Source organism: Pangasianodon hypophthalmus, chromosome 2, assembly GCF_027358585.1.
Source record: "Pangasianodon hypophthalmus isolate fPanHyp1 chromosome 2, fPanHyp1.pri, whole genome shotgun sequence".
NCBI lineage: Eukaryota > Metazoa > Chordata > Actinopteri > Siluriformes > Pangasiidae > Pangasianodon > Pangasianodon hypophthalmus.
Window position 1 is genome coordinate 29382452 of NC_069711.1, and position 66621 is coordinate 29449072.

Here is a 66621-nt window from a genome sequence, read left to right on the forward strand (position 1 = left end):
GCTCATCACTCTGGTTGTCTAGCGCTTGCCTGCTTTGCTCATCTACATCTTTCTCATGTACCCCTTGTCCTCCTGTTAATGCTAATCCCAGATATTCTGTACTGAACACAAAAAGCAGCAGAAACACAGACTTGAAGCTGCTTACTCCATTGTTTAGTCAGTCTTCTTTCTTTTTTTGCCCTTCTTGCTGTCTCACTCTGACTTTTATCTCCTTTCATCTCTCTCTGTCTGACTTCTCACTCCGTCACATCTACTTTGACGTGTGTTTGACTACGCAAAGACGCCTTCGAGTTCAAGTGAAAACCAACAGCAAAAATCTGATGGAAGGAAGACCACCCTCCCTTTCCCCCCAGTGTAGACGGCAGTAAAACCTCAGTCAAAACACACACAAAACAGTTGGCTAGGCAGTTCAGATTTCATTCTGCTGGTAGTGAAACATATCTATTTATTTTTAAAATTGAGAAAGATTGTAGAATCTGTGATCCTGAGGTTTTACTCATTGCCCATTTCTTTTATCCAAGCCTTATGATAGTTGAAAGTAAACCAGAGAGTAATCTAAATAACCAAATACCACACATAATGATCTAAAAGATTGTTAAGAAAAGCATCCACTTAAAAAGGACTACAAGGGAACTTGGAAAAAAAAAAATTCAGTTCTTGTAAGTGGCCATACAAGTGTATGTGTGTTCTGAGATGATGCATGTATTTGGCCAGTGACTTTGTCTTTCCTAATGGTGGATATGTTTCTGAGAACTGGCCTCACATCACTGCCTGGATCAACCGAAACGAGGCTCTAGTGGCTTAACCATACTGAAACATGTTGACTTAATCACCCTCCATGATTTTAGTCCAACACTTCTGTCTTTAAGACTGACATCCACTTGTTACTACGGTACTGGTCTGTCAGACTTACTGTTTTCTCTCTGAAATCACTGCCAGGCTAAAAGCTCAGAGTGGACTATAGTGAAAAAATGTCAGGTAGTACAATGCTGCCTGTGTACAGAGTATAATATGAATCTGAGCTTGAGGTCTGACTGGTCTAAAGCATTGCAAAGATGCTTTAGTTTTATAATCCTAATAAAGATTATCCCATGTATGTCTTAATCATCTTCATTGTTATGTCAACCAATCTGCTCACCAGCAAGGCATGTAGCATACTGATCCATTCATCCAACTCATACTGATATTTTTTGTACCTAGTATTCCATTCCTCAAACTATTATGGATCCGTTCCGCACACTTAAACGGATCTGTTCTTCCATTTCATACCCTAAAAAAAAGGACGTTACGAGACCTAAATAGTTCATTGAGTTGTCTCTCTGGAGATCCCTTAAAGATTTTATGTAACACACTAAAACAGAGGGATTTCCTCTGAGAAATTATTCCAAATAAAGCCCCTTTAGAAAGCAGAACTATTAACCCTTGAGAAGCTATTTTTTCCAAGAGTGTGCCAATACATTCATCAAAATCTAAATGATCCATTTGTTGCACTGATCTCTTACTTAAATCCATACTAATCTCTTCTTCATACTCATACTAATACATTTCTCAAAAACATACTGATCCATTTTTAGGGAGTTTTCACACCACACCAGAGGCCATTGGAATCAAGAATCCCAGGTGTTTGATCAATTGATGAAGCTATTTTCAAACCCAGATCTCTGAAATGACCTCTCAATATATGGAAAGAAGAAGACATTTAAATGCAGTTGACAAAGAATTCACCCAAACTGTTTATCGGTGTTGAGAAAAAATCAAGAAATATCAGTCCATTAAGAGCAGTCAATCCACAGTTTGGGATATATTCATCTTTGTTGAAACAGGCCCTGAAACGATGACACCCTCCACTAATGAGGCAGAAACTGATTGATATGGAACTGAGTAATCAGACTAGGCGTGAAAATGGCCTCCATCCACCAACATATGAATGCTGATTCATCTCTCCTTCCCACAAATAATTTCTGCAATGTCAAACACCAAATTCACTGAAATGGCCTACAGGAACACCTACATGAATGACTTGCATGAATCCAGGCTCTTCTAATTTAAAGCTCATGGAAAAGGAACTGTTATGATTTTGCTTGGGCTTGGTGATGCTTTGGCATTTTTATACCTCCAACAAAACAGACCTCACTTGAGCTTTGGTTTTGAACGTTGTTTGCGCTTGTCATGTGTCAAGTTTTTTTTTTCCCCATTTGCATTATAGAAACAGGCCTGTATGAGCTAGAAATGATTTAGAGATTGCTTTAGAAGGGTGGATATAAACCTCAAGATGACTGAATCAGTGATACTGCCAGCATTCTGTGGTCATCAGTTAATATCTCTCCTGCTTTAATAAACCAACGTCTTTGTTGGATTTTAAATGGCACTGGAGCCACTAGCACCGACCACAGAAACTGAAGCCCCGCCTCTATTAAAAAACAACTCCTTTTAACCAAGAATTCCCAACTCCGCCCCCAACCCCACCTCCTGTCCCTCATCCCTACTTCATTCTGCTTTTTATCCATTCCAATTCTTTGTGGGTTTTGAGTTTTGGAAAGAAGACCATCATTAGTACTAATTGTTCTGTTGCACACACACTTTTACTCATTCAAACACACACACACACACAATGCCAGCCGTTAAGTTTAGGGCAGTCGTGCAGGAGCCTGGAGTTAAGCCCATACCAAAGCAAGTATTGCCCACTTTGTTGTCAAGAAACAATGAGGAAAATATCCTTTCATTTTCTTGCAGCAAGGGCTTTGTATTTCAGCACAGGAAGCCAGGGTGGATTGTGTGCGAGTGGTGCTGTGCCAAACCAATGTGGAGGGATTAAGTGGGGTGCGGTCCACATGAATTCTCGCCGAAGCACAGGAGAAGTTGTTTTCTCTGCCTCAGGCTCTTATTTCATCCCAGTTTTTCACTTTACATTTTACAAGTGTGACTGCACAATAAAATAAGCCTTGTTGAATGAGCAACTGCAGTGTTGAATCCTCACTTTTCCCAATTATGCTATCACAGACAAAAATCGCACATCATAAAAGAATTTTTTTTCTGGTCATGATTGAGATCAGCAGCCTTAGAACCTGTGGCAGCTTGTCCATAGGGGCAGGTGGGGCAGATGGGGCAGATATGTTAATAAAGTTCTCATTCACAACCTCATACATTTTAAATTCATTTGAAATACTAATTACCTCTTTTGAGTGACCAACAATTAAATAAGATTCTATTTGACAGATATAAGACAATGTTTCCTTGATTTGCTCACCTTTATAGATGTTGCACAATCATGGGGCAGCATGCTCATTGCCCCATTTAGTGAGTTATTGTTGCACCTAGTGATCAGAAAATAGGAACTGCGACAAGAGCTAATAGATGCCCATCAGGGATGGAATCACACTGCCCCATGCCCATAGTGCTAATTCAACTCTTATAGGGTTAAATACAAAAGTGAAAATACAAAAAAAACCCTTCTCAGAGGTAAAACTGGGATAGGCTCCAGATCCATCATAGCCATGACCAGGATAAAGTAAATGTTCAAGACTAGCTATTAATTCAGCACTGAGTTACCCAAACCTCTGAAAACTCAATTCAAGCACATAATCAACACTAGGAATTTTTACGTGCAAATTGTGTAATATCATATTGTATAATAAGTGTCAAATTGTAAAAACATTTCAAGGCTATGAACTCATTCCTGTAATCCTGCAATACAAACATAGTTCGTCCAGATTAAACCAAGGGTGGTGCTTGGGATGCATCCTGGGATTTCCATGTGATATAACTAAGACCTCAGGTATGTGCCCTCATGATTGAGATAATGATGTCTGAAATGTCCTATTCAGGGTATCACAAAAAAGTGAGATGGAACCTGTGTTGGTGTCTGTGGAAATGTCTAAGTGAATGTCTGTTTGTTGTTTGTTTGAGTGATGAAAGTGCTGCTGAATTCGCAGTAACCCTGCACAGGAAGGAGAATGAACTGAATGCCTTTTATAGGTGTTTTAATGCTATGTGTTTTCTTTATGTCATATTGTTTTCCATAGAAGAAAAGGAAAGATGACTGTATGGCAACAGTATTTACTGCCAATTTTATGGTACGTATGCTCACTTCGTGACTTTGTTTGAAGGTCTTGTCGTGTATGTTCACATGCACACAAGATGCTAAATGCTACATTTCTGAACCAGTTTGCTGTTTACAGTCATTTCTGATGTGTTCTTGCAGTGCATTATGGGAATGCCTTAGCCACTGAGAATACACTTTATGACTCTCTTTAAGACTTGAACATAACCAGGACTAAAGTCTAGTTAGAATGCATTGTATGTGTTTCCGCATTCTTCAAAAGGTTCATTAGAAAGAACACTAACTAGACCTGAGTTCTAGTACTGCTGTTATCCCTTTGAGCATTATGGCAGCTCTGAAACCCCTTACAGCTTAATAAACCCTCATTCTTCCAGAAAAAGAAGTCAAACTTTGCTTATGCAATGACTTCCACACTGTGAAGTTTATATTCAAGGATCTCAAGCGGTAAGTGACATTCTGTTGTTTATTGTTCTATCTGAACTGCTTGTTTAAAAAAAAAAAAAATCCAGTGATGTAAGGTGAAACTGTCATGTTTGCTCATACTCACTCCTCTGTTTTGCCCCTTATCAAGTCTTTCCATCAAATTTGACATCCACATATTGTGCGTAGACAAAAACGGCTTGTGCTGTGCTTGTGAAATAAAAAGGACCTTTTGAAAATGTCCCCCCTGCCTTCCTTCTTAAACTGTTCCTCACTTTTTTTGCAAGCTGAAGCTTAATGGAGCAAGCTTAATGTGCTTTTTTTTCCTTTCAGTTTGGTTTTGTGTCATTTAGCAGCCACGTTTAAATCAAACTGGCATTTGTTGGTGATTGGGCAATTGAAAAAGCTCATGGGAATGACAGAGATATTTTAGCCGGCATTGTGCCAGTATTCAAAACATCACACACACTCAAAAAAAAAACCTGTAGTTTCTCTTCCATTCCTATGTACTCGGGTTTGTAGGTATTTCCGGCATTGAAAGGTTACAGTTACAGTTTATTGAGTTGCATAAATCAATCTTTCAGGGTAGGCTTTCCTGTCTATTCATCATAGTTTATATAGGTATTATCATGGTCTTATTAACTTCCATAACACACACCCTCACCCCCCCCACCCCAAAACACACACACACACACACACACACACACACATACTTATCAACTCCTCTCACAGGAACATGTGGGTGGAAAAAAATGTAGTGAGGTAATTATTTAAGCTAAACTATATCATTGTGTTCGCTATGGGGGTTTTCCTAATGTCTTGTCTTTGCATGTGTATGTGCGTGTGTGAACAGTAGGCTGATCATTTAATTGCAAGTTTTATATCTCAATGGAATGTTGAACTTTCCCGTTTTATACTTTACCAGTGCAGCTTCAGTGCCCAATATGTTGGAGCATGTTGATCTGATATCTGATATGCATTTTTTTGTTTAAAAAAAAAAAAAAATAGGAACAATTAATTAATGCATTAATTAAGAAATTTGGCTAATGCAAAGAAAAAAAATGTAATTTACAACCGGCGACAGGCAAGACATTTATAAAAAAGCTGTAACATTATAAGGACAGCCATCTTGGGCAAATGGAGTCCCTTTTTTTCTTTTAGCATTACTGGTATCTAAATCATTTACAAACAAGTGGCATGGTAGTGCAGTGGGTAGTGTTACTGGATGTGTCGAGTTTTGCACTTTCTACCCGTGTCTGTGTGGGTTTGCTCACACTGGATTCTCCGGTTTCCTCCCACCTTCTAAAAAACATGCTGGTAGATGGATGGGATACACTAAATTGGTCCTAGGTGTGAAACGTGTATATGTTTTACCCTGAAATGGACTGGTGTCACATCCAGGGTGTATTTTCACCTCGCACCCGGTGTTCCTGGGATAGGCTCTGGATCCCCTGAAAACCTCACCATGCAGTTACTAAAGATGAATGAGTGAATAAACAAGACGTGTGGTGTTCTCTTTTAAACTAGGAACAATTTACATCACATCTCCTCATTAAAGCTGGACGTTATAAGAACTTAAATTTGTAAATATGGACTATCTCTACTATTTTGCCCTACCTATTATATTGCATAGTAATGTCATTCGAAGGAAGTTTCTGAAGTTTTGGACAGGTATTTATGGAAAAAACTTTTGGGAGAGATATGCCTTCTTTTCTTAGCTACATTAGTATTGTATATTGTAAATCTGATTTTTCGCCTATCTCAGGGGTGTCCAATCTTATCTGCAAAGGACCGGTGTGGGTGCAGGTTTTCATTGCAATCAGACAGGAGTCACACATGATTCCACCTGTTTAATCCGTTGATCTTGGCTTTCAGAAGACTCAGGTGTGGCTTCTGCTTAGTTGGAATGAAAACTTGCACACACCAGCCCTTTCCTTGTAAGATTGGACAGCCCCTGATCTATCTTTAATTTAAGACCTGGTCCTTAGTGAAAATCTTAAGCGACCACTTTTGTGTATTATTATTATTATTATTATTATTATTATTATTATTATTATTATTATTGGTAGTAGTATTAGTATTTAAATACATAAAAAATAATCAACAGTTTGTGTGTATATGTGTTTATGTATGTGTGTGTATATGTGTGTGTGTGTCTGAGCTGTTCATTATGTCATTTGTCCTCTAGGAGTTTTGAACTACAGACAGAAGAGCCAATTAGATGAAGTCACCAATTTACCGTCATGTGTGTCTGTCTTGGAATGCGACTGACACACCTGGGACACCTGAGACACAGAGCATTATATAAATATATGTGTGTGGTGTCCTGGGAAATCCCTTCCCGCGTTAAAAATAAGACATTTTCTACTATATACAGTATAGTTCTGAGAGCTTCAGGCTTTCCAGGACTGAACTGTTGTTCTCTTTTGCATGTATCTCAATCAGAAGCAAAGTACTGGCAATATTGATTATCTAAAGGCAACTGTTATATACTCATTTTATATGTGTTTTATTTAATATGTAATAAATAAGATATACATATTAGAATAATGACCTTGAAAACTATGTCTATCTTTATACCACCCTTAATTCATAGCCTACAGACTATTCAGACATACAGCCCATTCCATGTTTAATAACAATATAATTGTTAATAAAAAAAATGGCAAGCAACATTTATAGATTATTAAGTATAGATTATACTTGTTTTTTTTTTTTTAACTATGCAAGATGTCTGCCGCACATATCCTGTGGTCTTATGGAGAGTCGCTTGTCCACGCCTTCAGAAATTAATGCTACATGTCCGTGTAGTGCAATACCGATGCAAATAATGGGGGCAGCATTACACTATGGCACATTGTGTCTGCAACTGAATAAACAATCTAGCGCTGTGTCTCAAATAACAACAACCATGATAACAGCGGAAGCTTTAAAAGAGAAACAGAGCTCGTCAATGTGTTTAACTTCGCTGTGTATGAAATTGCTAAACATTTTATAGTTTGACTTGGAAATCTGATGGACAAGGATGTTTTGGCTCTGATGTTCCATCTAGTGGATGTCACTTTAATCCACCAGATTTGCGTAAGATACGCAGGAGAGTACGTGAACAATGCTGCTCATGTTGTGACTGCTTCTGCGTGCACAAGTGAAGTCATGTGTCAAGTATAAACCACGTCAACTCTACTGTATTATATCTTAAACATGTTTTAATATTTTCCTTAGCTAACAGGCTGACATTAGTGACATTTTGTGATGTCAATTTAAAAAAAAAAAAATTTTGTTTAAAACCTGTCATTTTTGATACTTCTCCAGAATTCAGCCACAGAGATATCTGATAGTCTTTTCCAAGCCGCCACATAAATAAGAAAATGTTTCAGTGCCTAAGGCTTAATTTGGCTGACCTGAGTCATACACACAGACTGAGACACCTGTACTGTGACAACTCATACAGCTCTTTATGGGCTAAGTTAGTCACTGAGTGCACCTGTGTTTGCATCTGTTTCTCTCTCACAGGCAATCATTATAATAAAAGTGGTTTATATCCGTGTCGAGCATGTCACATCACTGCTGCCTTGGTAACATTGCTTTATGCTGGAAAACTAAACACAAGATTAACTTAAAGACTAGCATTGACTTGAGTGTGTACTTTTACATAGCCATGGTTATATATCTGTGTGTGGCAGGAAAATGCAATTTCAGCCATTATAGCCATGTTGGTTTTAACAGGAAACTCTGAACGTACAGTGACAGAAAGAGATAACAGCAAAGATATCATAAAGCTTTCTTAGAACCCTGGGTTGAGGGAAACACACTTTGCCTGAAACACACACTGTTTAACGGCTGCTGCTTATCTGTATCCCCTGTCTCTCTGCGCTTTTTGCAGAGTCTGATAATGCTGTGGTTTCTGCTTTCGTATGCGTCAATCACCTAATCTAATAGCAAGATGATGACACATTACAATTGCAATGCATTATCACTGAATCAAGGATGTTGCACTGTATAATCTTGATAAGGACAATAATATAGTGTTCAAGTGTTTGAGATGCTTCATAAATTGGCTGATCTTATAGTAAAAAATATCAACTCTAACCAAATCATTTGGGTGGCGTTCAGTTATTCAGTAACACCAAGAAAAGACTCACCAAGAAAACACTTCCCACACCATTATATGACCACCACCAGCCTAGCACGACACAAAACAGGTTGGATCCATGGATTCTTCCATGTATATTACTGGTATACATAAATAGTTGTGGAGTCTGTTTTCACTGACACCTCCCACCAACCATTAATATTCACAAAGCGGACCCCAAATGGCCATTAATGTTTATTAGCTTGCTAATTATTGCCTTGTCAATGGAGGAAGAATCGTTTTTTGCCTTTTTTGCCAACCCCTGACCATGTTGCTGGTTGAGTGGTTTTCTCTTGCCATACTGGTTTTGCCATGATGTTCTTGCTGAGCCTGCTAAGATTGCTGGATTTCCGTTAACTTGCACCACTGGACCTGTATTCAGGTTTCCCCTCACTTCATACTACACTCTCCCCACCAGTTCACATTCTCCCTCTGCATTATCTGCTCAGAGTATTCTACCTCACCTGCTGTCCAGCTGACTAGCATGCCTGAGGTTATGCACCACAAGTGTGGTTGGCAGCCACTCCAATTGCATAGGAATTCACTGTGCCACAGTGCATGGATTTAATTGAAAGCTTTGATGGAGAACAGACAGCTTAAATGTGCCTGAGCTTTGTGGTTTGCTAATAGCTGATATACTGGGCCACATACTTGCTGTTGATCCTGACAGAACACTACATCCAGATACGCAATGCCCAAACATTTAAAGCAGATGCTGTGATGACATTCTTGTGAGAACTTATGATATTGCATTCTGTCACACAGACTGTAAATATGTTAGCGGTTTTACTTCTGGCATTAGAACAATCAGTCCAGTATAAAAAACTTGATCCCTCTATGGGGGACCTAGTCAACATCTCACTCCTAGCAGTGAGACACATAGGCCAGGACAAAGGTCCATTCTCTGACAACCTGGGTTAAACACAGTTATTCTCTAGTACAGTGGTTAGCACGATCTGCTGTAACAGACATTTGCAGATGCAAAATCCACCCTGTGGGGCAGGTTTGCTATTTGGATCTGATACTAAAAAATCCTGGATAGGAGAGTGCAGGTTTCAGAGTCACAAAACCAGCATGGCCACAAGCACGAGATTGCACAAGATTCCCAAAACCAGCATGGTCACTAATTCACAATAGCAGCACACTGTTCATATGGCACGTTAAGGACATCACAATTCAGTTCTGTGTTCCAATGCCCACAAAGGTTAGCTTGCTTCACATAAGCCTTGAGCAGGGAGAGTTACACCCTCAGGCCCATAGCAGGAGCCTAAGCGCATCCATCTCATGCCATAAACATAGTCCACTCTATCACCCGCCCACCAATAAAGAGTCCCACTGGGCAGTAAATTCAAGGACTTGTCAATATCAGGCTTCAAGAAATTTGTTCCTCTGACTAAAGATGCCTGTTCTGTCTTGGAGAGAGACACAATCAAGAAGGTAGACCTGACAGTTCTACTCAATGTTAGAAGAAAGATTGTGATTTTCCATCCAATTCTAGATTTTAGAGATCTGATTCCTTTTACAACTGGTTCATTAAGACTGTCCCTTTCCAGGTTCATGGTGGTGGACCTGTGCTACTTCTATTCTCATGTCTCCATCACACTAGAACACAAATCCTTTTTTAAGGTTTTCCTTCCAGGGAAGGCATTCCAGTCTAGCTTGTTGGATACATTAGGCATTTCTAACAAAAGGGGTGCACTTGGAGCGGTGCACCACAGACTCTTCCAATACAAAATTTCAATGGAACTGTGTTATTATCAGAGTCACTCCTAAAGCGCAAGTGATTCCAGTTTCAATATGGCTGTGACTATTGTTTTACATGTGGTATACTATTCTATAATCTATTTAAGGTTTCTGAACATAGCAAAACAATTTGACACAAATGTGTAATGATACAGGCATGATGTCTGTTATTTAGTGGATATAAGCTTTCCTTACTTGTTATCAATTCTATCCTGATAGTTTGAGTACAAAGCTAAAGAGGTTGAGGTAGTAGGAGGAAGATTCTCTCAGTTTTATTTACATACTACTATTTTAATGTGAAGATCTAAGTAGTTGTACTGAAAACAGTTGTTGTTCAATACTGATCCACACCTAACTATGTGACCTACACTGGTCCCTGTTTTGGTTTATTTCTATTTCTCTCATATGTGAAAAATGAATGTGCGTGAGTGTGAGAGTGTGGGTCATTCCCCATCAGTAAAAAGGAAAGCAGTTGTTGGTGCTGCTTGTTGGGGGTCAGTAACTGGCTGACCTCTGGGACCAGCACAGGTCTCACATCCTCCTCAGTTTAATGTTTCTAAGAAGTTTGAAGGTCCCTAGTCGTCTCACCCCTGCCCTCAACGTCCCAACATTCTGTGGGCTTTGGAGCCTTTGATCGATGGGTGCATGTTTCTGTTGACTCTGTGTCACACTGCAGGAGATCCAGGAAAGACAGCACTCTCAAGCAACATCCCTGATCTTCTCTCTACATTTCCAGAGCTGCTCACATTTATTAATTTGGCAGATGCTTTCCAAAGTGACTTACAATCTACAGGTCCAATAGTGGCTTTCAGGCAGGCTTCAGATTTGAAATCATGCCCTACCAGTTATTAGGCACGGGATCTTACATTTTAAGCTATGGTACAGATCTTTCAGGTTACAGGTTTCAGATCTATCAGCTCTTTACAGGTTTAACCTTTAAGTGTGTTACAACAAATGTAGCCAAGTCACGTTTTAGATTTGAACTAGAGCTATGAAGCTAATGTGACTAACAAGTAATGGAAGTCTGTCTCACTCCAATCCTTTCTGTAAATACATTTATATACTTGTTTCAAAGAACATCAATGAGCTACTTATTCTACAAGTAAAAGCTATAAATTTAGGACAAATGAACAATTTGGTAAAGGGCTATTGGTAAATTAGTAGGGAGTGTTTGTATCTAACAAGGAAAAAGCATCTTGTTGATCAATTGGGTATGTCCAAGGAAATATCAAAAACTACAGAAAATAAAACCATCACAAAACGTTGTCGTTTTTGGATCTTTTTTTTTTTGTAAACGCTTTTTTCAGTGTTCAGCTATTCTGTATTTTATTCGGTTTTGAAGTGCGAGAGTCTGTATTTACTTTAGGTTCAAAGTGGAATGTGAGTATTATCCACATAACTACCAGGTTTTTTTGGTAACAATTCCACCTAAACCACATCAGCCAATCTGTATGACATTACTGAAGAATATAATTTTCTTCACGCAGATATTTATAGAACAGATAGATTATAGTTCATTACTTGTTAGCTACATTACACATGACACCAGTGCAAAATTAAAGAAGTGAACTAAAACATGTTTTCACTACATGACTACATTTGTTGTAGGTGGAAAAATAATATATGTATATATGTGTGTATATAGGTAGATAGATAGATAGATAGATACCTAACTATTCCCTTATAGGGTAAATATATGCAAAATTAAAAAAGAGAGATGTAAACATATTCATATATTATGTTGGTGTGTTCTCTTAGTGTTATGCTCAGTTTAAATTGTATCTGTAGCCTGCAGGTGTGCTAATATAAGTGCCAACTATGCATCTTATTTTGTCATTTGTATATATTTTTACTGAAGTTGAAGTAGTTGCAGTCTTCACATACTGATAATTTGTGCTTGATTTTTCACATGATGACTAAAATTCCTCCAGTCACCCACATTTTTAAGCTCAAAATACACTTCCTGCCTCTGCACAAAGACACACTTCTGATCCACCCACTCAAGTGCATTTTTTTAAATCGTCAGAAAAGGTCAAGGTGGATTTACTCTTTAATGTGTTATTTTAAATATGACCTTTGTAAAAGTGTACACGTCGCAGTCTGTATTTATTTGTTTGGAATACAAGGGTAAAGTAAAATAAGTTCTGATGTAAAGTTAAAAATTAGTCACATAATATTGTGTAGATAAAATCATAATTGAATTAAATCTAAAATGTAATGCCTTACTATTTACAGCAACAGTCCATTTGTAAATATACATAATCATATTGGCCTAGCATTCAATTACTGTTCATATCATTAGGCATTATTTGAATTTATGGTAGATTACAATAAACATTTTTAATCATTCAAATCCCACAAAAATATGTAACACAGCATGTCACGACATGTTCACAGTTCACAGTTTGTTCTTTTACACCAACACACTCTTCTCCCTGGAGGTCCAGAATTCCTCACCATAAATCTGACCAGGCTTAAGTTTTATTTCAGGCCATTCCAGACCCGCTGAGAGGAAAAATATCTGAGAAAGGTGGGAAATAAATCTGTACAAAGCTGAAGAATTAAGTCTTTGTTTAAAGCTGGAGAAAAAAAATGCTGACGCTTGCTGGCTGGGTTTCTCCTGAAAGCTGGAGGGTAACTTTAGGGAGATTGGTTTAGGATATTGGTTGTGGGTAACACCACAATCAAGCTTTTTATGTGTGTTCTTGCAGGTGGGTGGATGAGCGTTATGAAAAGCACAATAGATGAGATCAGTTGATGGTAAAAATACACTATCAGCCAGAGGCTGTTCTGAGGCAACCTGATCTTCCAAAAAAAAAAAAAAATCTAATCTAAAAAGTTAAAAAAGTCTATTCCTGTACCTCAGTGAAGCCTTATAAAATAAAATTTACACAATATGCCTAGTCAACCAGTCAAAATATGTAGAGTCTGAAGTTTGCTTGCTTAGTTTTGGCCTGAAGCTACAAGACTAATGAAGCTAACATGTACAGATGTCCCAACATCTATGGTTTAGCTGTAGCATTTACTTGCTATGGTGATAGGAGACAGTTATGCTATTTCTTTCAGAAAAAACCCACATGTGAATGAATTTCGTTGGGAGGACACAGGATGTGAAAGATGCATTTGGTTACTTTCACTTTGCACCTACTTTATCTAGGTGAACTCTGACCTGTGAATTCATGAGCCAAGTGTTCTTTAGTTAGATAAACAAAATGGAGGAGCTGCTTATTATTAAGTAGTTATCTTACTTTCACTTGGTGCTTGGTGCACATCCATAAAAAAAAAAAAAAAAAAAAAAGAGACAAGCCGCCTCATTCACTGACAAATGCTAGGGTTTGTGGTAAATATATTTTTTTTCCTGTCTGAACAGCATTTGCCATTGTCGTGAGTTCGAGATTGTGAGTTCAACTCCTGAAGATGCCACACAACATTGGCCATGCTTTCAAGATGGGAAGGATGGCTAACTCTCTCTCTGCTGTCAATCACAGTGACACTAAAAAATCATGGGTGTCGGTAAGTTCATGTATGTGGAAGAGGGCAAATAGCACTGTCTTCTGAGTGTGTTACGCTTCCCCATGATGCAGCAATTCCAAAAGATGTGGAGGAAGCACGTTAGCCTTCATCCTCCCCAGTTGATAGTTGCCGTGTCACAGGAGAGAGTTGGCTGGTGGGTGGGAATTGGCAGGTGACCAAATTGGGGAGAAAATGGGGGAAAATAAAAATTGAAAAAGTAAAAAAACTTGCATCCTGAACTATTGTCCCAGGCATGGTATTATAGAAAATGAATCAATAGCTTCTGACCAATCAGAATCGAGAATTCCACAGCACTGTGGTATAATTGGCATCAGCTTTTTATGTGACTCTGGAATTTGAAATGGTGAGACTTTTTTGGCTGCTGTTTTTTGTTAAACCTCAACAGCTTTGACCAAAGAATGACCTTATCAAAGTATTACCTTACTTTAATTATGACCATCTGATTTCTGCATGGCTTTCATACTGCTGCCAAAGCCGCCCTGTCAAACATATTTAACCATCAGAGTATGCTGAACAGGACTCGAAAGCTCATCTGGAGGATCACAGAAGATCTCAAGCTAGCATCTCTCCATTTTTGCACAGTCTGACTTTATATCAACTGATGTCAAATTCTGTCAGCCAAAAAAAATGTGTTTTTGTCTTTCACAGGATAGTGGGATATGCACTAGCAAGTCTGAAATAAACTGGAGTATGTGCTTTAGATATCAAGATGTTAGATGCTTTGAGGTGCTGTGGTGCGTAGTGTTACCATAATAGCTGCCAGTTAAAGGTGGAGTTTCTTGTGTTTTTATTTCAGATTGCTGTAATTAGATTTGATTACAGATAGTGCCACAGGCAAAACACAAAAAGTACAGAATGACAATTAAATAAGAAAAAAAAAATTATACTTCAGGACAGGCCACTCACTGATACTAATGGGACTCTTTCTTAAATGTATGCTCTATTAAATGCAGGTGCACATGGACAGTTTCTGGTTAAGATTGTGGATAAAATACTCTTACCCTGTGTCCCCTTGTCCCCTTGTCCCCTCATCATGTGGACACTAATATACTGCAGTGCATTATGCATTTCTAAAAAGTGTACTTTGTTATTGTAAGACATGTTTTACTTAGAATTTTTTATTTTCTTGAAATTTAAACAAGCCCTTTGTTTGTTATACCAAAATGCTAAAATATAAATTGTTCAAAAGCATCTCACTGAGAGCTCATATGCATTTATTCGGAATGAGAGCACCGTGATAGTACCTGTTAAATAGACTGTCATTCATTAAAACCAAATCATCTCAACTGTGAAAAGTGTGATGTCACATATAATTTTAATCAGTTCAGTTGTATTTGTTTATGGCTTATAGTAATAGACATTGTCAAGAAAAGTGTGTCTTTATAAATCAAGTTGTAGATTTAGATCCCTAATGAACAAGCCAGTGGTCACAGTGGTAAGAAAAAACTCTCTGCGATGACATGAGAGTAACCTTGAGAGGAACTGGACTCAGCAGGGGACCCATCCTCTACTGGAATAGTGGAATCATATATCATTGTGTTGAAAGGATATTCAGTCAGAGTGTGAATAAGAGTCCTGGGATGAGCACAGGACAGCCTTTATGAATACAAGAGCAATCTTTAGGCAGACATGTACACTATCCAGGTGAGATTATCCACTGAATCAGTTTATACAGTGGATTGGAATGTAGTGGGAATATTAGGGGCCCACAAAAATTCCAGTAGGATATTTGAATATACAGTATTTAATGTCCAAGTATCTGTGAATTCGTTGCTGTGCTCCTTTAGGAGTGTCTTAGGTACACTTTTAACTGCAAGTCCTCTTCTAATGCAGTCCTGCCAGAACCTGCAAACCCTAACTGATAAACAAATACTGTGACTTGCAGTGTATTGCAGCTTCCTATTCTTCTGCACGGCATCGTGGGTGTATCTAGGAAGTGCATCAGCCGACCCTGTGGTGTGGGGTTTTGAGACCGTAGAGGGCATGCTGAAACCTGACTTCACTTATCATCACTGCTCTGCATGATACCACAATACTCATGCAGTAAATGTTTCTGGTGGAGGTTCCTGTAAACAGACACCATAATTCTGATTCCAGCCACTACAGAAAATACCACAAAAATTCAAAAGCTTGCTGTGATGTCATGGAGCATATACATCATTAACTTGTATTGATAAACCATCATGAGAGCTGATTGTGGTGGGATTCCACGCACATACATACAGGGTGTGTGTGTGTGTGTGAGAGAGAGAGAGAGAGAGAGAGAGAGAGAGAGAGAGAGTCTTAATAAATATGTTGGTAGAATTTCAATGAAATTTAATGAAATAATGTATACTGATATTTTAAACTTTTCCATTGCCTCATGTCTGTTTGCTGTGTCATATCAGAATTGTGAAAATGCTTTAAAAAAGTGAAAGAAGTGTTCATTTCAGGCTTTACTTAAGGTGGCCTTAATAATAATATTTAATAATAATAATAATAATAATAATAATAATAGACTGTAATTGGTAGGAGAGAAAGTTTTATTACATCAATTCTCATCATTTCCTGTATTTAACACTTCCTTGTTATTAAAATTTACATTTACATTTATAGCATTTAGCAGATGCTATTAACCTGAGCAACTTACAGAAGTGCTTTATAGTCCCCTTCAAAAACATATCCTCATGCTAGTACAAATAGGGCAGGCATTATTAAAGCAGACATCAGTTACAGGAGTAGTTTGTAATTTTTGAGCCTTCTTCTGAACCACAATTATGTGAAAATAATGTGAAAATAGTAACAAGCCTTCCTCCTCCCTACAACTGACCCTTCCCACAGGCAGAGCTGATCCAGCTGGTTCTGGCTGGGGGCAGAGCTAATTTCCAGGCCAGAAAAATATGAAGAGAGGCCTTTGATGAAGAAATGCAAGCCTATCTATCTATTTCTGCAGATTTCCCACACTAAATGGTGTCATATCCTCATACAAAATGAAATATAAGACAAGGATAACATGGGGCAGCTTTAGCAGTTACAACTACACCCACTGTGGAGGAATTTTGGCCCAATTATTTGCAGAATTGCTTTAATTCAGCCACATGAACTTCAATTCAGGCTTTCAAGCATGAACTGCTCATTTAAGGTCCTGCCACAGCATCTCAATGGGGTTCAAGTCAGGATTTTGACAAGGCCACTCCAAAACCTTAATTTTGTTTCTTTGGAACCATTCAGAGGTGGACTTTTCTTATGCTTGGGTCCGTTGTCATGCTGCGTAACCCAACTGCGTCAATTATGGCAAGTCACCCAAGCCTTAAAGCACCAAAGTTGGAACCTTTTTTGGAAGGTATGGGCTAACACAGCATTCCACAATAAGAAACAAACAGTCAAACAAACAAAGTGGGGATACTTTGGTGCTTTAAGGCTTGGGTGACTTGCCATAATTGACGCAGTTGGGTTACGCAGCATGACAACGGACCCAAGCATAAGAAAAGTCCACCTCTGAATGGTTCCAAAGAAACAAAATTAAGGTTTTGCAACTCTCCCATACATATCATTTTTTGCTCAGTCTCTTAATGGTGGAATCATGAATGCTGACCTTATCTTAGGTGAGGAACCTGCAGTTCCTTCAATGTTTGTCTGGGTTCTTTTGTGACTTTTTTAGGTAGGGAATTTTGGTAGGTCAGCCACTTTTCTAAAGATTCACCAATGTTCCAAGTTTTCTCCATTTGGAGATAATGGCACTCATTGTAGTTTCCTGGAATCCCAGAGCCTTTGAAATGGCTTTGCAACCCTTTCCAGCCTGATATATTTCAATAACTTTCTTTCTCATCTCTTCTGGAATTTCTTTTCATCATGGCATAGTGTGCTGCTTGTTGAGACCCTTTAGCCTAATTCACATTGCTGATTCTATTTAAGTGATGTTTAGATTCAATAGGAACGGCAATAATCAAGCCTGGGTGTGTCTACTCTAATAGTCTAATTGAGCCCTATTGTTATTGTATTACATTTGATTAATTGATTGATTGAGTAACTAAGGGAGCAATTCTTTTTTTCCCACAAGGCCAGTTGACATTGGATAGATTTTTCCCTCAATAAAACTGTATTTTGTGTTTACTCAGGCTGTCTTTGTCTTATATTAAATTTTGTTTGACGATCTGAAACAATTAAGTTGTCCAAAAAAAAAAAGAAAGAAAACAAAAAAGAGATCAGGAAGTGGGGCGCATCCTTTTTCATGGCACTGTAAATTTAAAATTTAAATAGCAAATCAGACGTTAAATAACAATAAAGAAAAAAGGTAGGAAGAAACAGGTGAATCCAAATATCACATTCCACATAACAACTGCTGTGGAAAAGTTTTTTTTTTAAATCATAAATATTTGAATAGAAATTGATTGACTGTGCAGATTGTCATGAATTCCTTCTCTTGGAGCATGGTGTGGTTCTCTTGTTTTGATTTCCCTCCATGTGCTCTTTTGTTGACATTGACATATGCCTTGTCTCTGACCCTGTCCTGCCATTGGAGTGTTTCCTAATTGTGTCCATGTGTTCTGAGTTCATTCATGAGTTTATCTTCATATACCCTCATGTTCTGTTGTCTCAGTTTGAAGTCTCGTCTATGTGAACGTGCCTTTAGCGTGCCTTGTTAGGTTCTGAGTCACATATTTCCCTGTTTATAATCATAGATTATCCTTGTTTGTTTTTGCCTGCCTCTGACTCCTACATGGATTTATGACAATAGTTATTGGATTAAAACATGCTTTGAGCTTTTGCATGTGTCCTGCTCCAGAAAACTTGAAACATTGGTGAATCTTTACAGAAGTGGCCTACCAATACTCAGCCAAAAGCATTTCAGTAACTCATTTGGGAAGGCACAAAAGAATCCAGACAAACATCTAAAGAAAACTGTTTTTTATATTACAGAAAGATAACACAAGCAGACTTTTCAAGCAAAGTATTTCCCAAAAAATAGATTGTTATGTTTAAAAATATAAAAATAATATTTTATATTATTTTTATATTCTGGTTGTCACAGTTAATCCATAGTTAATGTGATGACCTACGCCATGTGGTTACTCTGCAAGGGGCAGTTGAATACATACATCCACAATAAATGACTGGTTCAAAGTAATTGCAAAAGAAGAGGGAAGTAAGTTTTGACTTTTAGCATTATCTAGTTTCACAAAGAGCGCCACTCTATTCGCCAGATCAACCTGTAAAAAAGTTCTACGATGAAAGACCCAGAAAGACCACCAGCAGACTGGGCAGGATAACTGTAAGTAAAATCATGAAAAACAAGTGAGAAACAGCAGCAAGGATTGCTTCAGACATCAGTAAGAATTACCAGATAGAACTAGAGCACAAACTATTCAAAACAGGATCATCGAGCATGGTTACAGAGAAGAGAGTAATGCAGTGGAAACCATTCGTCAGACTCGTGAATAAGAAAGCAAGGTTGAAATTTGCAAAAGAACATGTAGAGAAAGACAGAAGCTTCTGGAGAACTGTTTCATTTTCAGACGAATCCAAATTTAACTTAGATGGAGCTGATGCTAGTGTGTTTGTGTGGAGAAAGCCAATCAAACTGCAGAGTGCTATAAATTATGGAGGTGGCTGGGGCTGTTTTCCATATGATGCTGTTGATGAGTATGTGTTCAGTGACGGCATCATGAACTCAGGAGTAGGCATTTATGATGCAATCTTGTACAAATAAGAGTAGAAATTATTCAAGCAATAGAAATGGATTTTTCAACACATAACACATCCAAAACATAACAATCATATACATACATACATACATACATACATACATAAACATAACAACTTTTTGAAAGAATACTTCCCAGAGCCCTGACCTAAACCCAGTAGAGCATCTATGGAAAGAAGAAGATTGTCAATGCTCTAGTGTGGATGATCTGAAAGTTTTGTTGGCTGAAACTTGGAGGAAACTTCCACCGCAACAGAAACTAGTTGATTCCTTGCCCAGAAGTTCTGCGAAACAAAGGATGGCAAATTAAATACTAAAACGCTGTAACTGTGATCTTTAATGAAGCCACTATTAAGTTCCAAATACATTTTTGTCTAATTATGCCCAGTATAGCTTTTTTATATTTTTAAACGTAACTATCTAGTTTTTTGGGAAATGTATTGCTTGAAAAGTGTACTTGTGACATCTTTCTTTAAAGTAATGCCACTTGGTTTGACATTTGGTTGTTTTCAAATGCAGTGAAATTCATACATTTGTAAGTGTTAAGGCTTAAGTGCCCAAATGCTTTTTGAGGCAATTAGACAACAGAACTAGAAAGTGCCTGCAACCTGCAAGAAAATCTGTGCATTATCGATGTATCTATGCATATGTACAGTATGTTTGTGCATGTTTGCGATTTCTACTGCTCTTGTGGTTGTACTGAAATGTTCTTGCAATGCATCAGTTTTTTTGTTCAGTGCAGCATTGTAGGTAATAACACGAGATTGTAGTTCTCCCAAGACATGTACCATATGCTGGAACATGAATACATTTTATTCTGACTAATTATACAGTACATGATGAATTTCTCTTTAAATAAAACCCTTTTAAAAGACCGGTAAAGGGGTGTTTGTATAGAAAATAAAAAAAAAACTTTTGAATAATTCTTTAAGACAACCATAGATGTGTTGTTTTAGTGTGTGAACTGTGAATACTCCAAACATATGGCCAGACTATACTGTGTGTCAAAGTTGTACAGCAAAACTGTCATATAAGGATTCTGGTTTGCCTAGGTTTGCCAAGAAAAGGTCTTTCAGAGTTGAGAAATCTGTCAAAGCCTTTCTGCCAGAGCCACTGATCTGGTTGGAGAAAGAAAATAAATGTCAAATCTTAAGGGTTTTTACCCAAGCTTATTACTTATCTAGAAAAAAGGATAACTGGCTTCTCTATGGTGTTTCTGGATCTCTGCGAGAAGTTCATACTTGTGGCTTTGGAAAATTAAATAGCAATGAAAAAATTGAAGAAAGCAAGAGAAAAGAGATAAAAAAAAAAAAAAAAAAAAAATTGAGGGTCCACACATCACACACTCTTGATTATATGCTGTGGACCAAAACACGCAGGGAAAATAATTGAAGTTAATCCAGACTATTTTTGTAACACCAAATAAGGGATTGTGGATTTTTTTTTTTTTTTTTTTACACACGATGAGGTGATCAACCTTTTCAATTTGGAAAATTTCACCAATCAGCTAAAAAATTTCATAAATCAGCTAGCAGGGCTAAGCCTACTTTTCTTTTAAGGAAAATATACAAAATAATAATAATAATAGTCCACCTACAGTTTTAAGGAAAAATACACATAATGGTATGAAGTAGAGGCTGGGGCTGATTTCTTTCTAACCTAGATTCACGCAGCCTATTGTTGAAATTCGTGTCAGGACACTACACTTGGTGAAACTGGTTTTACATCTGTGAGACCCTGTGCTGTAAAGATCAACCTTAATGGTTTCATCATCTAGATTAAGGTTAAAAATAGCTGTTAAAAATATCATGACCAGTCATCTCTGCCTCTGAGGTTTATGTCACTGTATTACATTGGAAGTGAACTGGGACCTTTTCTTATTACACCATTTATATGAAAACCAACAAAATCTAGTGCTTTGACTCTTAGCAGTTTAGTTTGAAATTGGGTCAGGAAGACAGGACTCAAAAATAGCGACTGTTTGTAGATCACAGACCTGAAAGTGTATGTCTGAATTCACATTGACTCCATCCATGAGAGTAATACTGAGTGTCCTGAAGACCATTGATGGGAATGTTGGCATGACTTTGAGTCCAAAACCAGACAGCTGAAGATTTGAAAAAGACCAGTGTTTCCAATCTTCAACTGTCCACTTTTGGTGAGCCTGTACCCACTGTAGCCTCAGATCCCTATTCTTGGCTGACAAGTGTGGATCCCGATGTGGTCTTCTGCTGTTGTAGCTAATCCACCTCAAGGTTTGACATAATGTGTATTCTGAGATACTTTTCTACTCACCATGATTGAAAAAAGTGTTTGTATGAGTTACTGTAGCCTTCACGTCAGCTCAAATAAGTCTGGCCATTCTCCTCTGACCTGTCTCATCAAAAAGGCCAGCAGAACTGCCACTCACTGGATTTTTTTTTTCCCCAGACCATTCTGAGACTGCTGTGCATGAAAATCCCAGGAGATCAGCAGCTTCTGGAACCATCAGCCCGTCTGGCACCATCATCCATGTCACGGTCAAAGACGCTGAGATTTTTCACACATTTCACACAAAGTCACACATTTCCCCCCAATTCTGATGTTTGATATGAGCATTAACTAAAGCTTTTGACCTGTATCTGCATGGTTTTATGCATTGAGCTGCTGCCACATGATTGTGTGATTGGATAAATGTGTGTTTTTTCACAGATCGTGTTAGCCAGCTATCTAACTGAGCTGACTAGACAGGATTTTTTTAAACCAAGATGAGAATTTTTAAACTAAGCATTTATAAACCCATCCTTTTAAAGTCATTCAATTATTCTTCATTCATGCTATGGCCTCTATCCTGGTCAGGGCTGCAGGGCTGCAGGGAGCAAGACAGAAATGCATGCTAGACAAGATATCAGTCCATTGCAGAGCATCATGCTGATAACTGAATAGACATTGACAATAAACCATTAAAGATATTGATCAGATAAGAAATCTAGTTCATGACTAAAAAAGACTGCACACTTTGCCCATGCTGCTGAAAGAGTACCTTTGAACAGCATTAAGTGCTTGCTTGTGCCATCACAGCTCAAAGTGAAACAAATCTTGAGGTTGGGGCATTTTTGCATGTGCCATGTGAACAAATGCAGACGGTAGATTAAAATTTCCTCCACCACTTCCTCCAGCCTGACAGAATAAACTTTTTTTTCTGCCACCACCCACGACCTGCCTCATTTTTGCCTGTTTCTAGGTCAGGGCTGGTTGGTGAAATGCCACAGGCCGCATGGGAGATGAGAGAAATCTTCTCATCCATCATTCTGTTCTTCATTCGTCACTCCGTCCTGACTGCCCCTGGAGAACATCATCCACTCTCAGACGTGTGTGTCCGCTGTATTCGCTTCCTCAATTCCCAAAGGTGGGGATTGTTAGCATCCTGCTTAAGTCACACTATATTTATTACAGATGTTTTCGCCTGTCTGTCTGTGAGAACAGTCACGAACTGAGAGAGTGATTTTGATTTGCTGTAAAGTAGAAGTTAAAATTGTACACATCTGATTTGAATTGAGGCTCTACTTTAGCTATTTTCTTCTATTATTTTTTTTCCACACATTCCTATTGTATTTGGTTATTTTGGGTATCACTTTTTCCTCTCTGGAGGTTTCTAATGTAGGGATTGAGAGTCACCAAGCTTACAGACACACCAAGCAGCTGCATCCCACCAGCTACAGTTCCACTGCTTGAAAACCGGAATTCACAGTATTGTGCAGTGCCAGTGAATGCAACAAACGGTGAAACGCATTTGTGCTGAGAAGAAACTTGCCCATCCCTAATCACTCAAGCAAAACCAGCAGTCTTGTTTCTCACAGTCAAAAACCTCATTGTGCTGTTTCGTAACCCGCTTCTTATCAATTTCTCTTTGCCTGCTGAAAAGAAAACCATACCTCAAAGAGACACCCACGCTGGACGTGTACTCACTTGCCTGTTCTTATCTGTCCTTTTCCCATTTAAACCATGTCCATGAGATATTCACACTATTCACTTACAGTTAAGCAGAAAGGAAACACGGAGGCAGATGGTGAGAAATGGGTCAGGTGACGTTTTCCAAAAATATAGAGTAGAGGACTTTCGGCACAATTGTATACATATTTTTTTGTTTGAATTAAATCTTGGAAAATATTAAGTAATTACAAAGGATCATTAGATGTTCATTATGCACATGCAGAGAAACACACACAGAACAATCACCCATTTCTTTTCAATTTTTTTTTTGTTATATCATATTAACCATTATTACTATGTTATGGTATATGATTGCTATGGTTTAACCATAATTCTATAATTTAAAAAATGTCTCTCCTCAGTTGTAATTCATCCTTACGAGCGTGGAAATTAGTGTGCGCATCTTTTCTGTCTGAGTGCTGCCACATTTTACTACTCTTAACAGCCTGAGTGCCTCTGAAGCAAGATGCTATATGATTAAAACAAGTGTTACAATTGTACCGCAGGTCACACCCATGTTTTCTCACAACCTTGCAAAACAGGAGCAGCATATACAAACAATGAAAACTATGCTAATGGTTAGAGTGTACGTAACTGTACAGGTTTTTTTTACATAAACATTAGAAAAATACTTCCAGTTATGGACAAATCCTGCTGAATTTTTCGAATAGACACAGAGAAGCGGTACTTCTATATACATGTACTGTAATGTGTATAGAATATACAGTTGCCTGCGGCACATTTACCAGACGTAAGTCTGTTACAGTATAGCACAGCTAAGAGACTGCATGTACATGTAGAGGGTTTGAGGAAATAAAAAAAAGTCTGTTTCCTTGCACTAACTCTATACACTGGCTCAACTTAACCCAATAAAGTGTAAGGACCAGCTAAGAGAGAAAATTGGCTCTTGAATTTTTTGCAGCCAGGGACCTCTTTGACTGTAAAAAAAAAATCTGAACATAATCCAACTATTCCAACATTATAATCCATAATCCAACAGTTAAATATGTACAATAATATTCTGGCTCTTTATTGGAGCCATAGAAATGTTTGCTCCTGAACTTTCCACCAGCATATTAATTGAAATTATTTATAGGCCTACCTGTTTGTGAGTTGCTGAGGTTTGGATTAAAGCCATTTAATTAAAGCGCCAAGTCAAATTGGCTACATTTAAGCAATATTACACGTGCAAGAGTGCGGTTATAATGAATATCAGCACAGCTGTGATTTGCTGCAGGGATGAGGCCAAAGGTAATTCTAGTTCTATAAACAAGATTAATATTAATATTAATATTGAGTAAGTGAGAAGATGTTCTGTTTATTTTTGCTAGTGGAATTAGATCCCGAAGCTACAACTCACTCGCATGTCGGCTAGTTCGCTAGCTAGCTAGCTCACGTTGATTTGTACATTCTCGTTCAAGGTGCTCCTGGTGAAAATGGTGTCCCTTCTTCCTTTTCATCTTCATCTGACGAGCTTTTATATTGTAAGCCAAAAGTTCTTTTCCTGAAAAGTATTGTTTGTCCACTGATGATGTCACCAACACTACTGTAGTAACTATTTTGAAATAGGAAGAGGAATTTTACGGGGTGAACACAAACGAGTGAAGTGATACACACAGTGAAACGTCCCAGTGTGGGTATAGGAAATATAGGTACACTTGGAATGTCGCTCGACTAATCAAATTAGTGGACTGGAACTAACTTGTGTAAAAGGATGCTAATCACTTTGATAATATAATAGTGGATTGCGATTTCGACCGCTGTACCAAAATCAAACTATCACAGACCCCATGGCTATGCATTCACCAGATACCCTTATCCAGAGTGGCCTACAATTATCTCATTTATACAGCTGAGCAGTTGAGGGTTAAGGGCCTTGCTCAAGGGCCCAGCAGTGGCAGCTTGGTGGGGCTGGGATTTGAACTCTCAACCTTCTGCTCAGTCCAACATCTTAACCACTGAGCTACCACTTTGCTATGCATCATGGGCCCCACTTTGAGAAGAAAATTCTTTTCTAAATTCTTTTCAGGGGAATTAATTTGTAATCGTAAAGGCTGTCCTGTCCTCATCCCAGAACTCTAATTCACAATACGCTCATAATGTACATCCTTAACACGCTAAGTATTGTTTGACTTTATAGTATACAATTGTAGAAGAGATGATTTAAAATGATTTATAATTGCATCTGGTACATGGCTTCCCTTTTGAATCTGGTTTCGCTCTCTTGTCATCTCAGGGAGTTTTTCTGTGCTACTGTCGCCTCTGGCTTGCTCATTCTAAATCTAAATCTACATCCAGATTTCTATAAATCTGCTTTGTGACAATGTTTACAATAAAAAAAAAAAATTAAAAAAAAGGATTCAGGTTTCTTTGCATGTTGTAGACATAGAAATAAATCATTGCGCACAATGGTGCACCATGGGTTTTTACATGTAAATGAATAGAAAAAAAAAATTGAATGTAATTGCAAATTCTGTACAACCCTTAAGCTGAATTGCTCATTTAAATCATGCAAGTACTAACCTTCACAACATGAAAGCTACCCTGGGAAAGTACTGACCTCATTTGCTTGTTTTGGTTCACCTTTCAATCATGAATCATCTTAATAAACCCTACTCAGCATTTAAATAGGTGTAACAGGTAAATGCCTGCCTTCCCCACCTGATCGCTTTGGGCAGTTTGCTTCATTAAGCCATTTTGCCTGCAGGCCCTGAAATCAGGAGGGAGAGAGGGATGCAGGAGGAGACAGTTAAATGCATGGGTGACACAAGAAAGTGCCCTTAGCTGCACCTATTTTATATTTTGTAGGCGGCTTGACATCTTATTTCACACCTTAGCCATATTTACCACGGCATGTGTGCAAGGGCTACGATGTTTTTCTTGAGACCACAGAGGAAAACCTTCCTTGGTCGTGACTCAGACGTGTGGACGCATATGTGGCAAATTTGGTTAAATGACAATAAAAAAGTTCATTTCTCTTTATTCATTAAAAATGAATGATTGAATCATTGTTTTAAAGCATATTTTGTGTAATATTCAATAACGCCATGTAGTAAACATATTAAATTTCACAAAACAGCCACAAAACATGGCTGACATCAGACATAAACACAAGTGCACTCCATTTCACATCTGTGCAAAATTACACAAACAAAATTCTCACCATCTGAGATTGCTGGATTGAATCCCATGCTGATTCTCCCTCCACAGTGGTTTGTTTTTTCCCCACCATTTAAAAGTCATGCATGACATAAAATTTGCTGAAGCAGAAAAGTAGATTTATTTCTTTCAAACCTAATTTAAAAATTAGATAATCATCAAACAGACTTAGGCTACCACTGTGACATACAGCTCCTTTAAAAAGACACAGTGGTGAAGTAAAGTCTTCTGTTGTCCTGCTGAATCTGTGCAGAGTTTCACTTTCTGCTTTCAAATAAGCGATGATATGAAAATAGAAGAATGGAGTAAATTCTATGTCCTGAAATGGCTCAGAGAGTAGAAAAGATATTGGGGAAGTTAGCTATCCTTATGGAAAAATCACACACTTTTCACATGTGATAGTACATTTTTCATGTCATCATGTTTTGCCAAATCCTGGTACTATGAACTCAAGGAAACAGATGTAATATCATGTGAACAATATGTGATCATGCGAAAAAACACAATTAATCATGTGAAAAATTGCCACATGCTCTACATATGAAAATGTAACATTTGAACATGAATCGTGTACAAAAACACATGTAAAATTAAATGAATCATTTGACAAAAAAAAAATCACATGTGAAAGTAAATAAAACAATGACAAAAAAAAAATCATGTGCAAAAAATAATTGTGAAAAAATCATGTGAAAATAAATGAATCATTTGTAATAAATAAATAAATAAATAAATAAATAAATGACACATGAAAATAAATAAATCTCTTAAAATCATGTGGAAAATAAATTAATCATGTAGGCAAAAAGAATAAAAAAATCACATGAAAATAAAAAATAAATGAATCATATGTAAAAATAATCACATATGAATATTAAAGAATCATGTGTAAAAAATCATGTGAAAAATTAATCATGTTTAAAAAATTCACAGGTGGAAATGAAATGTAAAATGTGAATGAACATGTGAAAAAAAATCACACATTAAAAAAAATGAACCATTTTAACCACAAGTAAATAAATGAAATGTGTACAAAATCTCCCATGAAAATGAATTCTTCATGAATATACGCAGTAATATTCTTTGCCTCAGAACAATAATTCTGTCAGTTTGAAACAAAGGCCTCTGTTGCTATCACAGATGTGGCTTCTTCTGTCTAATCTCTCCTTTCGATCTCCTGCAGCCATCAGACTAACGATGAGTCTTCTCTGTAGAGCGGGAAAAAAAAAACTATTTTTAGTCTAAACATCTGTGATCATCTAAACAAGACTGTGATAGAAATCACACACACACACACACACACCCATACACTAGGTAATTCAGACTCATGCTGTAGAAAAAGCAGATTACTGCATTCTTTGTATTTAGGACAGAAAGATATATTTTGGACTTTACAGTAGACCTAGATTACTAAAACAGGAACATCTTTAGACCTTCACTCTTATTAAAAACACCATGTTCTATGAATGTACATGATAGGAAAATGTATATTGGGCAATTACACATTAAAATAAAATAAAATAATAAAAAAAGAGTTTTAATAAAAGTGTACAGGAGATGATTAAACCAGATTAGATTTCTTTTACTGTATTCTTGCATATTATTTTATTATTATTGCTCAATTATCTATTCTATTCTATTCTATTCTACATTTTAGTTCTTTACATGAATTTTCTTTGTTTTGGCGCCATCTGGTGGTCAAATAGGAAACAGACCACTCAAGTTTAATCTCAAGTATTTTAAGAAATAATTTTACAAGTTAGAATTCTACACTTAAAGAGAGTTCTACATTTAAAGTTCAGTTAAATACAGCACACATCATGTAGCACTTTACCATTTAAGCCCACAAAAAAAAAAAAAAAAAAAAAAAAAAGCTGATTTATGTGCAGTATGCATGCTTGATGCTTTGACAGTACACCACGTGACTGCACTCATGTTTTGGCCATGCAGTGCAGTGTCTTTGCTAACTTAGAAAACTCAGTTTTCTTTTTGACAAGAAATAGTATTAATTGTTAAAACAGCATTACATCATATACATAAAACAAAGCTTTAGTCTCTGAATTGTACATAAGATTACACTGTTTGCCACAGGAATAGCTGAAAATAGCCAAAAAAATGTCTGCTGCTAAACAGCAAAGTTTTCTGTTACTCTCTTCAAGGTCACTAGTGACTGCATGCACACTGGCTAATCTGATTGGCATGGGGAAAAAAAACATCCATCTAGTAACAAATAGCAGAACTGGTTAAAACAACCACATAGTGCACATTAGTGGCTTCTTTATTAGTTTCTTTCTTTTTTTTTAATTTGATGTCAAAGTTGAAAGTGATTTTAAATGCTTAATGGGTACACTTACCTATGTGTTCCTCATATATTTACGGGATAATTTATTATGTATAGAAATGTTCTATACATAAAAAAACAAAGCTATTGATCTATTATCAGTCTATTTTAGTTCAAATGTATTTATTCAATATTTGTTTTTGTATTTTAAAATCTATTTTAATATATTTATATTACTTATGAAAAATTGATTCATTTACATCATATATTAAATTCTGTTAGTTATCTCATATTGTTTTTAGGATCATTTGTGATAACATAGTGAAATGCAGAATCTGAGCCAGCTGCCTAAATGTTAGTCATGGACAGCCAATTATGGTCTTCCTGTAATAGTGCTCTCCGTTTAATTTTATCCACATTGGATCAGTAAGGGTTCAACGTGGGCAAACCCCCAGTGGCCTGATGTGGGCTGCCCAGATCAGCCCAGTGTCATGAGGCCAATGTCACTCCAGTGAGAAAATCACCAATGGTCCAGTGTGGGCTGTCCATATCAAACCAGTAAGAACCGGATGTGGTTCTGACCCACATTGGGCCACTGGGGATTTGCACATTGGTGTGATATTGGCCCCACAGCACTGGCCCGATGTGGCAGCCCACATTAACCCACTCAGGATTTGACCATCGGTGCAACATTGGCCAATGCTGTGGGGACAGTGTTGCACCAGTGTGTAACTCCAGTGTGCAGTTTCCTGTCCAGATGTGGGCTGCCAGTGTTTGCTGGATATTTACTATATAGATTTGTTGTATATATGCTTAGCGTGTTGGGGCGCTCAGTTATCAGGATACACGGAAATTAACTTCTTAATGAAGCACAGACACAGGAGGCACAGTAAAATTAATACAGGAATGATTACTCTATTTGTCTGTGCATATTTGTTTTGCCTTGATATTAAAGTAAATTTAAAAAAAAATGCAATGCACAGTAGTGTAACTAGAAGATAGACATGTAATTAACATGAAACAGTTTCATCCATAGTTAGGCAAAGAAAAAAAATCACTGGTCAAATGGTCTTAAACTTTGTCTGATTTAGAAAAAAAACATAGCAATGAGCAATTTGGGAGAGTTAGCTCTCATAGGTGACCCGAGCCAAATGATCTGACTCACTGAAAAAGAAATTCCATCTCTATCTCACAGCTGGTCCTGATTCCGAGAAAACACACATCCACACATCCTGGGTGTGGTGGAAATCAGTATCTGGTGGGAGGTATGGGGATCACTCCACATAAACAGATTTTTTAAAAAAAGTGTGTAATTCTTGATATGGTGAAGCTTTCTTTAGCGTCTATGGAAGGAGTCTCCACTATCAGTGCTTTGTAACAGTCAGAAGTAAAGCTGTTTTCTGACATAGGAACATCTTCAGGACAACGGAGTTTACGCTTTTCATTTTCTCAGTAACATGACAAGTGCATTTTTTTTGTCTTAGTAACCTTAAGAGAGAGAGAAAAAAGCAGTGAGTGTTGATAACTGACTGTATGTAGCTGCTATAACAAGTGATAACAAGAATTAACTTGTTTTGTGGATGTTTCACAATATTAAATGTAACTCTACGGGGCACGGTGGCTTAGTGGTTAGCATGTTTGCCTTGCACCTCCAGGGCTGGGGGTTTGATTCCTGCCTCTGCCCTGTGTGCTTGGAGTTTGCATGATCTCCCCATGCTTCGGGGGTTTCCTCCAGGTATAAAGATGTGGTGTAGGCTAATTGGCATCTAAAAATTGTGTGTGTGATTGTGCCCTGTGATATGGTGGCACCCCCTCCAGGGTGTCCCCCACCTTGTTCCTTGGGATGGGCTCCAGGCTTCCTGTGACCCTGAGCAGGATAAGCAGTACAAAAAGAGTGTGTGTGCGTGTGTGTATATGTGTATATATATATATATATATATATATATACACATATATATCTCTGTATATGTATGTCTGTGTGTCCGGTTGGGGGCGTGCCTTGTAAGGGGCGTGGTTTGTAATCCTCACTGATGTTTTACATATTAGTCGTGGGCGTAACTTGTAATAGTGGGCGTGTCTTGTGTGGTTTGTAATCCTGCAGGATGCATACAGATACACTTGGAAATGGAGCCATTAGCTATGTGTAACTCCTGGTTTCACAGTTGTCCACTAGGCGGCGATAAACTCATCTAGTCCGCCATGATTCACAAGAGAAGAAGAGGAGCAGGAGTCACGTGACCAAACTGTCATGGCGGCCGCCGCTGCAGTCCGGGCGAGCATCAGGCTGACTTTAAGATTGGCTAAAGTTGCACCCCAGTGTCGTGTTTGTCCATTTAACCGGTTAAACATCTGCAATGGTGCCACGATAGCGAAGTCGAGTCGCCGTTTCTCAGCGCCGAGCAGACACTTACAGACCTCCATAAGTGAGTGAACTGAGCTGCTACACAGACAGAATAAATCATTGATAAACAGGAGCGAGCTACACGTGTGTGTTAAACGGGTTATTCTCAGTGTCACACTTCTTTCAGCTTATCTGAGGGTTTTGCTTCAGGTGCTAACAGTGATGAATCGTGTTCTCAGTAGGGCTGTGCAATATATCCAGTGTGTGTATCATTATTGTGATATTATTGATCTTTACTGGCATCCATCCATCCATCAATCTGTCCATCCATCAAGCTATCCATCCATCCATCCAATCAATTTTTATTTCTTTCTGCTGCTTTTCCTGGTGTGGGTCATGGTGGCAACAGGCTGTGAAGGTCAGTCCAGACTTCTCTATTCCCAGCCACACTTTCCAGCTCCTCCTGAGGGATCCCCAGACATTCCCAAGCCAGCAGTGAGATATGATATCATTCCTCCAGTGGTTTCTGGGTCTGTCCCAAGGTCTCTCTCCAGTGGGCCATCCTTGTGTAAGGTGCCCAAACCACCGCAGCTGCCGGTTCTACTTTTGTCAGGCTTCTCACCCTGTTACTCGGAGTAAGCCTGGCACCCCTGCGGGGGAGTCTCGTTTTCACCACCTGTACTTGTGACATTGTTCTTTTAGTCACTTGTGACTATAGGTGTGGACAGGGACATCGAAAACACAGGGCTTTATCCACAAACTGAGTTCCTGCTTCACCACTACAGACCGTTACTGTAACACTCACACCACTGAACTGATAAGTTTTTTTATTCTCATGCTTTCTTTTTCCGTCACTTGTGAATAGGTTCCCAAGATACTTAAACAAGGTCTCTCCTCTCCCCTGAAGAGAGTGTCCTACTCTTTTCTGGTGGAGAATCATGGCCTTGAACCTGGTGTTGCTGATTTTCATCTCAGCAGGAAAATGTATTGTAAATGTGCCTAACCAACTGTTTCTTATTTATTTATTTGTTTGTTTGTTTGTTTGTTTATATTGTGAACAATTACAGATACCCCAGTTTAGTTTCTGTCATGGATAAATTCATGCAATACAACAGACGCAAACTATTCTGTACAGTAACACATGCCAATAGCCAAACGTTCATCAACATGGCTTATGACATTCACAGTTTTTATCACAGTGCAATATTTTTTCCAAGCTCTTTCACATAACATTTAGGATGTACAAGGAAATTTCATGATGACATAATGGCTTAGAGAGGTGAAAATCTTCTCCTAGCACTTAGTATTTAAATATGTGTACTTTGTAGAGATGTATAGTCCTGATTTTCACCATATTTATCATTGTGGTTTATCATTTCAGATGGGCACCAGAGTGAGGATGGCAGTTCGACGGTAGAGGATCCAGATGAGGATGTGTGCGTCTCCTCAGCTTTCTCCCTCATATATCGTGGAAATGCATTTTACAAATGAATCCTTGGGATAATTCTTTAATATTCTTGTTATATCTTAACTTCCATACAACCAAGTTTCAGTGTAAAAACATCCCACAGGCCCTTGATTGTAGCAAACGTTATTAATTTTTTATTAATAATCGTTATTTTTTATTAATTGACTATTTGTAATTGCAATTTCCATCATCGTGACCAATGTCTGATAGGGAAATTTTATTTATTAATCCAACAAATGTAAATAACTTTAAACCATATAATGCAGGACTGCAACCTTCAACCTTTTACCGGTGTACTGTATTTTAATCTATTGTAAGCAGCATCACTATTGCAATACACACTGTAGTAACATTATTGCAATTTATTATTTTGTCCATATTATAACCATTATTTATTTATACAATGTCATAGGTGCAATTTCTACATGTTATATCTAAATATAATATTTTACTAAACTAAACGCTTTCTGCTGCAGCATTAATGTGGTGTTCATTGACCGGTCTGGGAAGAGGATACCGGTGAAGGGAAAAGTAGGAGAAAATGTTCTGTATCTAGCACACAGACATGGCATTGATCTTGAAGGTAAACTTTATAACATTTTCATGGATTTGTATGTCATTCTGGCATGGCACATTATAAAATTCATGATTTTTCCCCACATTACATTAATATTCTCAGACATAAAAAAAATCTATGACATGCTGTGCTATGAATTGTGTAAAGCAACAAACATGTTCATTTTAATATAAATTCAAAGATCATTTTGTTTTCCACTTACAAAGGAGCTGCTTGGATTGACATTTGAAAATCATGAACTCATTCTCCTGCTTTTTCAGGGGCCTGTGAGGCATCATTGGCTTGCTCCACGTGTCATGTTTATGTAAATAATGAGTACTATGACAAGCTACCTGAGCCTGAAGAAAGGTAATACTCGTATATTATAGTCATGTAGGCATTTTTTTTAATTCCTTCAACTCAGCACTTGTACCAATATTCAACACCTTCCTTGTACATCCAGTTGTTTTATCAAGTAAATTTACTTAACGACACTTTGTAGGTTTTACAAATATTGACTATAGTTGATGTATTAATTTAATTATTCATCCATTATTTATGATGACTATAATAATAATAATCAGGGACTGTTATTTTTCATTAACTATTAGCATGTGTAATAGACTTTTCCTTTTATAAGTTGTAGAAATGCTTTTCTTACACTATACTGAGTTTAGACTGTCTCTTCATATGAATGTGCTATGCATCTAATGTGTTTGTAACATCTTTTTACCTTTAAAGGGAAGATGACATGCTGGATATGGCCCCTATGCTGCAGGAGAACTCTCGTCTTGGTTGCCAGATCATTTTGACTCCCGAGCTGGATGGCATTGAGCTGACCCTACCCAAGGTCACGCGAAACTTCTACGTTGATGGTCACATCCCCAAACATCACTGAGAAAAGAGGGCTGAAGTAAAGGCCGAGCAAACATGAGAGACATCTTTTATGAAGACGATCGTGAGTCTCGTGTTTAAAGGACCGAAGAGTAGTGCGGAGAACAAAACATCAGCTTGTTTTTTCTCTTTTCAAATGTGTCCAGAGAGTCCACACGCACTGAATGGTGTTTCAGAAACGCACAACATCTGGATCAACAAAAGCACTTGGTCCTTTTGGTCAGGAACATAGAAATGCCTTGTAAAAACTGTTAAGTTAGATGGTTGAACAGCTTGGACGGGAAGTTTTAGAATCACCTTCGAGTTCAGGAGTTCTGCTGTAGCATTCTAAAATTTCCAAAGATATTGAAGGTGACATTTTGTGTTACGCACATCAATCAGACGCACAATTTTTATATTTCCTTATACATGTGTGTAAAAGTAAAACAGATCACAATATAAATGTTATTCTGTCATTCATTAAGTTTTTTTTTAGCATGTTTTATTTTTTAAAGATATGTGTTAAATTCATTTTCATTCATCTGTCTAAGGATAAAGGGCTAAAGAAATTGCAGTGACTGTGCTGTTTGGTGACATTGGCTTCCAAAAGAAGACAACTCCTCTAAAACTGGTTTTCAAAATGATAAACAGGGTTTTCTTCTGTCTGTGTAATTTAGTCTGAGTCAAGACATAACAGAAATTGTATTTATTTATTTTTTTTTGGAAAGCCAGCCTTAAGAGTTGTGGAACTACAATTGATTTAATTCTCTGAGCCTGTCAGGAGTATGCACACTAACAGAATTTATGCCTTGAGTGGTATTACGAGAGCCATCATGCTACCCATGTACAGGTATTAACTATTAATATACATGATATTTTTGCTTTAAGATATATAACCTCACATACGTCTCTAATATGGAACCCTACTGTGACAGCAAGTAAACAACTGAACCCACCAAACTGTTAAAGAAAGCAACTGCCGTGTGTCTTTGCATAATGTTGTTTGTCAAATGAATAAATATAAATTATTAAACTCAAAATGCTGTTTTATTAAGTTCATTCAGAAGCATGCAAAGGAACTTATACCTTGGTTAGTATTAGGAGATAATATCCATCCATCCATCCATCTATTCTCTATTCTGCTTATCCTACACAGGGTCACAGGGAAACCTGGAGCCTGTCCCAGCAGACTCGGGGCACAAAGAAAGGAACACCCTTTACGGGGTGCCAGTTCATCGCAGGGCACAATCACACACACACTCACACACCCATTCACACACTACAGACAATCTGGAAATACCAGTCAGCCTACAATGCATATCTTTGGACTGCGGAGGAAACCGGAGTACCCGGAGGAAACCCCTGAAGCATGGAGAGAACATGCAAACTATTAGGAGATAAATGATACATGATATTTTTTTGCTAGAACTACATACAAGACCTAGAACTACATACACTTTATGGTCTCTAATAATCTTTAACCTGGACAACAATAACATTGTGCTGTTATTTGTCTTTGCGCACAAAACTGACCACAGTAACAGCCAAACACACTGAACTGTTAAATAAAGCAACTCACTTTTAAGTGTCTTTGCACAAACCTGAATAAATACTAACCATAAAACTCAAATTGTTGCCAATATATTTTATCAATATTATATATACAGAGGTATGATAGATGCTCAAAGATGGCGGCTAGCCTTACTTCACTGTTGTCTGTTTAGTAAACTAAGTGATATTAAGAAGAGTTTATTAAAATATAATGTGTGTTTACCCATATTAATTAGTATTAATAAAAGTAAATTCACCGAGAATATGTAATTTCAGTTATAATTAAGTTAGTAGACTTTTTTTTTTTAATTGGCTTTAATGAGCTAAGTCTCAAACTAGCAACACCTGGACACCTGATGGTCACGTGACATGTTATCCTCACGTGACGCGACTGAGCGTCTCAAAAATATAAATGTATTGGAAAACGCTGCATGGATATAAAAACAACGAACGAGTTTTTATTAGGTAAGATAAATGATCTTGTTGGATAGCAGTTTAGAGGGATTTAATGATATTTAGACAGTTGTAATAAGAATAATGAGAGGAGCTTAATTGTGATTGATTGTGCTTAGGGACAGGATGGAGGGATCACCGGTGATTATGATGTTAGATCTCTCTCTATATGTTCGTATACATTTTTGAAAATAAGTAGGAAGCTTTTAAAGAGTAGTGGAATTGAAGTTTGGAAGAATTTGTATAGGAAAAAACTTGTCTTTGTAGCACTGATATAGCTGAAGCTACACCTGGTGCAGTGAAGGTGCGCGCGCGCGCGTGCGTGTGTCTGTGCGTGTGTGCGCGCGTGCGCGTGTGTCTGTGCGTGTGTGCGCGCGTGCAAGAGTTAAAAGAATCGCCTCAGAAAACTCACATTGTAACAACTGTAGCAAAAAATAGATATTTCGACGGATTAAATATAGTAAGATGCTTTATATTTCGATTAAAATTTGACCGCAGTGTAACCATCCAGTTGAGTAACAGTGAGTTCATAAATCTCATAAATACATACATATAACATTTACTTTTTCTTTGGCTCAGGCATTTTATATAAAATATCATAGTCATGTAGATTGCTAATGTCCTTTTCATATATTTGAATAGTATAAATTTACAAGCCATATATAATAGTGATATCATTACATATACAGCTGCCTAATGTCTATCTAATTTTGTTTATACTGGCAAGTGCAAAACTGTACAGTCAACATACCTTTACTATCATAAACCCAACATGAGTTTAATACAAGTTAGGTTTTACAATGGTTAAGTTATATTTAATATCAAAAATAGTCAAAAAAACTCAATGATATTTCTGAGTGTTGTATAAATGTGAGCTTTTGATCCACCAACACTGAAAACTCTGATATCTTTTGTTTACAGCTGTAAATGTTCATGTTTTCTGTTCTAGGTTAAGTAAAAACTGCTTGAAGACACCCCCTTTTTCAGCTTTCTATGCCGTAAATAAGACTACAAGGTAAATTTGTTAACTTTTAAGTTATTAAATATCTTAATGTTTAATGAGGTACATTCAAATAATTTATATCATTTTAACAGCACCAAAAACATTCCAGCTTGATGATAAAGTTAACATTGACTTGACTTGGATTCAACTGCTGTGTGACTCAAACTTTAGGCCATGTTGTAATCTGTTTTCAATGGGAAAATGAAATAAACATGAAGTTATAATTTCTAGATAAACTGTAGAGTAGAGTTACAGTTTTGCCACTGTGTTGAGTTTGTTTTAATTAATATCTTGGAAAAAGTCAGATCATACACCATGACTAAAGCTGGGTTTACGCTGTATGATTTTTGGCCTGATTTTGCTATCACAGCATTTTCAACTTTGTAAAAGAATTCTTTGGTCACCAGATGATCTAGCTGTATAATGTGACATGCAGTTTTGGCAGTATCAGAAATTTCTCATTATAATCTCAGAGCTGCTACAATGCTTGTCTAAAATCCAGGAGGGCAGCATAGAATGACACAAAACTCATTGGACACTTAGAAATATGGTAGTGGCAATGGCAAAAATTTTTAAGTACTGATCTACCCGCACAGCGTAAAACCAGCTTAAATCATGACATGATATGAAACGTACATTCCACTAATGAGCATGACTTGACATAACTGTTAATAACTTTGTTTTCTGGGATAAACAGAATAGTCAAGGAAGCATGAGTTCGGAAGTTAACAGTCCAGCTGATCTCAGAAACTGCTCCAAGACCACAGAAAGTACCAAAGAGGACATGGATTCTGAAGATGTTTGCATGACTCAGTCTTCCATCTTATACCTTCTTCAGGAAGCCACCAAGCTTGTTACACCACCAAAACAGCATGGTCTGGATGTGGAAAAACTCCACGATGGCACCAAAGAGATGATCGTTTCACACAACTCAACTAGCTTGAAGCAAAAAGGTCAGGAAGTTAGAACTGTCAAAACACAGCCTAGCTTTACAGGAGCCTTCTCTATGTTGAGCAGTAGTCCATGGGAGGTGATGAGTCTCATAAACCTCCAGTGCGAGAGGCTGCTGCACTCTGGTGGAACACATGGAGAGGAAGAAGAATCGCAAACCCAAAAAACTAAAACAGATACTAAATCTGAAGACAGAGATGTCACACGAGAATGGTCCTCATTTCCTTCAACTGGTTCCGCTTCTATTGTGTCCATGAGAACTGATACAATGGAACATGCCATGGAGTCTGATGTTTGCTGCTCTGTTCCACATATCATTGATCCAACTGATCACCTGGCAATTCAGAGCACCAGTGAGAACAGTGAAAGTGCAGCAATCAAAGCTGTAGAGGATCTTGCAGAGCTCATTTCCAAGACCACAGAGGACAGTTTACTTTCCAGCAGGGTAATGAGCGAAGAAAGGACTGACCACTGTTTCCTGGTTGAAACGTCAGTGCTTCCACTTGACTTGACAAAAAAAGTGGAAATTTGTGAACACAGCATAGAGAACGGTGAGGGTGTGAATGAAATGGCGAGTGTTTCGTCCATATCTGAGGCTCCACAAAGTCCTGAAATAAGCTCTGTTGACTTTACATCATCTCTGGTTGCTGAAAAATATGAAGACTCATGCTTTTCTTTCAATGAAGGTGAAAAAGCAGAGTGTGAAAGTGCACTGGTGTCAGAAACACCACCATCAAGAGCAGATGTAAACAATAACCTGGAGGATGAGACACTCCAAGAGGCCGAAAAGACCTCCACACAGCCCGGATGGGGTAACCGAAGGAGGACGCCTAGGAAGCAGGCTCACCCAGCACGCAGCGCTGATCTACAGGACCCAGGGCTTCAGGGAGTAACTTTCAGCATGCACACACAGCTGGATCACAGCACAGACCAGTGCCGCCTCCTCATCACCTCCAACTACAGGCAAGCACTGCGTCCTCTACACAACACAAAACATAGGCTTTTTAAATGTGCTACTATAACACACTAAGTCACTATACATAAATGCTACACTAGACTTCATAATTTTATAAAATCACAAATCCAAGTAACCCTAATTTTAAGTCTTTATATTCACGTAGCAGCTTATGTACTTTCAGGACATTTACAAATCAGTGGTTACACTGCCAAATCCTGCAATTACAACACATGGGTCATCTTAGAGATGTATATGAAAAATTCAAATTTTCATAAAACACAGTAATGTAAACTATGCTTACATATATGTTTGCATTGTGTCCCTGCTGGAGAACCTTGTCTCACTGTCCTTGGTCTGTGGTGTAGTAAGCTGTGCAGGCGTGGCAGGAGAAGCAGAAGCTGTAGGTCCAGATCACTGCAGAATTCCCAGCGAACCAGCAGCTCGGAAGAGGAGAGTGACTCGGCCAGCCTGTGCAGTAAGTACTGAGGTTAGAATGGTATGAGAAACATACAGCCCTCTATCACAGTGTGGAATATATCAATTTGCAAGTTCGTATATAAGGACAACATTGAATTAGATGTACTTTTTCAGTATAACATAAATGATGCATTTAAAGTACCCTATTCCAACAGCAGAGGGAGCTCTGATCCCACAGTAGAACATGGCAGAGTCTGAGTGGAAAATAAGGGCTGCATATAATATAATTTATTACATTATAATTCATTATAAATTTTTTTAGAAAGTCATTAGACATAGGGCATGGCTGATATCAGGATGTGTGAAATGATTTTTGGGTAACTAGACTAATTGTTTGCCTTGTGTTACATGCTGTTCGAGGTGTATCTGACTTTGTTTGCTTTACTCAAATGGAGTTATTCATTAGCTCACACCCCAAACTACTAACTAACTTCTGCATCATGCTACACAACAAGCTGTTCAGACGTTCTCAGTCCCCCATTACAGTTCCACAATCACTCTCCATACCACTATCCAAAAACGTATGCAGTATGTTTTGATCAAGCAAGTTTATCGATATGTGGTGAATACTATGACAGATTTCTGTCTTTAAGAAATCTAAGCTTTTCTGATTTCATATTGGCTTCAGTTTTATTTGAGGAGAGAATGTCATAATTGATGAACATGTGCAAAACCACACATCTGATACTGATTATTAGGTAGATGATGAAATATTTATTCTGCTGATGGGATTCTTGCTCTTTAGAGAAGATATGTGCATCATGCTGCACAAGGAAGACTCCTTTATGGCGAGATGCGGAAGATGGTACGCCACTCTGCAATGCCTGTGGGATCAGGTGAGATTGCAATCACTCTGATTATCTGTGTAGATAGGGGGGTATTACTGCAATTTTTATTGGCTCAGTGGTTCACTGCTGGGCTCCTGAGTAGGGTGACAGAAAAGCGTTCACCTTACTGTCCGGAGTTTGAGTCTGAATCCCAGTGATGGCACAGCCATCTGTGCCTGGGACACTGAGAGAGCAAAACTGACCATAATCTCTGATCCTCTGTCAATCACACCATCCAATCATGACCATCTGTGAGGCATCATATGCAGAAGAGGGTAGTTAGAGCTTTCCTCTGAGTGTGTTCAGCTGCCCTGTGATGTTGCAGTATGATGAGTAGTAGTTTGAAAAATGTGGTGGAATCCCAAGTCTCAGAGGAAGCATGTGCTAGCCCTAACCCTCCCTGGTTGGTAGCAGCCATGTGATAGGGGGGACCAAATGGGGAATCATAAAAATGGTTCACAATTTATGAATGGAATAGTTATTGGAGAAGTTGTTGGATTCACTCACTGTGTAAGAAAGAGATTAGGTTGGAAAGTGCTGGAGTATTATTTAAAGCTTTGTAGAGCTGCTTGCATCCAGCATGAATTCAGCCAAAATAAGAGTATGTGAGTTCAGTGACTATTTTCCAAACTGCTTTTGATTTTTATTCAAGTTGATCTATGTATATTTTAGCATAATATAGAAAAGCAAGAATAGTCCTCACCTTTGTTATGATTGGGAATCCTGGTTTGAATGTGACAGGTATAAGAAGTACCGTGTGCGCTGTCTGCAGTGTTGGAACATTCCCCGGAAGGAGGCCAGCTCCAACTCCAAGTGTTTGAAGTGTGGAGATCTCCTCCAGCTCGCCTCACAAAGCAAACGGGCTGGATGGTAGGACGGACCCGAGTTCTAGAATTCCGTTTCCGTGTGTTCTAGAACGTTCTACTCATAGGTGGCCAGTTTTCACTTGGGAATTCTAGAACTCCTTCGGTTGTTCTAGAATATTCTGATAACACAAGTATGCACTAGCGTGTAAAAGAGCATTTCTCAGCTGTAACCAGTCCCACATCAGCTTTACAACTATATGGAAAGTAATCTATAATGTTCCTGTAGTGTCTGTGTGTTTGTAAAAGATCTAGCTGGAATAGTTCTTAATATTATAAAGACTTCCATATATTTTTGTCACTTTTTTGTTACAATTTAAACTTATTTTTGAGTATGTGAGCAATAGAACATTCACAGTCTTACGCTTACGTTGTTTTTGTCTCCCGACAAAATTTACTAAGCACCTTGTAATTTATTATCCTTTAAGTCTACAGGCAAACTTTCTGAGAATGTGATGCCTGTAGAATGATTCAATTTTGCACTTTGTCTTGGGGGTTTGCTGTGTAATGGTGTGTAGCCTATTTAGACCCTAATTGCATGCATATTACTATTGTCTTCACAAACTCCTGTTTATTTGTTTGTTGTTTTGTGCTATCTTTTGCTGCCTGTGATACAATTTTACATGAGAAGTTATTCTGTAAACTTGGTTGAATTTGGTTCAAAATTAAATTGTGTGATGTAGAGTTTGGTATTTATTGAATGACCAACCCCAAAAAAGCCATTTAAGAATTTTGTGCTGTAGGTACAGTGGGTGTGCTACCACATAAGATACAACTTTGTCATTGCACAGTACAGGTATTCAGCAACGAAATGCAGTTTTGTATCTACCAGAATTGCAAATAGTAGCATTGTGGAAATTAATAAAGTACATATATTTACATATTCAACCGGTAGAGTAAATAAATAAATAACAAGGCTATGGGCAGTGAATATGTACAGTAGATAAGAGTATGAATGATAAATTACACTGTTATAATAGAAAAACTCTATAAAAATAATACATGCAAGCATAGGCATAAATATATGTAAGAGATATGTACATTTTTTTATATATATAATCAGTACCCAGATTGCCCATGGATAATATATCATATATATATATATATATACATATATATATAAAATAAAGGATAACCTTGGATATATATACTATGAATTTACAATTATATAGAGATGATACAGAATATACAGTATAGAATAGAACTGCAGGATGATTGCAAGCAGTAAAACATCAGTGGTCTAATGGTGTAGTGTAGAGTTCAGCAGGGTAATGGTTGTGGGGAGGAAGCCTGCTGGATCTGGTGCAAATGTTCCTGTATCTCCTCCTGGAAGTTTGTGAGTGGGATGGGAGGAGTCCCTGATGCATGCTCTATGCTCTACTATGGTGAAGATGTTCAATGGCTGGTAGCTGGGCACCAATGATGTGTTGGGCAGTTTTCACCACCCTTTGCAGGGCTTTCCTTTCAGACACCGTGGAGCTGCCATACCACACTGTGACAGAGTTGGTCAGGATGCTCTCAGTGGTGCAGCGATTAAAAACTTGTTAAGATCCGGGGAGACAGATGAACTTTCTTCAGTCTCTTTAGGAAGTAAACGCACTGTTGCACCTTCCTAACCAGAATTGAAGTATTATACATATGATTTTAGTTACAACTCTGAATCCTGCCACCTTCAGAAGTTCTCTGATGACTCTGTGGTTGTTGGATGTATTCAGGGTGGTGACACCTCTGAATATCAGACGGTAGTGGACAACTTTGTTACCTGGTGTGAGCTCAATCACCTACAGCTCAATGTCAGGAAAACAAAGGAACTTGTAGTGGACTTTAGAAAATCCAGGACCCCCGTCACTCCTTTGTCTGTCCATGGTGAGGAAGTTGAGATTGTTGCAGATTACAAATACCTGGGAGTCCATATAGACAACAAACTGGACTGGACATTAAGCTCAATAGCACTCTTCAAGAAAGGCCTGAGGAGGCTCAGGTCTTTCAATGTCTGCAGCACCATGCTGCAGATGTTCTATGAGTCTGTGGCGTCTAGTGTCATTTTCTATGCAGTGGTCTGTTGGGGAAGTAGCATGAAGGTGGCAGACAGAAACAAACTGGACAAACTAATCAGGAGGGCTGGCTCTGTTCTTGGCACGGAGCTGGACCCTGTTCACGTTGTGGCTGAGAGAAGGATGTTGTCAAAACTCCACTCAATCCTGGACAACCCTTCTCACCCACTACACAGTGTGCTGGTCGACCAGAGGAGCACTTTTAGCCAGAGACTGATCACTGCCAAGTGTTCCACTGAGCGCTTCAGAAGATCCTTTATCTCTGTGGCCATCAAGCTGTACAACTCCTCTCTATAAGAGAATTTTTATACAAATTTAGGTATATATATATATATATATATATATATATATATATATATATATATATATATAGGTATAAATATATACCCATTTTATATTATATATATATATATATATATATATATATATATATATATATATATATATATATATATATATATATATATATATATATAAAATGGGTATATATTTATTTTATTTTTTTCTTTCTTTCTTTTTGAGAGCATTTGTAACATGGCAAAGCAATTTCCCCCTGGGATTAATAAAGTTCTTTGAATCTTGAATCTTATGATGTTGGGACAGATCCTCAGAGATGTAGATACCTAGGAACTTGAAGCTCGAGACATGCTCTACTTCAGTCCCATTGATGTAGATGGGAGAGTGGCTGCTGCTTTTTGATTTCCAGAAGTCCACAATGAGCTCGTTGGTGTTCTCTGCGTTGAGGGTGAGGTTGTTGGTGGAACACCATGCTGCTAGGCTTTGGATCTCCTCCCTGTAGGCCAACTCATCATTGTTGCTGATGTGACCTACCACTTTGATGTCATCTGCATACTTGATGAAAATGTTGGAGTTACGCAGAGATACACACACACGGGTAAACAGGGAGTACAGCAGCGGACTCAGCACACAATCCTGTGGGACGCCAGTGTTCAGGATGATGGTTGAGGACATGTAACTGCCCAACCTAACAGACTGAGGTCTATTTGTTATAAAGTCCAGAATCCAACTGCCTATGGAGGTGCTGATGCCAGGTCATTGAGCCTGGTGATCAGTTTATTGGGGATGACAGTGTTAAATGCAGTGCTAAAGTCAATGAACAGCATCCTTTTGTACATGGTGTTGGTGTCCAGATGGGTGAGGGCTGAATGAAGTGCAGTGGAAATGGCAACCTGTTCGGGTGGTAGGTAGGCTGGTGGGAGTCCAGGACTTAGAGGGGACTTAGAACCAGTTTCTCACCGCATTTCGTTACAGCGGGGGTGAGTGCAACAGGGCGGAAGATGGTTATCATCAGACATGTGGGGACAGTTGCCTGGAACAGAGACAGGTTTAAGATGTCAGTAAAGACCTGTGCCATCTGTCCAACACATGCCCTGAGCACACGCCTGGGGAAGCCATCAGGGTCAGCAGCCTTACATGCATTCACTCTGCTCAGTGCTGAATGCACATCTGTTGTGGAACATGAGAGGGGATGGTGAACAATAGAAGGGTCACCATTTGTAGTGTGCTGCCTCCTGCCTTGGTCAAAGCAACCATAGAAGTGATTGAGCTCATCAGGGAGGAAGGTACTGCTGGTTGGGAGAGTCTGTGTTGTAGGTTTGTGGTCACTGATGGTCTGGATGCCCTTCTGCATAAGTTTATAATGGGCTAAAATAAGAATTAAAGATTATTCCAAAATAGGTTGTACATCATGGACAAAAATATTACTATTATTACAACACTGTGTATTTGCCCCACACTGTGGCTGAGAAGCCAGTGGTGAAACTGTTAAAATTAGGCCTAGCTTAACTTCACTAGGTTTTTCCTCCCGTTTTATTTGGATGCCAGTGGTCTGCATTATCAACACACCCACAGAATATTTATCTGCAACATCAAAACCTCTGGACACATTAAAAATGGTAATCTTTTGATGGTGACTAACACACAAAATATACTGAATATAATTTCCTTCTCACAGCAATTTGAACTTTTTGCCAGCCAGTGCTATCCTACAAAACTCAGTGTGAATATGGTGCTCAAGGTCCTAAACTTGCATCCATAATTCAAACATTTTGGCCTTTGTGCTTTGTCGTAGTTTACAATATCAGCATTTCATTCAGAATTCAGCTTCCTCATATTTCATTACTTCTCATGGATCATGGTGTATGTGGCATTTTATTTACTTATTTACTGACCTTCAGTTAAGGAGGATAAAAGGAATGGAAAGAGAATAATTTACATAAAATTTGGCATGGCATTAGATATTTGCTTAGATTGTTAGTCAGAATTTCTGAAGCTAAACGCCTACCAGACAGCAAGTCCTGTAAAGTTAGGCATCTAGTGACAAAAAAAGGTCTTAAGGTAATGATAACTTTCATAGATTACAAAAAGTCTGTTAGCTATTTAAAATTAATGTACAAGTCTCAATCCAGCATTACATCATTTCCATCAGTTCACTTTGGTCTGAATCTGACTTTAGTTGTTTATTAGATCCATACAGCTGAATATGGACCAGATGAAGTGCACTGGAAGTGTAAAGCTTTAATGTGCATTAAAGCAGTGGAATACTTGCTGGATCATCTTATTTTCCTTGTTCCCAGCCATGAAGGGTTTTCTATATCTATCAGCAAGGGCTACATCAACGTGGAGCTGCAAATCATTTCCTCATGTATCATGACTTTTGCAATAAATTTAAAGCAAACATGAATACACAGGCTAAGACTGAAACCAGTCATTTCGGAAATTATTTGCTCATGCCTTGGAATATTTTTTCCTGCTTTGTAGTTCACTTGTTGATATTCTACATTAGTATTGAATGTCTTATTTTAAACACTTAAATAATGAGTAATATATAAAATCTTTTTTTTCCTGGCACTCTTTGATAAATATTAATTCTTTTTCCTCCAAACTTCTAAGTAGTGACAGAACATGTTACTAGTTTTAACCACTAATGATATTATCCAGTAATTGACATTTTTCACCTTTCATGTGAATACGGTGCTTTAAAATTGTGTTATATTTTATATGTAAATTCACTGCATGTTTTTGTGAGTTAAAAAACCATAGTATCCGAAAGATATTATTTCCCATTATTTTTTATATAGTCAAATATGAGATTCATCTTTAAAATCCTGTTGCTGATTGAGTTAACAGCTGTGGCCTGAGTGTTTTGGTGTAGCTTATTTTTGGTATGAAGTCTGGTCTCTCCTGAAAAACAAAATATCACCTCCTTCACATCTACTAATGGATAGAGTTGCAAGAGGGAAAAACATCTTGAGGATGTTCTCTCTTTCCTTCTTGGTGCTTTCACCCACAGGACTAAAAGAAATGCCCAGGGCCTGCACTATACATTATTGTTATTACTACATGCTATTATTAGTACTGCTTTTTGAATGTCGTCTTCTTATTGTTATTAACATTATTACCTTTTCTTTATTAAACACTTAATAAAGTGTTTGTTTCTTTTTTCCAATTTCCTCCTCCTTTTCTTTCATATACAGTACATATGTTTTCTCTTATTTTGTGACTAGAGATGGGAAGAGGTGTCAATATGAGACTGGTGGATGCACACACAATACTCACCATTGTCTAGAATGTAACACCATTGTCTACAACTGTCTGTAAGGTAACACATAACGTCCCAAATATAACACGGCATAAAACTTTATGTAACTTATTCAAGTGTGATGACCCCCAAAAATGAGGGGCATGGTGGTGGTGAGGACAAAAGAAATATGGTGTGGGATTTAAAAAAAAAAAACAACCTAAAATCATACAAAATTATAATGACTCAAAGTGAAGCAAATATACATAACATCCTGAACCGGAAAACGCAACACATTTGCAAAACTGCAAGCTTGATGCAGAAACAGGCTGTATACACCTGTACTGAGTAAACCTTTAGTAGTGCTGTTCATGCTGAAGTGCTGTATTGCTTATCGTTAGTGCGACATTGTGCTCTTACAGCACAGTGTCTGCTGTAGGGCAGCTTTTCCAGAATCTTCACGCATCTGATACTTCAGATGTTATTACGCAGAAGAAGAGATTTATTGGCCTGACTACAGTGCAAACAGCTTTTTTTTGCCTCTAATCAGCCTGTTGCTGTTATCAGTGAAAGCACTAGTTATTAAATGTAAAACAAATGACACTTTCCTTTGAAGTGATGCAGTACCGAATACAGTTTGTTCCTGAAAACATTTGTTTTGTAAGAGGGGAGGTAGAATATCTTTGTGTACCAGTCTGCAAGAAATCACATGACTAATTGTTGCACTAGGATTTGTTTTGTACATTATTGTAACACCCTGTATTCTCTAGTTGATTGATGGGTGAATGTCCATCGCACCTTTGAAAACCAGGAGGGTGGAAATTTGTACATCATATTTATTTAAAGGCAGAAAGATAAACTAGTGGGACTCAGAACTGGTGCATGGTCAAGGCTCAGAGACTACTTTCTTCTAACATTGAAGGTAAGATCTTACAGAATATCATACATATGGCGCTGTTGAATTATATTTAAGTGTTTGATATGCTTATGAAAATGATATTTCAGTCACAATTTTATTGTTTATATGTGGTTACTCTGTAACAGCCAAACTTGCTCACTGGGCAATTCTACAATTAATCAAAAGTTATTTTTAAAAATGATTTTTTTAAAACCACTCTTTAGGATTCAGAATAAAGATGAAGATTCTGGTCATGACTCTAGTTTTTACCTTGATATATGATATATATACAAAAGCCTACACATACACAGATACAGCTGTCTACAAACAGATGGACTGTGGAATAAATGTGAAAAAGTGAACCCAACCTATAAAAAAAACAACATAAAGTTAGCATCCATGTTTATCACAAAAGTTTGAGTCATTCATACTGACCTTGAATACAAGGAACGAACGGGTAGCAGTTACCTACTACTACTTAATCATATTAACACAGTTGGTTGTCCTAGTTCAGGAGTCTTCAATCTTATTCACAAGGGCCTGGTGTGGCTGCAGGCTTTCATTACAGCCAAACTAGAGGCATACTTTATAGTTGGCGACCAGCATGAACTGATTAAACAAATGGAATTAGGTGTGGCTTCTGCTTGGTTGGAATGAAAGCCTGCCGCCACACAAGCCCTTCCTGGGTGAGACTGCAGACCCCTGTCCTAGTTCATAAAGATGCAATGACAGACCTGATGCCCATCCTCTGGGACGGGTGCTGCTGTTACACTAATGGCCAAAAGTATGTGGATACCTGACCATTGAATATCCCATTCCAATACCATAGGCATTAATATGGAGTTGGTCCCCCATTGCTGCTATAACAGCCTCCACTCTTCTCACAAGGCTTTTCATTAGATTTTGGAGTGTGGCTGTGGCTATTCATCCACAAGAGAACAAGAGGATGGGCACTGATGTCGAGCAAGAAGGTCTGGCGTGAAGTTGGTGTTAAGTAGGGTTGAGGTCAGGGCTCTGTCAGGCCAGGTCAGGCCACTCAAGTTCTTCCCCTCCAACTTTGGTAAACCATGTCTACACTTTGTGCACAGGGGTATTGGCATGCTGGAACAGGTTTGGGCCACTTAGTTCCAGTGAAAGGAAATCTTAATGCTACAGCAAAGACAGACATTTTAGACAATTGTGTTTTTCCAGCTTTGTGGCAACAGTTTGGGGAAGCCCCGCATATAGGTGTTATGGTCAAATGTCCACATACTTTTGGCCATATAGTTTATTTAGTAAGGAGAAAAAATGGATGTTAGTCATATAAAATATATGACTATAGATTAATTGAATGAATAATAATATAATGTTTAGAAATACTTTTAATGTGATTATTTCATCATGGCTTTTGGTCTCCCCTCCAGCAGGAAAATGGCGGATGTACTCCGATGATTGAAAAGTGCAATCATATGAATGATGCCTGTGTCAGAGGTCAAGCCCAGGCCTATCGCAGTATGTCTCTTATTGCCTTTCTTTATGATCATTGCATGTCTGAGACTGTAAATATAACATAGCAGCATAATTTAAGACTTCAGTGGACTTTGACATTTAAATAAATCTCTAAATAAATAACAAATAGTCTCTTAGTACACTGCTTAGAAAACATGGGAGATTCAGGATGAGAGAGCATATTAGTTTTTTTGGGTTTGTTCACTTGGCACAGTAGACAATCACTAATGTTAAACTTTTTTCAAAATAAATACGTTTGCAGTTTTTCAGCTCACTTGCCACTTTCTGCTCAGCTTTGGTTTTGCTCTGTTCATGGCCACACATGCACGCTCAGCTCACTGAGAAAGAGAAGTAGAGAGAAAGATGCTATAAATAGTGTCAGATAACAGGACTCGTATGTCCCATGTTATTATCAATACCCCCCTAGCTCATCAACAACAACTGCTACAACTAAAAGCATGTTAATTATATAAGATTGTGAATAGAGACTTGCATTGATTGCTAAATATTCATCTCATCTAACAGCCAGTTTCAAGCGGTGCATGCCTTTGACCTCCATCTAAGGTATCGACCTGATTGCAGGGACGTCAAATGCTGTAAGATCGACCTTGTGCTGAACCATGAACATGCTTGATCTAAAGATGATCTCCTCATGATTACTGTTTTTTTTTCTGTTTTTCAATCATGTGTTCAGCAACATCAGTAGTATGTTCTCTTCAATCTATCTGAGTCTGTTTTTACTCAAACAAAATCTGAAACTGAAGAAAAATTCTTGAAGTCTTTTCAGAAGCTTTTACTTTAAAGTATATTTTTGACTGGAGTTACAAGGCTGTGGAGCATGAAGACAGAAACAGACTTACTCTATTATTTGTAGAATTAGTGGATTAGTTATAATAACCTCCACTCTTCTGGAAAGGCTTTCCACTAAATTTTGGAGCCTGGCTGTGGGTATTTGCCCATTCAGTCACAAGAGCATTAGTGGAGTCATGCACTGATGCACAGACATCCTATGCAATTGTGTGCTTGCAACAGTTTGGGGAAGGCCCAAATATGGGTATGATGGTCAGTTGTCCACAAACCTTTGGCCATATACTACTGTATATATTGGAGAGTTTTCCATTGACTTACAGTAATTTGTTAAGAAAGAAATTAACAGCATGGCCCCATGTGTTTTTAGGAAAATAATCAACTATGTGGTGGTGGTGTGAGTTAAATATAGACCCTCTAAAGCTAAAATACTACTTTCGTAATCTGTAGTAGAGACAGTGATACTGTGCCAATACTACTATAATACACCATACTCAGATTTTTAAAAAAGAATAATAATAAAATTAGAAAAGACAAACCGAAGATCCACTCTGGGCCTATTGACAACCCACCAGTTCAGAACTACTGTTTTATGGGGTGTGTGTGTGTAATACTATATCAACTGGTAGAAATGCATCAGATCAGGGGTGAAATTCTGCCTCCTAACTCAGCAGTGTGTACACAACATCAACACTAGGTGGAAGTGTCTTACTATTTTTTTTGAAAAGATGCCTACACCACAGAAAGTGGAGAAAATCCCATGTCTTACGGAAATACAGTAGTCAGCAATTTGTTGAGTTAAAGCTTTTCTCCTAGTTTGGTGTGTCACATTTATGTTAATACATACTGCCTTTTTCCATTTTGTTAAAGCAAGGATTCCCAAACTAGCGGTCGTGACCCAGTATGGGGTCAATCACCCATTCTTGATTCCCTGCCAAGTGCAAAGACACTACAACAATATATAATGACTGGTTGTCTTAAAATTTTCTCAGTGGTATTCTTCGTCCCTGTCCTAAGGAACTACCATGAAAAAGCACTTCTGTAATCACTCTGGATAAAGCTGTCTGCTTAATGCTGTACATGTAATAAAAATAAGCAATATAAACTCAACAGTATATTCTATATTATTAAGTATAAAAGTGCAGTAATCCAGGCAAATTAGAGACTATATTTTTAAGTCAATCATGTTTACATTAGTTAGTCTTCTTACGTGAAAGTTTACACACACTCAGACGCAGTTAGGATACAAACATTTTTCTGAATTTAAAGCATTTTCATGAATATCAAATGTCTTTCGTGTAAACGCTCGTACGAACAATTTATGAATGAATCTATTCATATCCAGCTTGATAAATGAGGCCCAGTGTTTGTATTATAAAGCCTTTCGTATAACCTTCAAACCTACAGAAAGGTCTGTCTTTTGTATACCAGTCTGGAAATACTTTTTTCCAAGCTTTGTTTGTTAAATTTTTCAAACGAAGGAGAAGTGTGTATATGTGTGTGTGTGATTTTATATATATATAATATATATATGAGAGAGAGAGAGGGAGTAGGAATGTGTGGGAACTAGATTTTTTGCACGTGTTAAAGAAAAGGTTACCTTTTTTTTTAAAAAAAAAAAAAAAAAAGAAAGAAAGAATGTCCTTGATCCACTGTGCATAAGCAGGAGGTATTATTTCCAGTGAGTCAAAATCAAAAGTCTAGCCAAAAGGGTGACAGAAGCTATAGTATATTTTTTTTAGATGTAGGGAGGAAGGGAAGTGAGGGAGCGACTCTGAATGTTGCAATAAAACAATTAAATGAAAGGTATTTAGACTCACATCTGTGCCAATAAAAATATTATGTAACAGCTCCTGAAAAGGTTAAAATCTAGAGTCACATTACAGAAAAGGTGAATTAGTTGTGAGTTAAGTGAGGTGAAAAGAAAATCGTCACTTTACACTCTGCACTTTACCCAGGTGATCATGGACAACAAGTACATCACACAGGGAAACTGCTACGCTGAAGGGTGCCTTTGACTTGTCACGTTGGCTGATCAAAACACCGATCAGGTAGCAGAGGAGCTTGTGATTGACTGAAAAACTTCATTTATGACTCCTAATATAGGATGGTTAGAGAATATAATTTAGCTATAAGAGATCCATAACTCAGGGAAATGTACTGATCATCCAACATGATTATGCACCAATATTAGTAATGAAAAGAAATTCCATATGCAAGTAATGAGCCTTTGCTTACTGATAAATAGACTATCGTAATTAAAATATTATGGCCCTATATTCAGATCTTGCACTAGCAAACAAAAAGAATTTTTAAAAAAATCATCAAAGTATTATCCTTTATTATGGACTGTGCTTTGTTCATTCATCCACCTTTTTGCATCAGACATTTGAAGCACACTGACGTTCATCTGTGTATTCTTAATCATATTCTTTTAAAATTATTTTATATAAGCTTATATGTGGATAAAGTGGTTTAGATTTGCATTACGCTTCACACTCCTGGGCAAAAAGCTTAAAATATTAAGCTTCTAATGGTCTTAACAACAAATCATTGGTCAGAAAATTAGCCAGAATTAAAAGAAAAGCTAGAAACAGGGAAATTCACTTACATGGTCGTCTTTTAAGCAAAGGTAAAATCATGATACTGATTAAAATGTTTGATGTAAAATTATAAAAACAAAAATGTCAGGGTGTGCAAAAAATTACAAAAATGTCTTCTGGGATGTTTTTTTTCGTAAAAGATTAGTCATTATTTAGTTATCTGCCACACCTCATGCAGCTCACTAAGGGACTGATTACAAGCTCATGAATGGATCTACAGGATTTGTTTAATTCTTGCTCATTTCCTGACCAGTGATTTTTTGTTAAGACCATTGAAAGGTTAATATTTTGCCATTTTGGGCTTGGCCCTTTTTTTTTTTTTTTTTTTTGCCCTGGAGTGTATATCTAATTTTATTGCATGTTTTTATGGGTTTAATAGTAAAAAGCATAGTATCAAAAACTACTTTTTCTATTATTTTATAAATAGTGAAATAAGTGATTGGTCTTTTAAATCCTGGTGCCATCAGTGGCCTGAGTGTTTGGTGTAGCCTATTTTTGGTATGAAGTCTGGTCTCTCCTGAAAAAAAAAAATGACATCACCACCTTCTCATCTCCTAATGGATAGAGTTACATGAAGGAAAAAATCTTGAGGATGTTTTTTCTTTCTTTCTCGGTGCTTTCACCTACAGGACTAAAAGAAATGCCCCTCCTCTTGCGATTTTTATCACAATCAAAATAAACAGTTATCTTTGTGAAACATGAAAGACGCGACGGGAGCGCACTCTTTCTTCGATGGGAATTAAAGCAAGGCGTGTTTATTTGATTTATTTAATTTTTTTTTTTTTTTTTTTTTGCTGCATGGATAAGATCATTACCGCAGCTCGGATGTGAGTTTGTGATCCAGCTCTGAAGCGCGAGCTTTTCCCTCTTTTATTGCGGGATTATGATTTTGGATAAAAGCTCCATGGAGGAGCCAGATATCGACGTTGTTGGAGAGCAGGATAAAGATGCTCAAGTTCAAAAGTCAAGGAGTGCCTGCGGGATCAAGGAGAAGGATCCAGGCGGCGAGGCGACGCGCAGCGACGCAGCCGGTGTCGCGTGCGTCAAGCCGCCGTACTCCTACATCGCGCTCATCACCATGGCGATCCTGCAGAGCCCCCGCAAGCGGCTGACCCTCAGCGAGATCTGCGAGTTCATCAGCCGCCGCTTCGCCTACTACCGCGAGAAGTTCCCGGCGTGGCAGAACTCCATCCGGCACAACCTGTCGCTCAATGACTGCTTCGTGAAAATGCCACGAGAGCCCGGCAATCCCGGAAAAGGCAACTACTGGACCCTGGACCCCATGTCTTCTGATATGTTCGAAAACGGCAGTTTCCTGCGGCGCAGGAAGCGCTTCAAGCGGCACCGCTGCTGCACGAAGGAGGCGGAAACGCCGCTTCCGGGATTCCCGCTCGGATCTTACGCTTCGGCTTTACCGGTCCCGGCTTTGGATCTGTACCTCGAGCGTTCACCTCCTCCTCCTCCTCCTCCTGCTCTTGTCTCACCTGTCGGCAGCCTGTTACCTGCCCTGTCCACTCTGCTGAAAGGCTACCTCCCGCATCCATCCCGCTCTCTCACTCTCGAGTCCTCCCGCGCTGCTTTCCCCGGCGCCCAGCTCGCACCTCCGGCCGCTCTTCCTCCTCTTCCGCCCAGTTTTTACACTCTTCAGCAGGAATATCACAAACTGCAGGCTCTGCACAGCACCGCGCTCACCACCAAACTTTTACAGCAATTCGGTGACGCTGCACTATAACAGGCTACATTTTGTTAACTTAAAAATATACATGACACACACAGACTGTGTTATTAAAACACCATTGGTGTAGCCTATACATGTGGACTTCACAAAAAAACACAACACAGTTATAATACAGAAACAACATTAACAAACCCGACACCTGTGGAATTTATCCAAGAAAAGTCATGGCAATTGTTTTTGTTTTTCAATTTTTTTTAAATCATTATTTACTGTAATTTTTTTTGAACAAGAATGAGATTTTCCCCTGAATTTTGGGGAAACTGACTGTTTCCTTTATTATGGATCGCAGTTTATTCATTCATCCACCTCTTTTTTTTTTTTTTTTTTTTTTTTGCACCAGACCTTTAAAGCACAAGTTCATCCGCATATTCTTAATCAAATTCTTTATTTTTTTAATGATTTGAAATAACCTCCTATGTGAATAGAGCGCTTTAGATCTGCGACACGTTTTATGGCTAATATAATTAGATATAAACTTTTATTAGATGTCAGACTTTTACAGCCATCCGGTGACGCTGCACTGTGACACAGTTTGTTAACTAAAATATCTGATATTGAAAGTGAAAACATCACTGGTGTAGCCTGTATAAAACAGCACAAACAAAAAAACAAACAAACCAAAACCCTACAACACTTAGTTATAATACAGAAACAGCATTAATAAAACCTCCACCTGTGAAATTAGCCAAGAAAATCATAGCAATTTTTTTTTTTTTTCCCTTTTTTATTTTGAAACTTTTTATTATCATTATAGACTGTAATTTTTAAAACCCTTCCCCCAATGATGTTACATTTTTAAAAATACTACAATAAAGCCAGTAAACAACAATTCAGTGTTAAAACAGCATGTTTTTGTTGGAATAGTTTAAAATGCTGTACACTGATCCAGTAAAATTAATTACATTTTTTTTAAATTTGGAATATTTTAGGAAATAAATAGAATTGTATCCAATTATTGCTTTATCATGTAACATTTGTTTTTCTTTTTTTGTGCCACTTTTATTGGTATTTAAACTTTTTTCAGGCGATGCTGTGAATACTTTAACACATGATCAGTGTTGTCGATTTTTAAATAAAGGACTACAGCTTCATCTGTTTTTTTTTTTTTTTTTTTTTTTTTTTTTTTTTTTAAACAATATTCATTTTACTAAATTTGAGTTTATGGCTGAAAAAAGAGGTAGAAACTTTGGAAACATTAACTGCTAATCTTGAAAGCATCTTGAAGGAAAAATTTTAGGGCTTATAAGTAACATAATCAGCTTTCTGTGGTTGTTGTTGCTGTTGTTGTTGTTGTTGTTCTTCTTCTTCTTCTTATTATTATTATTAGTAGTTTAACACTTCAGTTTCAACCACAATAGATATAAATATATTTCTATATATTTTGTTACAGATTCTTACAGTTTTAAGTTTCTTGCGTTATTAGATTTTATACTGCAAGAGGAAATTCAAATGCAGATTTTATTTATATTAATACAGCACATATTTTAGAGGTTGTACAATTAGTACAAGTACAGTGTTAAATATTTATTGCCTTTCTATAAATCAACTAGTACAGTGTGATCGTTATACTTTTGGATTTGACTATATAATTAGTGTAAAACTATTAAATAACCGTGGCATAAACATGGATTTAGTGCAAATAGAGGCTGTATCTGAGATTCTGGCAACAAGTAAAGATGTCTTGGATGTCTTACTGGCTGATATTTTTAAGCAGAGTCATAAAGTAAAATCCAAGATGTTCCACCCATAATATTTAATCCAGGTTAAGTGTCCATGTCAGTAATGGTAATTACATGTTGTTGTTGCTTAAATGCATTATGTTTGGTATTTATTGGGCTACTTAAAGTTAATCTACAGCTACTTAAACTGTATTATATTATAACTGTATTATAACTGTATTATATTCCGCCTCACTTTGAAATTTTTTTAGCCAAATGAAATGTAAAATAAGGTGGTTTTTCCAATATGAATGGGGTGTTTGTAAATCTCTGCCCCAGTTAAAAAGCTTCTTGGATGTACACATGGGTTCATGTTGTGGGAATTTACAGCTCACTTAAATTAATAACAGCACCTTATTAATCTTTCAAGTACAAAAATATAAATGGAAAGGAAACTGACTCTAATAGCTCCAGCTTTAAAGCCACAGTAATATCTCTCAGAAAAGTCCCACTAACCTCACATGATTCATGATTCACATGTGAATTTTTACACAGTTTGCATGTTAGGGCTCATGCATTTTCACATGTGGTGCATGCGTTTTTATTTTCATATTTTCATATTTTCTCACACGATTCATTTCCATGTTAATTTTTCACATGCAGTGCATGTGGACCTATTTTACACATGATTCATTTATTTTCACATGTAGTGCACATAGTGATTTTATTTGCTCATATGTGATCCCCCCATTTTCACACATTCTTGCGGCTTTATTTCTTCTCACGATTCATTTATTTTCATTTCATTTATGTATAGAGCATGTGACCTTATTATTCACATATGCAATTTCAGAGTATAGCATTGTGAAATTAACCTTTCCCCCCATGTGATCACATTCTACTCACTTAACCCCTTTGAAAGATGTAGAATATGTGATTTTTGTGTAAGGGATGACTTTGGGTGTATGCAGGAATTTTTCAGATAAAGATCTCAGCCATCATTCACAAAATTTCCTGAAAGAGTAACACATGCACACAGCTCCTTGCTTATTGACTTACTGGCCTTATCAGATACATATAAGTGTGCAGTTGCTTGTGCTGTAGGTTTTGATCATGATTTTCTTGTCTAGAAGAGGATCCTCATTCCCTTCACTGTTCACTTTTTTTTTTTTTTTTGCTAAGTGTTTGAATTATCAAGCTCTATGCCTTACTGAACATGTGGGATTGGGAAAGATTTCCAAAGAAGATTCTGAACATCTCCAGATGAATATTTTGGAGGATATTTAATGGAAAATAAACACTTGCCTGGCATATTTCATCCCATACTCGTTTCTTAATCGAAATCCCAAACCTATTATGAAAAAAAAAAAACCCCACCATTCAGATTTGCTCTGTGTTGATTGCATGTCTCAGTGGGAAATGCATGATGGATTTGTGCATGGATTTGTGTGTCTTTTTGTGTTTTTGCGTGCAGAAGCAATGGGGTCAGTTTGCACCTGACAAAACAAACAGTGTTATTTGCTTTTGGGCAGAAAGAGGTTTCCATCTCTCTCTCTCTCACTCATTCACATTTTCCACTTGCTCTGTGTCCGCATTATTTTGTGTTTATGCGCATATAAACACAAATCCTGTCTCGCTAATTTGTGTAGCCTTTTGCAGGCACGAAAGTCCATGTGTGGGTGAGTTGGGAATTGGCATGAGGTTCACCGCTGCGGTGAATAATGCAGTTTAAATATTATTTATCCTTCTGCTGTAGTCTCTGAGGTTGTTCAACACTTCATTTTTATATTTGTAAGTATAGGGTCTAGGTAAAATCCCAGTGTAGTGCTTTGATTAATCTCAATATTAATCTGAATTCAGGATTAAGGCAAGACACTACAGGCGATTAGGGGCATTTAAAAAAAAAAAAAAAAAAATCATCATTGAAATCATTGCCAGTTGATTGCTGATTATTTATGGAAATGATGCTTTGTCTAACTACACATGTTCATTTGCATACTTAATAAAACAAAAAATCTAGTCTTTTGATGAATTTAGAATGAAAATATATTTTCCATGTTTCTAGAAATTCTCAAGAGAAATACTTTTACTTAAAAAATGTTGGAAAAGCATAATGCCATTTTTCAGTATAAATTGAAACAAATCCAAGAATATATTTCCTCTATAATATTTCCTCTATTATATCCTTCTAATCAGGGATAGGAATGAACATTTCACCTAGAAACTGTTTTTCAGTTTGCTCCCACTTTATTTAGTGAGGTTTAGAAGATTTATAAAGGAAATGACATGTATATCATATTGACACCTGAATTGACATATCAGGAAACAAGTTTTTTTACACACATATGATGTGACTGATTGTGCAAAGTGGGTGGAGCTTAAAACCGACTTCTAAGTTTGCTAAGTTTCAGATAACGTTGTGGACATTTTGATATTTTTTTTTATTGCTACAGTTTATGAGTAGACATGTTATAGATGCAATTTATCGACAAATCTGAAAAATGATTGGCATGACCTAACTTGTTTGTCTGGCATTCAGGAATGATCCATCAAATAATCAAATTTATGTTGTTTTACCACTTACCCCAAATGTAGGCGAACAGCCAAGACATGTTTGGTATCTGATATTTCCTTCTGTAGTTTTGCTCTGGAGTTGAATGTCTTTTCCCTAATTATATGCTCAAATATTTTTAGATTCCCTTAAGACAACATTAACCCAGATAGCATATGTACCATTTATGTTTGTTCAAGCTGATTGATGATGTAAGCAGAATGTAATAATTTTGTTTAATAGCATGTCTATCGTTAGAGGATCTTCACTGTATAATCTAACATGGAGAACACGTCATCACACTGTCTGCTATAGAGGTCAGTTAATATTTTATTGGGAACATCTTGTACAGTGTGAGTAATAATCTTAAAAGACCACTGAAATCACATGGTCTAAAACTAAAAGCCATGTTTTTACATTTTTAAATATCCTGGTTTACAAATTTTAGTTCAAAGTGAAATTATATTACCATCTACATCGCTTGTGACTGTCTACTATCATTCTGCTTTTTAACTTTGGGAGAAATTTACTTCACAATTTTCACACTTAAGTGTACACAGCTCCAGAAGCATACATTGGACACCATATACTGTATGTGTTTGCTGATTGACAGGATTGATTTATTTCTGATCTGATTCCTGATCTATTTGAGGCTTCTCTACTATCCTCAGGCTCGATGAAAGTCTCTAGCCGGTTCTCGACTCTGTTTCCCAGCAGACGTTGCCCTGGAGGCCATCCTGATCATGTTGAACAAGCGTTCCATCCTGTTTTTCATTTTTTCCCCTTCTTCTGTTTGTTCTTCCACATCTGTGAACGTTCGCTCCTGACAGCCCAGATACAAATGTAGCCTGAGATGCTTCCACAGAGCCGACGTGGAAAGAAAACGGTGATGGTTTATTTCAAGGCTACATAACGACTTCATAGCACATACATAATCACTTAATAATACATAAGTATACACTGAGTCGCCAGTTTATTAAGCCAAAAAAGCTTGTGTCTGTATTTGCAAAATGAGATGAGTTGTTTCATATAGACATTAACCATATAACTGTGTGATCTCTACAGTCTGTGACTCACATCATCTTCACAATGCAAAACACGTCAGACCCATAACATTTTTCATCAGTAATGTATATTACAAAACAACAAGTATTTATAAAACTATACATTGTTGTGATCATTCAAAACTCTTTCTGCATAGGCTATTTTAAATTAAGAGTTACTTAAAAATGTATCTTCTCTGAATAAAACTGTCCATGTAATGTCCCATCCTTTGACATTAACTTTGATCAACTGTAATGCGTGTGCTGTATACAATATGCAAGGAATAAAATGCTTTGGGATGTGGTGTTATAGAAAAATAATCAACACCTGTTGATTATATTCCTATAACAGCATGTCCTGAAGTAGGACACAAGTCCTCACAAGTTTTCTCAATTAAAAAAAACACATTTTTAATCCATTTATAGTAACATTTAATGTCATGGAATGTCTGTGAAACCAGTTAGTTACTGTTATCACTTGCTTTATAACAGCAATGAATAGTCGTTCTCTCACCATCCTTTCCTGACGACTTTCCTGTCAGAAAACTTAAAGTTACTGTTTTACTTCTGACTCTTACAAAGTTCTGACACTGGAGACTCTTTCTAAAAATGTTAATTAAAAACATCTCCTAACAGAAAACCTCACCACACCAATAATTACAAGTTTTTTTAATCTGTTTATGAGAAACGCTCACTATGCAAGCATCCGTGTATGTTGTTACTCTAGAAACAATAATGTATTCGAGTGACTGCATTAATATAAACCTGTCATTTATCTTGCAGCGGGCACTACTATCAGTGCTGCTTTTTATATAAAATGAATCAACACCTTTTGACCAGTCAGAATCAAGAATTTAATAGGTACAAAAAGAAACATCCTACTTTTAAATATTGCTTTGTGTGCTTCCTAAAAGGTCGGGTGATCAGATGTATATTTTCTTCCTGATGCTACGAATGTGCAGGTATTGAGACAAATTTCCATCAGTGTGAGTTTATATACCACGCCACAACATACTCCTGGAATTGCCCAAATGTGTTATTCAATGGTTATGCATTTGCTATAAAGTCATTATGTAGACAGCTTTCCCATAAAGTTCCACATAAACCTGGCCTGCAGCTTGTGCATTTGTAATGCCAGCATGATTTGCAGTGAGTCTAAATGGGTTTGACAGAAGTGTTACAGCTGAGGACTGACTTCAATAACGTGGACTTTCTGCCAACATGCCATTATGCTGACAAGCCCAAGAGGAGCACAGAATGCTAAGCTAGTTTGAACACAATGCAGCCCGAGGTAGAAGTTAATGAATCACACCAACATGGCCTCACGAGTTCACATGAATTCACACAAGCCAACTCAAAATGAAAAGTAATGAATGGGTAAGATCAGGGTGAAGGGTGAGGTAAGTGGTAAGCCAGAGCTTTCCTTTCGATTCCTTTCAAATAAGATTACTCTCTGTCTTATTAGGATTCCTATGAATTTTGCTTGAGATCAATTTGATTACATTTATGCTAACAATAAATGAGCTGTATATCGGTTGGTGTGTTTTTCAGACTTTGCCATGCACTTCCTTACAGTCTTAGGTTTTTTTTTTTTGGCAAAAAAATTTTTTTGGCAAAATTTCTTTCTACTATATTTGGGACTTAATTATAACCTGTACTTCTCTCTCTCTCTCTCTCTCTCTCTCTCTCTCTCTCTCTCTGTCTGTCTTGTTGCAGACCGTTTTGAGTTGTTACTTCTCTGTGCACTGACTATGGTTGTAAATAAATACAAACACATTATTTGGATTAACAGATAATGTGTTCTAATTGAATCCAAATCCAAATCCAAATAGAAGGGGCACTACTTGTTTTTTTTAGAAAGCTTGCCAGAATGTGTCATGCTGTGCCTAGGTGTGTACATTGGGACAAAATATAAAGTCACACAACTTTTTTTACTTTCATGTAGAGCTTGAACTCTGCAGGGTTGCCAGGTTTTGGCAAAATTCCCACCCTAACTACAACTCAAAAACCACACCAAAAAGACTTGAATCCAGCCCAAAATGTTGGGACATTAGACAAGGGAGACTCATTTTTCTTTTCCCCAGTCTTTGCATGGGAAACAAGTTAACAGTGGTGCGCACACATTTCTGATTTCTTTATAGAGCCACAACTATAGCTCACACAGACCACATGTTGTGCAAAGGCCAGCATATCTCTGCTTTATTCTCCAAAAAAATTGATAAATTTTTAAAATATTACCTTGTATGTTCATTTTCGTGCGTTTCTTAGATTCTCCATCATTATTAAAAGGCAAACTTCCCAGGAATTATAATGAAATGGTGCTTAACTAGCATCAGCACTGCATCCTAGCTTCATAGTATATTCTTGCATGTCCAGCAGAATTTTCTGATCTTTCTGTAAAAGTGTTTTTTGGAAACAAATCCAAAAGTAAATAGGATAAAATATTATTAGATGGCTATTGTTGGCAACTATACACAACAGTTTCCTGGTTTGGGAAAAACAATGTGTTTTTTTGAAACATACATCCCCTCTGAAAGTATTGGAACAGCAAGGCCAATTCTTTCGTTTTTACTATACACTGAAGACATTTAGGTTTGAGATCAAAAGATTTCCCCTGATGAAGTTTTCCCCCTGATGAAATCGTGTTGTTGTGTTGGCAGTGTGTTTTGGGTCATTGTCTTGCTGCATGATTAAGTTCCTCCCAATTAGTTTGGATGCATCTCTCTGTAAAATGGCAGACAGAATGTTGCTGTAGACTTTTGAATTCATTGCTGCTACCTTTATGAGTTGCATCATCAATAAAAATTAGTGAGCCCATTCCAGAAGCAGCCATGCAAGCCCAAGCCATGACACTACCTCCACAGTATTTGACTGATGAGCTTGCATGTTTTGGATCATGTGCAGATCCTTTCCTTCTCCACACTTTTGCCTTTCCATGAATTTGGTAGAAGGTAATATTGGTTCCAGAGCTTTCGTGGCTCATCTCTTTATTTTTTAAATTTTTTTGCAATATCCAATCTGGCCTTCCTAATCTTACTCCTGATGAGTGGTTTACTTGTGGTATGGCCTCTATATTTCTGCTCTCAAAGTCTTGTCTGAACAGTGGATTATGATACCTTCACCGCTGCCCTGTGGACATTGTTGATAATGCCACTGACTTGTTTTTGGGGTTTCTTCACAGCTATCACAATGTTTCTGCTGTTGTTTTCCTTGGCCAACCTGTTCGATCTCTGCTTGTTAGTACATCAGTGGTTTCTTTCTTTTTCAGGACATTGAAAATTGTTGTATTGGATCTGCCCAATGCTTGCACAATGGCTCTGATCGATTTACCCTCTTTTCTCAGCTTCAAAATGGCTTGCTTTTCTCCCATAGACAGCTCTCTGGTCTTCATGTTGGGTTATCCTAGGCAAAAAGAAACGCATGTCAATTGTGAAATGTGGGTGACATCAGGAGACCATTCATCTGCCTGTACGTGTTGTCACAACCGTTAAGAGTTCAGATTTGTATTATGCAGTTGGTGCTAATTAACTGTTGTTTGAAAAGAGACAAAATGTTCTTTTGGCCCTGAGAAATGTAGATGATAGAGTAACCAATCAAGAGAAGTTTTTGGGAAGCACCTTTAGGTTGAGATCAATTTCATTGTTAGAGTGTTCAAAGCAATGCTCATTCTACCATTTCATACTGAGCTTTGTGCTGCTTTGCTTTTGGGAAAGTTCTGTTTTAAATGTAAAAAGTAGAAGATAGAGATTTGAATTTTACTAATGATAATTCATATCAATGAATTTGTAAGTATTTCACTTTGCTTACAAAGCTTTACTTTAAGTATTTTTTACTTAGCAACCTGTAGCCGAGATATATGTCATATATGTTAGTTCTTGGCGTAGTTTTTGCTTTTATTCTGAGATGCCAGTTTTTGCTTTTTTTCTGAGATGCCAGTGATCCTGACCCCTTCTGCTCCCCGGACCTGCCTGACCCATCCTGATGCCCTACTTCTGTTGGAGTTCTCTTCGGGTGAGTTCCCTCGCTGCTGCTGGGGGTGGTCGCATATGGACGGCCTGAAGAACGGTTTGGATTGCTGGGGATGGTGCCACTTGGGGGCTGTGGAGATGGCTTGGGGATCACATATGGGGAGCTGTACTGTAATGGCCTGGGACTGTGATTGCTGTAGTGGCTTTGGGGCTGCAGTTGCCACGAGCACCTTCGTACTCAGGACTCCATCAGTGGACAGTGGATAGATTTTAACTAACTGGACTTCTTGCAAAAACTGTGATGAATTTACTGGTTGCAACTGTGATGAATTTACATTTGCACTATTTATCCATATAGTACACAATAATAGAAGGGATTTATTTATAATTGCACTATCCGTTGCACCCAGATGAGGATGGGTTCCCTTTTGAGTCTGGTTCCTCTCAAGGTTTCTTCCTCATATCGTCTCGGGGAGTTTTTCCTTGCCACCGTCGCCTCTGGCCTACTCATTAGGGATAAATTAACATATTTACAATATATTTTTTAAATCCATTTATTTCTGTAAAGCTGCTTTGTGACAATGTCCATTGTTAAAAGCGTTAAATAAAATTGAATTGAATTTATAGTAAAATTGTATGCTTTTAGTTAGGTATTTAACTATAGCTATCTACAAATAAATTGAGGTGCATTCTGAGTTTGGCCCTCGACGTGGAAAGTCAAAACTCAGAATTATCATTATAATCATTTTTTAACTTCACGCTACAAGCTACGGCTACATATTTGCCTTTTGTTAGCAACAAGCTAGCCAGCTAACTGTGATGTGGGACGTATATATTTACTTCCTCAAACCAGCAAACTGTATAGTCAATGTTATAGATTTAACAATCGAATATGAGTTATTGCTGATTGATCTAAAACAAATACTTATTTATAAAGTTTAACTCATTTAAAAGTGACAAAGTGCTGCTTTGTTTACTGTTGATGCTGTGAGGAGGAGACCTTCCCCTTCCTGACTTTCCGAGTAGGACTTTTGAGTTGAGGGGGCATTTCTTTGGTTGGAGTTTTAGTTTTAGAGTTTTAGTCGAACGCAGCAATAGCCACAATCAGTGCACTGCAGTGTTTTACAGTCTACACTACTAATATGATGAAGTGTGTGTGTGTGTGTGTAAGCCTGGACCCCCCCTGCTGTTGGCAGTAATGACAGTGACATATCGCAGGAAAGCCACCCAGAAGGGTATTGAGCTCAGACTTCAGCCATGCGTTCAGCATGAAGGGGAACCAGTGAGGGGTGAAAGAGTGTGTGTATGCGAGACAGATTAAGGCAGCTGATGAGGTACAGAAAGAGGAAAATAGTAAAGCTGTTAGTGATGGCATAAAACTCAGAGCAAGACCGATGCTTTTATGGACACGCAAAATAGCACTCTTTCATCTTGTGCGCTGCTTTCAGACAAACTTCTCTGTTTCGGCGCTCGCCTGTAAAAATCGTCAACCCGAATCGAGCATAGTTAGAGATCACAATGTGTTTGTGATTAACTCAGTGACCAGAACTGAACGAGACGACAGAGCATCTGCTGAGCTTTCTATTTCAGACATGCTGGATTATTTACAATTATTTTATTTACTCTTCAGAGTAAATACAAGCGCGCCAACAGACCTGCTGGAGTTTATTAGATAACCGTAATTTAGAATTGTTTCCACAAAGCTCAGGACCACCTGGTCAGAGGAGGCGGCAGTGTGTGTGTGTGTGTGTGTGTGTGTGTGTGTGTGTGTGTGTGTGTGTGTGTTTAGGGTGGGTAGCCCTAATGTGTACTTTTGAAACCACTTTTGCCCTGGTCCTCTCAATTCAGTTCTGTTCTGTTCAATTCAGTTCACTAAAGTTCTATTTGATTCACTTTGTTTCAATTCAATTTGGTTGTATTCAGTTTCGTTTTCTTCAATTCATTACAGTTCAGTTGGATTGACTTTTGTTTTCTTTTGTTCACTTCACTTCTATTTGATTCAGTTCTGTTGAATTAAGTTCAGTTCTATTCAATTCTAATCAGTCCTATTCAGTTCTGTTCAGTTTAGTGCTGTTTAGTCCAATTTGATTCACTTTTGTTCACTTCATTTTTATTCAACTCAGTTCTAATCAGTTCAGTTCAATTTTGTTCAATTTAATTCTGTTCAGTTCCATTCAGCTGTTTTCAATTCAGCTTCACTTTCACTTAAGTTCTAGTTGATTCCATTGGTTCTACTCGATTCAATTCCATTCAGTTCAGTTCTATTCAATTCAATAAATTATTTGTTCAAGTCTGTTCTCTTCAGTTCTATTCAATATATTTCTGGTTAGGTCAGTGTGATTCACTTTTGTTCACTTCAATTCAATTCAGTTCTACCGAATTCAGTTCAACCCCGTTCAGTTCAATTAAATTAATTTTTGATCATCAGTTGTCCAGTTCTATTCGATTTTGTACTGTGAAACAATTATATCTTTAAAATTAACAAAATAACAAAGTGTCATTATAACAATATTCCAAATATAATAAGAAACATAGACATTCCAATAACAGAAATAATGGAGATAATAATACTAATAATAATAATAATAATAATAATAATATTGTAAATATAATTAATAGCAACAGTATTTATAGGGGATTGAAACCCACTGTCTCTCAGACAGGGGCATGTTACTCTTTCACCAAGGAAAACATTTCACTGTTCAGAATCTCTCTCTCTCTCTCTCTCTCTCCCTCCCTCCCCAGTATATCAGTTGGAACTGTGATATGCATATCATTAACATGGAATGGTTTTATATTTCTATGTTTCTTTTTGAGACACAACCAAGACATCTTTTTCTGTTCTGCTCTCAGACACAGCTTCTTCTCGTACTGTAATATAGTTTATCAGAGTCACATGTCTCTGTACATGACACACAAGCCCAGGAGGATTAGAGGTTTCTCTGAGCACTGCTGCTTGTGGTGACA

The 66621-nt window shown here is 37.6% G+C and overlaps 3 protein-coding genes across 5 annotated transcripts; all 3 read left to right on the top strand.

Annotated features, from left to right (window-relative positions):
* The first annotated feature begins 31186 nt into the window (after positions 1 to 31186).
* Positions 31187 to 35262, top strand: fdx2 (ferredoxin 2). Its single transcript, XM_026933282.3, has 5 exons — positions 31187 to 31407; positions 32707 to 32761; positions 33270 to 33376; positions 33631 to 33718; positions 34091 to 35262. The coding sequence occupies exons 1-5, from the start codon at positions 31233 to 31235 to the stop codon at positions 34245 to 34247; spliced, it is 582 nt and encodes a 193-aa protein (XP_026789083.1). The 5' UTR covers positions 31187 to 31232; the 3' UTR covers positions 34248 to 35262.
* Positions 35263 to 36100: 838 nt separating this feature from the next.
* zglp1 (zinc finger GATA like protein 1) lies at positions 36101 to 41989 on the top strand. 3 transcript variants are annotated; one of them, XM_026933248.3, is made up of 7 exons: positions 36101 to 36238; positions 37176 to 37241; positions 37927 to 38731; positions 38867 to 39143; positions 39504 to 39613; positions 40361 to 40451; positions 41184 to 41989. In XM_026933248.3, the coding sequence occupies exons 3-7, from the start codon at positions 37942 to 37944 to the stop codon at positions 41314 to 41316; spliced, it is 1401 nt and encodes a 466-aa protein (XP_026789049.3). In that variant the 5' UTR covers positions 36101 to 36238; positions 37176 to 37241; positions 37927 to 37941; the 3' UTR covers positions 41317 to 41989. The 3 variants fall into 3 exon arrangements, with proteins under 3 accessions (XP_026789049.3, XP_026789047.3, XP_026789048.3); XM_026933246.3 differs by having other exon boundaries at positions 37927 to 39143; XM_026933247.3 differs by lacking the exon at positions 36101 to 36238 and adding an exon at positions 36624 to 36747 and having other exon boundaries at positions 37927 to 39143.
* Positions 41990 to 53289: 11300 nt separating this feature from the next.
* Positions 53290 to 55509, top strand: LOC113538312 (forkhead box protein D1). The gene has a single exon (XM_026933280.3). The coding sequence runs from the start codon at positions 53580 to 53582 to the stop codon at positions 54426 to 54428; it is 849 nt and encodes a 282-aa protein (XP_026789081.2). The 5' UTR covers positions 53290 to 53579; the 3' UTR covers positions 54429 to 55509.
* The last annotated feature ends 11112 nt before the right edge of the window (positions 55510 to 66621 follow it).

Bases quoted from the DNA above. Each gene is read 5' to 3' on its own strand.
- fdx2 (XM_026933282.3), top strand. From the start codon at position 31,233: ATGGCGGCCGCCGCTGCAGTCCGGGCGAGCATCAGGCTGACTTTAAGA. The intron at 31,408-32,706 runs GTGAGTGAACTG...TTATCATTTCAG, and splicing joins ACACTTACAGACCTCCATAA to ATGGGCACCAGAGTGAGGAT. The intron at 32,762-33,269 runs GTGCGTCTCCTC...TTTCTGCTGCAG, and splicing joins GAGGATCCAGATGAGGATGT to CATTAATGTGGTGTTCATTG.
- zglp1 (XM_026933246.3), top strand. From the start codon at position 37,942: ATGAGTTCGGAAGTTAACAGTCCAGCTGATCTCAGAAACTGCTCCAAG. The intron at 39,144-39,503 runs GCAAGCACTGCG...TCTGTGGTGTAG, and splicing joins CTCATCACCTCCAACTACAG to TAAGCTGTGCAGGCGTGGCA. The intron at 40,452-41,183 runs GTGAGATTGCAA...TGAATGTGACAG, and splicing joins TGCAATGCCTGTGGGATCAG to GTATAAGAAGTACCGTGTGC.
- LOC113538312 (XM_026933280.3), top strand. From the start codon at position 53,580: ATGATTTTGGATAAAAGCTCCATGGAGGAGCCAGATATCGACGTTGTT.